The sequence below is a fragment of the Drosophila melanogaster genome, chromosome 3L (assembly GCF_000001215.4).
Source record: "Drosophila melanogaster chromosome 3L".
Lineage (NCBI taxonomy): Eukaryota > Metazoa > Arthropoda > Insecta > Diptera > Drosophilidae > Drosophila > Drosophila melanogaster.
In genome coordinates this window covers 15,210,102-15,282,190 of record NT_037436.4, presented here as the reverse complement: position 1 = coordinate 15,282,190, position 72,089 = coordinate 15,210,102, and the positions used below count along the sequence as shown (strand labels likewise).

The 72,089-nt window shown below is 41.3% G+C and overlaps 1 protein-coding gene across 1 annotated transcript; it reads right to left on the bottom strand.

Moving 5' to 3' along the window:
* Positions 1 to 39,358: 39,358 nt before the first annotated feature.
* Tollo lies at positions 39,359 to 46,572 on the bottom strand. The gene has a single exon (NM_080018.2). The coding sequence runs from the start codon at positions 46,068 to 46,070 to the stop codon at positions 42,030 to 42,032; it is 4,041 nt and encodes a 1,346-aa protein (NP_524757.1). The 5' UTR covers positions 46,071 to 46,572; the 3' UTR covers positions 39,359 to 42,029.
* Positions 46,573 to 72,089: the final 25,517 nt, after the last annotated feature.

Genomic DNA, 72,089 nt, shown 5'->3' with positions numbered 1-72,089 from the left:
AAATCCTTGTTATGTTTATGGTTAAATTTAAATTTGGACTATTTGGGTTACATTTTTTTTCCGTGTACATATTCATCCGTCACTCACATACACACGTATCCTGTCCACTGAGCCTCAAGCGGCAATCGCCGCTTCCGCATCAATGCTTCAGTTTGGTACATGGCGAAAAATCAAAGGGAAAAGAGAAAGTTGTGGGGCAGGAAGAATGTGAGTGGAAGTTTGGAAAATTACGGAGTGGGTAAGCATACCCTTCAAAATATTAACGTAGTAGTAGGAAAAACATGTAAAGACGTACGGTAAACCATAAAAATACTAATTGACGTGTAATTTTTTATAATTAATTTATATATAAAATTTTAATGTATAACACGTTTTTTGCGCTATAAACTTCAGTTTATTGTAGGTAAGTAAGTGTAGGTATAAGTAAGTACGTAAGTATTTTAAAGAACTTCATTTAAACGAGGGTATTTATTACTTCTGCTCTTTAGCCTTAAGTTCACTTCTCTCCAGTTTGTTATTGAATTTTTTGTCAAGTCATTTTGTAAATGTTTTTTTTTTTTGGCAATTAACCAAGAAAGTCCTTGGAATGGGAAAAGCCAGCGGAAGCAAAGGACACGTAATGAAGAGATTTATCATTTCATTGACTGCTGGTGACTCGAAGGTTTCGCATTTGGCCTTCTCTTCTTGGGCTTTTGGCCTTATGTTACATCTATATGCTCATTAGTAGCGTAACTCTATCCTCCCCTGGAAAATGGGAAAATTGCTACAAAGCTTGATTTAATTTGTGCTTCGCTAAGCTTCACACTTAAATTGCTGCCCCCTTTTGTTCGCCCACTACATATGTAAACTGCCACGCCCCCCCCCCTTCCTTCGAGCGAATCAAGGGGAGTTGGTTTCAACTGATGACGTCAGCTATAAGGACTCTTGAGGGTTAAGGCAAATGAAATATCTTGGAGTAGGTAAGTCGGCGAGTCGAGAGGGTTGAAGGAGTCTCGCTCTCGAGGAACTTCCCTTAAGGAACTGCGCCACTTTCCCCCACTCTTCCAGCCATAAGAAGTGCATCTAATTGACACTCGAGGACTGTTGCCTGACAAGTGGTTTAGCTGGAAAGAAAGGTTCCTTTACTTCCGCCCCTCATTGGGGGAAACCCTTTTGTGTTACGGCCCCCTCACATTGTAATTGCCATTTTGGGCGGCATTAAACGTTTGCCACACTCAAAACTCCGGCTGTTTATGGCAAACAATTTTCGAAAACCAAATGAGCGTAAAACAGCTGCCTTGACGACCCCAAAAAACATGGATGGCAGTGATCCTTGGATCTAAGACATAACTCATAAAATGACCAAGGGACAGGAATGAGAAACAGTGATGCCAACCAGGAAATTTGGGAACATTATATAAACAGAGCTTTAAAAAATTTAAAAGAAGAAAATTAAAGTCACGAAATAATTATTATCATATAAAATTTATTATTAACAAGAAATATATAAACTAGTTTAATATCTTTATATCTTAACGTTTTTAATCAAATAACACAGTTTCCCTTTGGCATCCCCTAAACTGAAAAACTAAAAGCTGTCATCACTGTTAAGAAAATTATGAAGGTGGTCAGAAGAAAAGCGTTTCGGGCAGCTTCAAGGAAGCTGAAAAAGGGGCAACAAATGAGGTGGATAATTTCATAAGCAAATGAGCAGATTACAGACCAACAAAATGGCACATTCCTTGGACCAAAGGACCCATCACATTCGACCCCCCCACCCCGCTTTGGGCAATCCCCTCTTAAGTATTCTCCCTGGTGGTGACCCCAAAAAACAAGGTCGTTGGGGGGCATTTTGTTGTCAAACCAATAAATGTAAAATTTCCTTTCAGTACATATCAAAAAGGATCATAAAATAAACCAATAAATATTGTAGTAGACCTTCCCCCACTCTGTCTCATCGGCTCTTTAAACGCATTTCGGTATTTTATTGTGCAGTTTTTGCTCCTTGAGGCTTCGCCTCCGTTGTTATTATTGTTTGGCCGCCATAAACTGAAGACAAACATCGTCATTTCTACATATGGACAAACATATAATAGAGGAGACATAAAATAAATAAATTCATGCAAATGTGCGTCTGTGAGAGGGTGAGATATGAGTATTGTTTGCACTGGAAATGTTTACCTTTCTGCTGATGCGTCTTCAGCTTCAATTGAGTTGAAGAATGGCAATTGCATATTAAACAGGTCCCGAACTTCGAACCCCAATCAATAAGCGATGAATGCAGAGAATGATTTAAATACCTTGCTAACCGTTATTAACTTTGCTAATAAATGTATTGATTTCTCTAGAGGTTGTGGTTTTTATATTGCATGATTGACTCTTGATGTTCAGAAATGAATGTAAGGCGCTGTATTAGAATGAAAAAGTAAGTTGTAATGATTCATTGTATCTCAAACTTAATATTTTTTTGTTCTCGTTTAACGGAGATATTGTATCAAGTAGTTAATAATCATTTTTCTGAGTGCAATGATTCGCATTTAAAGCCTCGTATCAAAGAAGTGCGTGATAATGATATGTTAAGCAGCTTCCTTGGAGCCTGCAACTTTATCGATGGAAAAGGATTCAGTTCCCTTATTTCGCTGCCATTTGGGCTCCACTCCTTCGCCTGCATTAAATTTCAATTTCATTTTATATGCAATTGCTTACCCATTTTAATGACTGCCAAATTGTTTTCCACTTGTGCTGCTACTTTTAAATTTAACATGTCCTGTCCGTGGCTTTTTATGCGTGTGCGTGTGTTCTCGCCTGTCAAATGGCAGTTTAACAGCTTTGAGTGCCTCCTTGGTTTTTCGGCATGCACGTGCCCCGTTTGTTGTCTTTGTTCGTGGTCCTTCCTTATCCCAGTTGGATAATATGACCCGGCCAAATGAGAAAAACATCCGATATGTAGGCTCGGGGCTGCTTAACATTCATTTGGTCAACTGGTCAACCCTTGGAAACACCCTTCTTCCCAATTCTTTTCGGATGCCTCCCTTGTTTTTGCCCCAGCTTTCTTATCGCTTGGCCATGCGACGCTTTTTAAGTAGCCGCCAATGCGTTAAATTGTGTTTTGTTATTATCAGAGACTTTGTGGGTCTCACTCCATTTCTGCTCGTCCATATGACACTTTTTTCGGCATCGGCAGAGGATTGAAGGGAGTGGAGTTCGGGAACTGGACAGGAAGAAGCACTGAAAAAAATGACATTCAATTTGGATTTGAGATTAATAAAAACTTCAGACCATCATGGTAAAACCAAAAACAACAAGCTTAAGAATAAGTTAATTTTGATCTTACCTAAAAGTATAAACAACAGGAAAATAAATATCCTAACTAATGTTATCAGTATAAGCAGGGAAAATTTTGAAGAAGATAGTTCAATATGAAAATTTGTCTGTAAACAACTTTTAATACATAAATCAATACTTTTACTTGCATACTTGTATAACTTTAATTTGATCACAAATATTGATCGCAAAACGATAGGAATATACTTATATTCGTATACGTAATTTGAAATAATAATTATTAATGCCTTTTAAATGAATGTAGTTATATTTTAGTTCTTGTGTATTGGCGTCCTATCATCAAGAGCGATAAAAGCGTTTACACCTGCGCCTACAGGGGGTACGATACTCCCCTCCTCCTCGTTACCACCCACCGGCCAAGCTCTGTGTGTCAGTGTGAGTGTGCGTGTATTGTGCAATTTATTTTAACGGCTCACGCTTTTGGACCCTGAAAACCGCTTTTAATGCCCCAAACGCGTCGAGCTAATTTTGTGGCATTTTTATGCTACACCCCAGGTATCGAGCCCCCTTCCTGCCACACACACACACATATGTATGTATAACCTTAGAGCCAAGTCCCAGCTGTGCGATCGTTCCTCATTTGTATATAAATAAACGTGTGTGCTGGCGTTCTGCAGCCATTTCATTGTTTGTGGACGATATTACGCGGTAATTAGATTATAAAATATCACATAAAATATGCATGTGTCATGCATTGTATCTTTTTATGGCACTAAAGCACATGTAACCGCATAAATTTTGCACTTGCCGCGAAAAAACGAAGACCCTAAGTGCGGTTCCTTTTATTTGAATCGCTTTTTGTTTTTCGCCTTGGTCAATTTGATGGCAGCGAAAGCGTTTAAAAGCCATGAAAAAGCATCTAAAACGCAGCTGGGGAAGGAGTAGCCGCCCAACAAATTTACAAATTAAGCAAATCAAAGGCGGTGAAAAGGTGGATGGGGCAGCGGCAGAGGGAAAGGGGAGCAGGTGGCAGGGTCAGAGGGCAAGACATAACACAGTCAGCGCTAAAAGCGTGGCAAATGAATAAGTAATCAGGAAGTAGCGAGTCACTTTTTTAGTACCCCATTAGAGGGTATCCTTCATGGGAGAGCTGCAGGGCATGCAGACGATTACTTTCAATTTTACTAAAAAGTTCTTTCGGAGGCAATAGAAAAAAGTTGTAGGTTTCTAAACTTTATTTCTGGTACTCTATAAAAATTATTTTACTAAAGATATGATTAAAAAATGCTGAACATATTTGCATTATACATATATCATTACAAATAAATAGTCACTATATTCATTTTATTTTGAAGCATATTTCTAACATGTATTTTTTATTCAATAAAAATGAGATTAAATGCAACAATAATTGTGAAAAAGACGGTTAAAATCATATGACCAATTATGAGTTGTTTCTCTTTTCGAGGTGAATTAAAAAAATTCGAATATTTTTCAAGACATAGGTTGAGTCGAGTTCTCTTCTACAGGGTATCCTAGTGTCCTTCGTATCGTTGGATTCCCACTGCTTGCAATTCCTCCATGACCGAAAAACCTTTGATGTATCTCTGTGTCTGGGCAGAAGGTCCATCTGGTGCCCGTTTGGCCTTTCGTCTGCTCGTCTCTCCATTTGGCGAACGGCGAATGGCGGCGGCAGCATTAGGACTCATATAATATGGTTATATTCATGAAATATGAACTCACTGCTTTACTCCGGGTGACAACTACCGAGCTCTCCGCCGGCTGCTAACTAGCTTTGTATTTCAGTGGCGTTTTGAACATCTTGCGGGCCAACAAAATGCTGGTCGGGGTTTTTGGGGAATGGAGGAATGGGGCTTGGGGCTTGGGGCCTTCGGAGGGTCCGAGGGGTGCCGGCCACATAAGTGTTTGTGTGTGCGGCAAATTATATTTGTACATTAAGTTTTCCCATCCGCGGCAGTTGACTTTGTTCAGCATCCTTGTGGCTGCCTTCTGGCCCCGATTGCCCCGCACCACTCTGTTGTCCTTGTTTGCCGCAAAAATTCCTAAGAGCTCATTAATTATTGAGATACTATAAACAAGCTGGAGCCCCTTCTCGCAGTGCTCTGAAAACGAAGTCAAGCTCGTTTGCGGCTGCCTACAGCGCAGACACATTTGCAACATGCCCCACTGCCCCACCACCACCACCCACCGCAACCCACGGAAAAGCACGCCCTATGGGCCCCCAAAAACCACCGCTCACAGCTTCGTCACAATTCGAATGAAAGTGGACGGCTTTTCTTTTGAATGCCCTTTCTTTGGAAGCGACTTTAAATCAAGAAAAACATTTGCAAATTATAGGAAATAGCAATTTAGGTTTCGTAATAGAATAAAAAATAGTTTATTAAATTAAGAAGACCAGCAAATTGTGCATATATAAGGAAAGTTGTTTATGATCCATATTTCTTATTTTCACCTTAGATCTTATTGGATCTTATGAATACCTGTAATTTAATAGCATACTTTTTGGATCATGCAAAAATTGCAATATTGCGAAAGGAGAATAGAACATTCATTCTTTTATAATCGAATTTTATATATTTCTTAGAAGCATCCTAATGCATTTTTTTGAAACATTTTATGTCCCGAAGGAAATGCTTAAAATTCCTATTAGAGAACTTTTGACTTCGCTTTTCCTTTGATAGTTTTTCAGAGCCTCCTTAAGGCACTTGCTTTCATTTCATTCCCGTCGCCGCTTTTACTTCGTTTTCCTCACCACAAACTTACCCACACAAATACAGACACACGCAGGCATACAAAACATTCTTCCACACACGCAAGCCCACACTCTCTCACACACACACACATACACACACGTGTGCCGCTCGCTTTATTCATAATTTATGCCAAAAGCACATTGGGCTTCACTCTCTTCCCAAGCGTTTCCCTTTCCTTCTAACGAACACCGGAAATGCCACCACACACATGTGTGTGTGTGTGTGTGTGTGTTTGTGAGTGTTGGGGATTCCTTGGGGCATCCGTTGTGGAAGGGGCGTGGCAGGATGAGGAGGGGCAGTGGGGCAGACGACAATGCGTGACAATAAGAGGCCACGGCTGACACTTGAACTGCGCTCTTATTGTCATTTATTGTTGTTGTTTGTGCACTGCAAAAAATACCAATAACTTTTATTGCGTTTCATACTAAAAAATTCATCTTAGCTTATAAAATATATTAAATAGGTTTCTCCGATTCCGGTTTCACTAATCATATGTTCAGTTTATTATAAAACTGTACCAAATATTTAATATTTTTTAACCATGCTTAAGGCTATACTATGCAAATTACTTTGAAAGCTTAGTTTTTAAAAATATTTATTTATTTATAACAGTGTGACATCGCAACCCCAATTTGCACGCTCTTTCCCATAACGGCGAATGCAGTTAGCCACCCCATCGCCGAACTCCTGCCCCTCGCTGTTTTTTTCACTTTTGGGTGTGCTAGGTGGCACATAATTTTTTCTCATCTTCCCTTTTCTTGAATGCCGCATAGTGCTAAATTGCACACACACACACCGACCCAACCCCCCAAACACATATGTTCCCCCTGGGAGGTCGGTAAACGGGGTGGGTTTTTTGGGGCGGAGAGCTGTGTCGCATTAGTAATAATATTTGACCCATGCACTGCAATTAACGTGGCACACAAAATAGACAACAAACCAAATTGGGACACACGGACTTATACTTATAGTCCTGCACCCCAACCCGCAGGCTTCCAGCTGTATAATTGTTATTGTATGGGTGTGGAAGGGGTTGGGTTGGAGGGGGGAAATGTTGGGGGAATGGCACATAACTTACACGAAATGTTCCTTAAACTATTTGATAACATTTTATTCATACGTATATGGAGGGGCTAGCATTTGGTAAAACAAAACTTTTTGTGTTTATGTATGGCAGGCATTTCCAAAACACAAAAGTTTATCTTACAACAGCAATTTGACAGAAACTGGGATATAGTATATATGGCAGTTCAAATAACACAAATTTGGGAAGCGAAAATTGCTAGTCCAATTAGAAACACATTTGAGAAATCAATATTTGACCAAGTTTATGCTGTATGTCGTTTGCCAAATATTCCCTGATTGTATTTACATATATATTTTATGATATCGGGTTCATTTGGATATCGATCTTATTTCCTCAATTCAACTTTTAAATCAGTTTATTTTCCTTAAAACGATAAAGGATTTGTTTACAAATCATATTTTAGCATAGCCTCGACGAAAAAAGAATGGAACTAAATAAACTTCTATCGATGCATGTAGTGAAATGTAGTAAAACTATCTAATGTTCTGTAACATTAAAAGGTTGTTTCCTCTACTTTAATATGTAATTCAACTGCCGTACGATTTTCTATTGCTTTTTCCCAAATTTTCACTTTTCAATCGCATTTCCTTCATTTTTCAAGCAATACCTTTATGGAAATCGAAAAATCACAAGATGTTTTTCCTTAAACTTTCCCTCTCGATTTGTCTTTCCGAACATCACTTTTCCATCTGCCGCTGTTGTTGTTGTCGTCATTTTGGCAGCATTTTCCGCAGACTCCCTTTCCGAGGTGCCATTCAAATCGATACCGTTTGCTTTGGGCCTGCATTTCCCGACCCCACTGACCGATTCCGTACTAATTCCGATTCTAACTCTCCATGGCCGTCTCTTTCTGGCCCTCGAAGGCCATCTCTTTCGCCCATTAGACTGACTGTGTAATTTGAGTGCAAACACTTTTTTCGAACTGGGAAAATGTATGTGATTTGCTCTGTGCCGAAACTCACTCGCAAAAATTTTCTTTTGATTTGTATGCCTTTCTGAACAACCCACTTTCTCCACCCATTTAGCACTGGGAAAAACTATAGGGGTATTTAGGGCAATTTACTGCAAAACAGTCGAATGAAAACCTGCAGAAAATCGCATTTATTTTGTATAGAGATTATTGAAAGGGGAGTCTAAATTTATATGATCTACTCAGACTGCAATTTCAATTCCCTGTGTAGGCACAATTCCCTCCATATCTCTAGAATCTCCCTCCGATTTTGTAGGTCAATCGTGCTGGTTCTTTTCTAAATTTTTTTTTTTTTTGCGTATATGCACACACGTCACTACAATTGGGTTGATGGAGAATCGAGGGGAGAGGGCTGCAAAAACTGGGGCGGTGGAAATGTGATTGTGACAGTGGGCATGCCAGTCAGCCACGCCTACCCACAGTTGTCATGCCAAATGCAGTGCAATCTCCTCCTGCTCTATGGTCCGTTTAACATTTCCCTCCACAGTGGTCACATAAAAAGCAAAATAAGATCATATGTTGAGCGACATAAAAATTATATTCTCTTTACAGTTTAAAATATAGTTTCTAAACGGTCAGAATTGTATACGTGCACCCTGCAAATATTAAGGATTTTAAATACATTTTCATTTATTCTACCCTTGAACTTTGGCTTATATTTTCAGACACCAAATATATATTTGTAAACATTTTGAATATAACTGAAAAAGGAAAATTATTCAATTTGTATCTAAATTTTAATTTTACATGCAAGCAATCCTTCGACCTATCGAAGCCTTACTGTACTCATCCCTTTGTTTGTTTTGCATGCAAACGTCTCAAACTATAAATTCGCTGCATTTTTCGAACCAAAAATTGTTGGTGCTGGTCACCCCGGTACTGGTACCCCGCCACTCCCCCTTTCCGCTGCCTTTCTCAACCTTCGCCCCTGCCACGCCCCCCTCGAACCCACTCCCAAAAACGCGCCTGTCGCCTGCTGCCACCGCAGGACATAGTGCATATTTGATTTTATCTGTTAACTCTTTTAGCCACAAATCTACACAACTGCCCCAATGCAACCAGAAATGCGTTCTGTTGGTTTTGGCTTCGGGTTTAGCCCATTGCCCACTGCTTCTACCACCCACCCACTCTTCTAGGATCCAAGGACTGTCACATCCAGTAGGCCTGGTCCCTGGGCTCCGTTCCTGTTTTCTCATCCGATGATGCCAATGTCCAGCGAACGCTTTTGGCATAAATGCATGCATCCAATCCGTACCGCCAACCCCATGCCACATCCCCTTATATATGTATATAGATATATATATATCTATATATATGTGGTGCACATGCCATCCTGCCCGATCTCCCCAGCGGTTGGAAATGGCAGTTGCGGCCACCCAATTTGTTTTATGACACACAGAATGCAGCCTCTCATTGTTATACCCCAGAGAAGTGCCGAAGCACGATATGGGGTCCACTCTTCAGGGGAGTATAATGGGTACGTGATGGGTTTGCCAGCATTCCTCGCAAGGGGTAAGTTCCCTGATAAGAACTTAATGGTGCTCCATAGGTGGAATACGTCGACGAGAATGGGGATGGTTATGCATGGGATCGCCGTAAAAGATTAATCAAGAAGTAATCGGGTGTGTGGGATGAACCTCTGGAGATTTGAAGACAATCCTAAAGGTTTCCCAAAGGTGTGCAATGAATTTATTTATATACGAAATGAATTGAAAAGTTTAGAATATGTGTTATGTATATGTGTTGATTTAATATTGCATTTAAGCCTCTAGAGATTAAAATTTGTACCCTTTCTTCTTTCAAAGAAATAAAATTGAATTGTAGATATTTTTGCTTTCATAATCTTAGAGTGTTTCCTATTCGATCACCATCACTTTCCTTTCATTGTTGTTTTTACGCTGGGCTTTTGCGTGTGCGGGTCACTCGGAAATTTATTGTTTATTGTGCAATGTGCAATTCATATTTTGTCATATTTTGCGGCCCTGCGTCGGCGGACTCTGAGTTTGATTTTGATTTGTTGTTCTTGCCGCGTTGTTGTGTTTGATCCGTCCCGCATAAAATGCGGTTCGTGTTCATCAGCATTTGGCCGGCTCGAATGTGGCAGGGATTGTTTTTGGGAATTTTCAATTTGCATGGCCTGATTTGGCAAAGGATATTAGAAATTTCCGCTTTGTCAAAATGCAATATGGAAATGTTTGAAACGGCGTTTGATGTCTCGAAATGGGGGCATTGCTGTGGAAAAAGGGCCTGAAAACATATTGTAACGAATTATTAAAAATATTATCAACATTTTCTTCATCGGTGTTAATCCGCCTATAAAAGTTACCATTTTATTTATAATGGCAAATAGTACCATCAAGTTCGATCATTTGAGTATGCAAAGTTGTTATTTGTGGTGATAGAATTTTATAAATGCTTTGCTGTTTTTTTTTTTCAGATCCTGTTTCCTATTTATTTATTTTGTATGCACATTTAAAACGATTTCAGTGGTAAACTTGTTTTGAATGAAATAAACTTTAAACGCTGTGATCCAAATATATTTAAAAACTCTGTTTTTTTTTGGTTTGGTTATTTATGTTGTTTTATATTTTGCGTATATTTATTCTGTTTCTCTTTTGAGTGCCCCATAAAATAAAGTTCAACTGCATCAACTTTCAGTGGACGTCATTGTTTGATTTCCAATATGAACGCTTAAAACAAAGGCCAACTACAAAAATAGAACAAAATAGTGAAATTGTTTTCTCCTCCCACAAAATGCCACACCCCTTTTTTTCCTTAACGCCCCCTACCCCTAACCCGCCTGGACATTGCCCGCTTGTTGTCCTTTGCTTGCAATTTTCTTGCAAATATTTTAGACAAACAGCAGTAGAATTTGTTTTTGCTCCAAACCCGAGAAATAAAGTCAATGCAAAGCAAAGAAAAATATAAACAAAACTGGGAGCCCACACACTCGCACTCCCCCCAATGATTTGTTTGCCTTTTCTTCCAGTCTATCATGTTACAAATTGTTCAAGTGCACCAGATATTGGCGTAAGAGCCGAAAGGAGGGGCCATCGAGGGGCTTTGACTTGGCCACATTTGTTCCACTCGCCTTTGTCCACATGCCACATCCACAGTGGTGACCGAAATAATAGTTTCTTATGTTAGTTAGTTTTGTTCTTAGACGTGACTATCATGTTTAATAGTCGAGTCATAATATCCCTTTTGATGTATCCACCAATGATATGATTTAATTTGGCATTTCACTTGATTTGGCTTAGAATAGACTTTTATTTAGGGTTTCTCAAAACCAGATTAGGAAATGTTCACAAATTTGACTACTATTATTTTGTCCACAGCTGTCACAACTAACACTACCCCTACCCTTTGAAATCATTCAAGTGCCCGAGTGTGTGTTTGTGTGTGTGTGCGAGACTTGAGGTAGCTGGAATGATATGGAGGAGGGAACAAAAGTTTTCCAAAGACAAATAAAACTGTTAAGTGAACTCTTGAATATTTGTTGCTGGCATCGTCAAACGAAGAGCCTTGCTTAGAAGAGAGTTACGGGGGCTGGAAGGCTTAAAGGGTACTCCGAAAAGAGAGGGGAGCTGCTGTTGAAGGGCTTGTAAATATCAAATTTGTAAATACATATACGAAATACGGGCATGTTTAGCATTTGCAAACATTTGTGCGCTTCAATCGGCTGACCTCCCAGCATTTTCACGATTTTCCACCCTTCCTATCATGTCATTCTATCGGAAAATGCCGGCAGTTACATTCTATTGAAGGCTCTTTATGTCTTTTACAAGGGGATAAACTCTTAACAGGTGGAGTTTTTCAAAGGTAGGGGTTGACACGTTTTCCTACATTCATAAGTAAGCTTTAATAATAGATAAAAAAATATTTTTTTTTTATTGTAAATAATGGCGCATACATAAATTAAAAAATACTTCCTCACATTCTTAAACGGAATATCTGTCCATAAAAGCAAGACTATATAAAGGGATACTGAAGTTATAAATATTTCATCTCATAAAAATGTTAGTCTGAAGTCCTTTTTTAAATCTGTACATAAGATTTAAGTGTAAAATATGTATGAATATATAATTACAATATAACTGCCAGAACAGTGAATTCCTAATTAATTTACTATATAAGTAAATAAAGTATTCCAGAAGCACTTCGTTTAAACCCTGACAAATTTGCATACGGATCTAGTTTCCAGTTTTCCGGGATTAATTCGATTATTTATACGGCCATAAGGAGCCACTCGAACCGTTGATACCGGAACATTTCCGCAGCAGTCTATAAATCCCCAGTTCCCGTTGGCCCCCATTCCAATTCTTGCCAGGACCCTTACCTGTAGCCTGCATCCTGGCTGGTTCCCGCCTTCTCTCCATCACCCCTGTGTTTCCTTTTCCACTTCGGCTCACTTCGGTTGCGGAAATAAACTCTCCCTTGACCCGACTTCTTCCGCCTTGGGGTCCTTTGTCCTTGTGACTCGCATCCTCCCGGTTGCTTATTCTCCTACCTCTTCCGGTCGCTATGACAATGTCCGTATTTTCCGTTGAGTCAATATATTATACATTGTCGTCTCTGTTTCTTGCTCGAATTGAAAGTGGTCGGTGGGTGGGGATTGTCGGGGAAGGGGGAACAGGGGGCAGGGGAAAGTGGACCGCTTTGAGCTTTGTTAGCAGTTTTTCAAGTGAACATTTTGGCAGTGAGCGGGTTGCGGGTAGAAAAGTGCACAAGTAGCACAAAATGTCAATGTAAATAAATAAATTTCGAAATGTATATCTCTGGGTCTTCCACTTGCAGTGAGAAAAATGTTACGATCTCTACGAACCACTTTTGGGTTGGACTATAATTTTAGATTAAAGTTGCATAAACATCAATTGCGAGTTATATATTTACTATATTTACTTTTTTAAAGTATAAAGAAAAACTGTGTCTGAAATGGAATTAAAAATGTTTAAATATAAAGCTGTGACATTTTTTCAATGTAGACTCCAACTGCCTTGTATCTTTGTTCGATATCTCTGACATCAACTACATGCGTTTGCCGTTGTTGTTGTTTTTTCTATTGCTGTGTTTTGCATGTGTCGCCCCTACACCGCCCTCAAAGCGGGCCCGCTGCCCCCTCACTCCCCGCTTCCAGCAGTTACAGATAGCTACACATGTTCAGGTTGGCAAACAAACGGGAGCACACACATTGCGCATACGTACCGTTGGACTGTGGGGAAATTGCTGCTGTTATTGTTGCGGGTGGGTTTTTATATGTTATGGCTTGGGCTATTGGGAAAAGTCGTATGTTTCGTCCGCGTGTGTTATTGTGTGTGTCCTTGTGTGGCAGCTTTGTGATATCATTTGTTGTTCTTTTTCTCTCTCCTTTGTTTTATTGGTTAATTTTTGGTCATGAAATATGGAGCAATTGAGGGGCTGGCTGCTCTGCGAAAAGGAAGTCAATTAGACTGATGGCCACGTGAGACCCTGGCCAGCGCAATGTGTGCTTTAAAATATTCATATTTAAATGATGCGGCTTTGTTCCAGAATTTATTGGATGTTGAAGTGGAATTCACATATTCTGATAAGAGAAATTCCGAATAAAGTAAAGTGCTACATGCTAAATTGTTTACTTTTCATTACAGTTTAAGAAGAATATGTTAAGACTGAGAACGCAGACAAATCTGTTATGTGAATCTTTGAAATACACGATGGTCAAACATAAACACTTTTTTAGAATTATTATCCTTTCTTTTGATTTTATTTATTTTTATTAAAAATCAGCAATCACCTAGCACACAGATCTTAATTTACCGTGTAGCGAAGTATAAATTCTTTAAGGGATTTTTTATTTTGTGGTACAGTTTGAGAGCTACTGCGCCCAACTGTAGGGATCTTGCAAAGAGTCTTTGAGTTTGCTGTACCGAAAAAGGCACTGCCGAATTCTAAGTGAAGACACGATCCATTTTTAGGTACACATTAAAGTTATGTAATGTATTTCTTAAAGAAATCTTAATTTTGTATGTTCTTTCTAAAAAACTTTCAGGAATATTAAACACTATCATTAGGAAAAAACATTTAAGTTGTTTTGGTATGCCTTTGAAAAAGTTATAAACTTTTTAATATTGTACCGAAGAAGAAAGGAAAAGAAACACAGCTAAAAATATTTGAAGATGGCATTCTTGATGTATGTAAAGCGCCACCTACTGCTTGGTAGCAGAACATTAAACAATTTGTTACTCTAAGCAAATAAAGGTATGCAACATTTTGGTTTTATAAAGATAGTTTTACAGGACATTATGATATTTCCGAATTTAGTTTCTTTTAAGAATATTATTATTAAATACGATCAATGAAGACAAGATCTATTGTTAAAGTCAAATTCATTCGGTCATTTCACACATTTTGCGTAAAAATCTATGCAGAGTTGTTTTTATCAGTTAAAAGAAAATACATTAAATTTTTAAATTTAAAACTTTTTAAAATACTATTAGACTTAAAAATTACTTCCTTCCAAAGGAGATTTAATCATTGAAAATAATAGTAGCTTATTATGAAACGAAAATATTAAAAATTCTAATGGTTCATTTTCAACATTTGGCTTGGGCTTTCAATTAAATACTTCTCCCTACACCGATTGGGTGGTAACTAATTATCTTACATTCACAATATGAGCGATTTTCTTCGCCCCGAAGTTTGTCTAATTTATCATTTACTTACCATTTAATTCGAAATCGCTGTCTGCATCGATTAGCATCCGCTGGCAGCCTCCTGAAAAGTCCCCCACACTTTGGGCCAAGCCATCTGCAATCGATGATGATCGGGCATATTTTCCATCTTGTGCAACTCTCCTACGGCCTTGTCGGCAAACCACTTGTTAAGGCTACCGTTTTGCAGGCAAGTATTTACTTATCGGCATTGCAGCATTGCAGCTGCCCCGGAGTCATCCGATCGAAGATCTTTGGGCCTCGTTAACGACCGACACACGCAGCAGAAATCATCAAATGTTTTCCTCAAAATTGATGCTATCATAGTGAAATGATAATTATCAAAAGACAAATGGTTGGCCGTTTGCCGCTCGTTCTCCTTTCCATCGCAGCGGCAGGCCCAGGATAGTATGGATATGGATGCTAAAGACTCAAGACGAGAGCAGGGCACACACTGAGAGAAAAGAGTCAGCTCTCTAAAATGTAGTAAGCAGTAGCATGAGAAATACAAAAATAAGCCTTTTGGTTCAATGTAGCTTATCTTTAATTTTAAATTTTTAATTTTATGCCTTTGCCCTTCATTCTTAATGGAACCCTCAAACTTAAAATCCTTTTTACGAAATACTTTTGCTTAAATATCAAAAGATTCGTTAATATATTTTTACATATTTTTGATTTTTTTCTTTCTTCTGTATGACTATTTCTCGCGGTGCAGAATCGAGCCAGGTACCCACAGCACGAGCTCGGTGGAGAGGAATCCATCAACATGTGTACATATTTCAAATCCAATTTATGTACTTGCATAGCCGAAACGCAATTACTTCGCAGTTAACGCCCAGTCTCGGTACCAGTACCAGTATTCCTCTTCAATCTGCAGGCCACAGTCCGTTGCGTTGAAAGTCCTCACTCGCCGCAAGTCGGAGCATAAAAATCAGCGCCCATGCAACCAACAGTCAGGCAACAAACAACAACCAACAACCATGGGGCAACAACGAAGGAGAGTAACAACAACGCTGGCCGGCAACAACAAGCATAACTGGCCAAGACTGCCGCCGGTTTGTGTTACCAACTCGTTGGCTTGTAAGCGATCCTGCGCCTATAAATTGCAACCAATACAGCAGAAGCTGCAGCGGCAGACCCGCGGCTGCTTGTTATACACCTGATATGTTGATGGGGTATATTGATTATACCAGAACATTTGATCGTAAAGTTCAGCCAGTTAGCTGGGATAATGCTGATGATCGGGGGCATCGGTGGGGCACGAACATATTTGAGGGATTCCGCCTGGGCAGCGTAAATTAAAGTGAAAGAGAACAGATGCTGCTGGTGGCACTAGTTAACTCGATAATTGGCTGGTCCCGCATTTGATGGTTCATTTGGGGGATCCTTTCTCAGGTGTGTGCTTAAATGGGAGCTCACTCCGGTGGGATAAGCGTACACCATTAAAAGAGATGGGATACTCTCGAGATCTAACGCAATAAAAATGAAAGCAAACGTACCGGGTGTCCAGCAAAATTGGCATTTGTAAAAGACCATGACGGATCTTTTGATCACAAATAGCGAGACTATTATTCTCATGTTCAATAAAACCATAAAATAGTTATTCGAATTCAAGCTGTTTTCTAGCTTATAGCGAACGGTCGAAGATATATTTAATTTGAATATAGTAATCAAGTTAATTGATATTTCATTGAATTTACATACCCGCTTGTAATAAAATTAAATGTTTTATCTTAAAGATGCAGAACCAAGTAAATGTAAATTTATATGTTTTTTTTTAATGTGTTGTTTTTACAATCTTTATCTATGTCTGCATTTCATTATCCTCCACATAAAAAAACGAATTTATAATATAATATATAGGACGATAATAATGCTTCCAACAATTGTAATAATATAATATTAATGCTAATAATACGTTAATTAATTCCTGCTGTACCGTTTTTTCCGAATAATCCTTTTCTAATAATATTAGAAAGTAGCTGCTTAATATTTCTTCAAAATCTTCAAATCTTTCCATTTCCAAGGGCATTTCGAATTCGCTTTCCCCCATTTTATTGCCTGCGTCGCATGCATATGTTGTGCGCGCACACACTCTTCTCGCGCTATCTCTTTCGCCCAATCTCGTGCCGTCTCTTTCAGCGACTCCTGCTGGCCAGGCTTGCATGATGACCATCCATGCCAAGAAGTTAACAAGTTTGCGCCAAATGGGAGAAAGGCCAGCGATGAGTACCGACAACGATGATGACGACGACGACGACGGCGAAGACGATGGCAAGAATGCTGCAGTTGCTGATTTTGCTTTTGCTGTTGCTGCTGCATTGAAGTTGCTGCTGCTGCTGCGTTGCCTGTGTAAATTTTAATGGCTATGGCAGTTGCTGCATCCGCGCTGCGCTTTCCCGCTTCCCAACTCCCCTTGGCCTTCCAGCAAACTAATTTTCTAGCCAAGATCGTTGCGTAGGGCTCTAATGCACAGAGGAAAATATCACTTAAGTTGGCCCATAAATAGTTTCCCAACTATTTAAAACACTTCTCTCAGTCTAAATATAGCTATTATATTTTTGATATATTACTCAAAATATGGAAAATGAATAATAAAAATTTTAAATAAATTTTAAATCCATAATACAATACAATAAATTATAGTTTCTCTACATCCATTAAAATATCACGCATCAGACATATTATCCCAAGAGAAGGTAACTATTTCTCACAGTGTACATCTCAGCTACTTATTCGGCCGCCTCAGCTGCGTAATTGTAGGTCGTTGTTTTAGCTTGTTGTCGATAATTAGCGCTTGTTACCGCTGCCGCGCCCCTCGTTCCCCTTCTCCATCGAGCAATCCCGCAACTAACGCAGCTGAGCTCAGCCTGGTTATTATTTATTATGATCTTGTTGTTTTTCATCCTAGCTCATTGGCCATGACCATGACCATGCCCATGCGCGTAGGTAAAAAGGAAGCGGCTCCCCCGATCACTCACTCACTCGCTTACCGTCACCTTTCCCCGCCACACCCCTGTCAGTTTTCCTCATTTAACTTGGCATTTTCCATAATTATTTTAAGTAAAACGCTGCGCTTTAGCCAAGACACACACCCCTTGGCACACTCCAAAAAAGTTGAACATCTCAAGAAATTGTGCTACGATTTTCAGACCAAAAAAATTGATTACTTATTACTTAATTTACTTATTAAAAGTACTATAATTTTTTTATAACTCCTACAAAATTCATATATATTCCATATCTTTCGTATATATATTATTTTTAAACAAATGATGGTTCGACTAAAATAATAGAAAACGTATAATTACTAGTATATTATATTGAAAGGTTATTAAATTCTGGTATGTAAGTGGTTGCTTGTATAGTATTTAATGGCATTCAAATTATATTAATATTAATAATATATATAATAACTTCCTATCGATAATATCGTCTATTTGAAAACATTTTTTCTTAGTGCAGAACCCTGATTATCACCGAGAAAAGTAATATTATACCGAGCAGCAGCAGTTAGTTTTCAATCATGTTCTCTCTCCTTGAATGTCTCAACCCCTTCCTACGGATATTTTCCCCATGCGAAAGGCTTCTTTTGAGATTTAGTACTTTGTGTTTTTTTTTTTTTTGCACTTTATGCCCCGCAGTTGTTTGAGCATTGAAAGCCGTTAAGGATGCCAGTCGTTTACACCCAGCTATGACTGCAAATCGAAAGGAACCCCTTCCACAAAACAACAAAAAAAAAACAAGTAAAGCTTGTGGGGTTGTGTATTATAGTAATTACAAAATTAAAGCCACCGAGCAGAGAGGATCCATAAAATCTTGCCAACACGATCTGTTCACTATGTGGCGCAATATCTTATCGAAATCGGATCAGATCTGATGAGATGAGATCCGAATCGCTTTTGGCCTGCATGGCCATGGTGGATAGCGAAAATGCGCTGCAGACTGTAAAATTCTCAAGAAGGTGCTATTTTGAGCACATAAAGAATTTTGGTTGGAAATAATAAAAATTGTTCTATTGGGAAGCTGTATCACTATGATCCAACAAAAAAGTGTTTTTAACTATGGTAATGGTATAATAAAAGTGTTTAAATTACCGCGAAACTATTTTCAGAGTACTTTTTTCCAAATATTTTTAAATGATTTTTTGTGAATTCTTACAAAATTCCTAGAAAAACATTAAAAGGTATTTAGATTACTGATCATAATGGTAAGAAATATAATCCCTTGTAGAAAGTATAGGTCATATCATGCGCCATTTGTAACCTCGTTCCCACACATTGTGTATTATGAGAGATAGAAAATTCTAATTATTTTCCTCGACCTATGGGAATTTTCATTTCCTGCACTCATGTGGGTGTTCCACTCGGACCTTTTCCTTCTTTTCCCGGATTGCGTGTCAGGGAACAATCAAAACAGATGCAGCCACATCCTTCCACTTTACTGAATTCAGTTCTGGCCAAGTGGGCCACAGTAGTGGACCATTTAGCATGTCAGCAGTAGCCCGGCCCACCTGGTTTGTCATGAGAACTTCACAATTCCAGAACTCGGAAGAGTACTCAAAAGGAGTCCTTAGGCCATGTTGCCTTGTGTCTCCGCGTGTGTGGACATGTGCAATTTTGTGGAACTATTTGTGAGGTATTTATGCCCATAGAAAGTAAACGACCAATATTAAGACTGTCTTCGGATAAACAAGAGAAAGGTAGAATAAAGAGTTCTTAAGCCGTAGAAACGATCGATCAAAATAAATCTTAAATGCGTACGAAAGACAAACACAGCCAGGAAAATGAAAGACGAAAGCCTTACAATTGCACAGACAATTTTCCAATTTTCCACACACTTTGTGTGTGTTTTGGATAAACAAACGTTTCTCCTTTGCTATTTTTCTTTTTTGCGTAACAAAAGAGAGAAATGCAGGCCAAAGAAAATTGCCTCCGCTCAAAGGTTTTTGTACCTTTTCGAGGCAGCTGTCAAGGCGAGAAGGTCACATTAACCCAGTCCAGTCTGTATCGACAGTAAGAATACGTATAAAAAAAGGACAACATCTGCCGCCTTGCTGTGACTTTGACTCTATATATCTGAGAGACCCATTTCGAAATGCCTGGCAGGATTCCGGCAATAGTCTTTACCTTTTTTTCCTTAGGGCGATGGACCCCATGGGACGAGAAGGCCATTGGGCCATTGTTAGGCACCGCCAATTGCTTGGAAATTTGTGGTGTCCTTTAGGGCCAGGTAGAAAGGACTTTGCGGCCAAGATCGATGGCGGAACAAAAAAAATTACAAACATCGGGGATAAACACGAAATTGTGCGGTCGCGGTCAAACTGGCCATATATCAATGGCCAGAACCTGCGGTTGACCCGGCCCAAAACTCGGCTTGACACTAATCATAGATCAGGCGTAAAGGCGTTGATTTGTTGCCTTCAGGTAACTTTTCCACTCTTCAACTTAACTCATTAGAGTTAGCCAGCTAGCTAAGCGCAAGCGCTTTTCGCCACCACAGAAAATCTTAATAAATTCATCAAAAATCAGCGAGCAGCATCTCACGATCCTCTCGAACGAAGGGGCCGCCGAAAAAAAGCTGCAAAAATCAATGCCAGTTGATCGTCAAACAGAGAACTTACAAATATATTTAGCATTTTGTCGCTGCAGCTGGACACGTTTCTCTTTTTTTTTTTCTTTCTTTGTTAGCCTTCTCGAATTCTGGGCATTCTCAGTTCTGTGCTGCGATTCTCCGATTTTAAAAGTCCGTCTGAAGCGCGGGCCAACTTGGGTTAGCCGGTTTGCTCCTCTGGTTTTTTGGTGGCGGAGGCGTCTTTACACATTTGCATGCTCAAACAGCAATCGATCACAACAGCAACAGCACCGAGGAGCACACACTCGCACAGGAAAAAGAAGAACGCCAGCAGTTGGGCAGCAAACGCGATCAACCGTTCACCAAGTTAACTACAGTGGAGACTGCTTAGAAAGAATTTACTTTAGTAATAAGCTTTCCCTCTGGAGAAGATTTGTTTCTAAGTCGTCTGCATATGCCTCAGATAATTTGCAATAATATGATTTGCTTCGAATATTTTCTATATTTAAGGTATAACAATAATATAATATAATGGTAAGAGTCTTCCCAAACTCAAAAATATTCATCATCTATAATTCCGGTATTAGTATTTCAAAAGCTGTGTGCAGATTTAAAGTAAATATGTATACTTTTAGTGCAGTACCCACTGTACCGGGTGAATGAGGAGCTGGTTAGCTGCAAACTGGTTTAGTCTGCGTACACATGCAATGGATGATGGTGGCGACCCAGGCTGAGATTTTGTTGTTTTTTTTTTTTTAGCTGCTCTTTGCAGCGATCGTTGTACGTACGTTTTTGGTAGTGTTGCATGCCACAGTCCCCTCCCGCTACACCGCACCCTCCCCCGCAGGAGCTGGCCAAGTGGAGGTTAAAAAAATTTGCAAAAATATTAACGAAACGTAGGCAGAGAGCCAACGGCGGCTGCTGTTCCTGTTGCTACTCTACAGAGACAAAAATAGTTGGTATCATTTCAAAGAATTTAATTATGTTATTATAAGAATTTAAAACTTTAGTCAAACAATCCGATAAGTTAGAGTAATTCGACTTATTTTATGCAATTTATGTAAGCCCCGCTGCTTTATCATTCCTTCAGTTGGTAATTCATGTTTCTTTTCAGTGTAGCTCCTGCTGCAGATCTGCAGTTGAGACCGAATCTGAATCTTGGCCCGATCCATGGGCTGCTGCTCGCCTTTTTCCACTCGCACACATGCAGGCTGCAATTATAGTGAGCTGGGTCTTAGCTTTTTTTTTTTTTTTGTCGGCTTGCCGGGGCGGTTTGTTGAACTTTGACAGGAAGTCGAGAGGCCCAGCGAGACAGGCGCAACTCAAGTTGAGGAGATGCTTTTTGGGATGCGATTGGGATTCGGATGGGGATTGGGATGCCTTTGTTGGTCGGGCGAAGGTTGTGAGACATGCAGAGTGGCCAGAAGACAATTGACAATGTGAAAACGATGTCGATTAAGTTGCTGCCGTTGCTGCCAGTCGAAATCAGAAAACTGAAATCCGAAAGGCAAGGGAGATCCAAGATCCAGCCAAAAGGGACGAGGATCGTTAAGCGGATCGAAGAGTTATGCGGAAATGCGGGGAGGGTTTTGCGCAGGGAGGTGTAAATTGTTTTAACAGCCTTGAAGGACGACCAGACGGTAGTTGTCGGTCTCCGGGCTCCTTTTTTCCTGTCGGTTAAGTGTGAACAATGCCAGCGGAGGTCACCGAAAGTTGATTGAGGAAATACCTCAAATTAGCAGGGGGTCGAGGTATCAAGCTGAATTAAATTAAATTATGTGTGGTTGGGCACTGCTTGGTTATAAAGAAATTAAATCATACCAATGGGCGATTGAGTGTTTAAATATGTTCTAGTTGCGCCGTGACCGTAAGGCATTCTATGTACATCAATGCATTCATGAATTAACTTACTTTGCTTATTTCATCTAACTAAACTCAAACTTTAACTTCAACAATACTCTTTAATTCCTTAAAACTCATTTAATTTAATTTGAATGTTTATGAAATTTTATGATTAACATGACAATGCAAAATTGACAAAAATACCCATGCGTTCGATTTATTTTTAAGCAAAGTTCCTGCCCAAAATTTAAACACCAACTTTCATATTCAGCCAAGCAATTACTAAGCCTTGGAATGCGTATATAATCATAAAGTTGCAATCCAATTATATTATGTAAAGCCTTTAAATTTATATGTCGTCGATCACGTATGGTGCCACTTGTCTTATGATTAAAAAAAGGCTGTATAAGTTGAATAAAAGTTCGATAATCAATAGCAAATATTCCCACATTATCCACTTATCTTGGAGACCAAACCGATCAATTTAAATGGTCGAGCGATCTTCAGATTCTTAATGATCTCATCGTTTGGCACCTCCGCATTAATCCTTTGGCCCCTTCTCATATCCAGCTTGATCCTTACTCCAAATCGATATTATATGCCTCCTCTTCCTGACCATTATCCACTTGAATTCGAAATCGCAAACAAATATAAGTTTTTAGCTAAGCACTTGAGCCCACTCGAAGTAGAGGACTTTGTCTCATCAACTCCACTTATATCCATCGACTTGAGTTCTTCGCCCGGACAAAAACCCGACGTTATTTCTATATCTCCTCGTTCCCTCAATCATTCAATCAATCAGCAGCTGGCCAAACCAATTGTAATCAGCCAAAAGGAAACTTAGATGCAACTTATTGAACGGCAAAATGCATTAGGCGGATACCTGTTGGCCCCTTGCATTTTCCCCTTCATGGCTGACAAATCATTTTCCCAGCATTCTGCCCAGTTAGTTAAATAGCTCTCCGGAATCGGAATCCAATAAAGCTGTCACATGTGACCAACTCCAAGCGGAGACCACGAAACACGCTGGATTGGATGAAAAAAGGCAGCGCCCGGCTTTTGTGGCGCATTTTGTTGTTTTGGTGTGAAAATCGAAAAGAAACTTCACATGTACACGCTGGCTATATCCCCCATCCCCTGCCCCTATATAGCACCCCCCTTATCGTCGGCATTCCCAAAAAGTTTCGTGCAAATCTTGTTTGTCTGTATGCAGAACTTAACAAATTTCCATAACATTCACACCATATACACAATGAAAACCGAAGAGCTGAAAGAAATCCCCAGCTTGGGTGCGGATCTCAATGTCCAGTGAGCTTTTACACTCGAAGAAATAAGTACGTGTGTAAGGATATCAGCTAAATAATTATATATTCCATACTGATTGTTTAGAATTCATTTAAAGTAAGAAGACATTCAACTTGATCCTAATTCTTTAATAGAACTACCAAACTTATGTGTTTCTTCTTGCATATATACTAAATCACGAAATTACCTAATTCTTTATAGTTTTTATTTTCAGTGATTCACTTCCCCCCACCCCATCCCCTTTCAACCTTTCAGGCTTCGCTCTGTTTTATTTGCCACGTCATTTTTTTCGGTTAACTTGCGGTTTATAGTCAGATGCCAAGTATGCCAGGCTGTCTTGGAGTTGTATAACTTTTTGATGATTTTTACCAAGCATTTTTTATCGTTGTTGTTGCTCGCTCGTGTTGTATTTTACCATATTGCTCGCTGTCGTTGTTGTTGTTGTTGTTGTTGTGGATGTTGTTGTTGCGCCGTTGATTTCTTGCTTAAGTAGACACCTAAATGTGAATAGCGCGGCGAATCGTAGCAAGTATGCGCATCGCATCTGTCAGATATATATTTTTCTGCCTGCTTAGCGGTACGAGTGTGTAGTTAGGATCGATGGACGATTCGGGATCGTGAATGTGAAGGGGAAAATCGGGAATGGGCGGGTAGGGATGGGACGAGTCTGCCTCGTTTTCACCTTAACCTAGCGACGGATCATAAAAGTGAGGGGGGGTGGCGGTGGCCGACTGCCAATAATGCAATGGAGAGGCGTGATAATGCAGTTTAGTCACTGCTGCCACTAATGGGTGAGCGGGGGCGGGGGGTCGAGTTGGGGGCGGGGGCCTTGAGGCGGGGGTGCTGGGATGCAGAGTGGGGCGCTCTTCGACTGTCGTTAGTCAGCGCAGAGGCAAAAATGCACAAAAAATGAATGTTCGTCGGGCTAAGCAGGTACACTTAACAGAAAACTCCGAGTAAATTAGAGCTTAATTGAAATTAATTTTTGATTTCTTCTTCCGTAGCTATTTTCCATTTTATTAATAATGAAAAATAGAAATGAAACCAAAACTGAACTCCACATCCATCCATTCTGGCGACTACAATAAGCCATAATTATCAAATGCCAAACTGATCAGATTCAGTGGGGTTCTCTTCTGGGAACTTTAATTCGTTGAGGGCAGCGCGGGCCAATTGCCAATGTCCGAGGTATCATAATTCATTAAAATTAGAGAAGCTTCAATTCATACATAGCTTACTTTTTGAGTGACCCAAAGTTATTAATTAATTAAAATTATTGCCCAGGGCCTTTCAATGACTATTGTCAACTTTTCCGCCAACTATCCACTTTTGTCAATGACAGATCGCAGCGGTGCCTCAAATCAATCAAAATCAATCGAGCCTACGTCGAGTTATGGCCATGGAGAGTAACTAAATAGGGTTCTGCTGGCCATTTCTGGCTAATGGGTCGCCAGCAGATGCCCGTCTGTCTTGCTGTCTTACTGGGAATGTGTCTCTCCCCTTTTTCTCCCAGTGCAATCGATAGCCGGCAATCAGCGCAGTCACAGCTACGTGGCCTCCGCCGTCTAACGGATTGAGTGACTGACTGCCGCCGCCTCAGCTGCAGTTTTTTTTTTGGGGGGGCCAAAGGAGGAAAAAGGAGTAAAGAGGTGTACATGGTGGTAAAAAAAAGGGGGGATGGGGGTGTGGAGAAGAAAGGCTTAGATCTACGTGCAATATGCAGCACTTGGCACGATATTTTTCGCTGTTGGTTTTAAATCATTTAACTTGCCTAGGAGACGACGATGATGACGAGACTGCAAACTCCCAACTCCAAACTACGGATCCGAGGAAGGCGCAAGACACTTAAAACGTGATCGAAAAATGATGTTGCCCCAACCGCAAGGCAGCTCACCAAACACCCCAGCATCCCATCATCATGCAGAGAGAGGAAATCATACGCATTGCATTATAAGTTTCGATAGAAATAAATAAATAGTAAATATTAATGAGCACAATTAAGTTTGAATCAAAGTAATATATTCTTGATTTAGGGGGTTCTTAAGATCAGTTAAGAAATGCATTGACTTGGCCCCAAAAAGAAGAAACTTCAAAGTCATAAATATATCTTATTAAAATATATATATAAGGATTTGGCAACTCTATTTCTATTAATCAATTGATGCATATGTTTGATCCTCTGTATTTTGATAATTTGATACTATTTATATAGTAATTATTAAATTTTAGCTCGAACTACCTAAAGTTTTAAGAATTTAGCTACTTTGGCTCAGTTAACTTCTTGAGATGCACATTCCCAGTGCAGCATCAAAATCGCAAAGCTTCTCTAACTTTGAGCCAGGGTTTCGCGTCTAGAGTCTTGAGTCTTGGGTCTTGAGTCCTGAGTCCGCATCTGCATCTGAGCAATTCTGACAGTGCGGGGGAAATAAGGTCACGTGCAAAATATGTTCGTGGTGGTTTTTCGGTACGGTTCGGTTTGCTTTGGCTTTGGCTTTGGCTTGGCTTCTCTGCTCCCCAGAGATGTTAATGATTTGCAGCTCTCCACTGCAGACGCTGGCTGGACGGTCAGCAATTTTGCATATTTTTGCCGCGCGGCGAGATAGTAGGTAATATGCTCGTTAATGTGCCCAGTGCTCCCTCGACCGGGTTCAAAAACCAGGAAGTGACTCAACAACAGAAACGGCCACAGCAGTGGAGGTGAAAAATATGACTTGGTTATTTATTGTTGAAGTGTTGCAGTGCAAAAAAAAAAAAAAGAGAACCGAAAAACAACAACAGAAAAGAAAAGCACAACAAACACGAGCGGAAAGGGGCCTAAACTTCAGCTTTGGGTATTTAGACTGTGATTTATTTTGCCCAACGCGGCGGGCGGTGCGAACAACCAATCCAACACCACCGCCGCAAATTGTATGGGGCTGCAGCGAAAACGGGGAAACCACATACCACATGCATTCCCCATCCCCAATCAAACCAAAACTGAACTCCACATCCATCCATTCTGGCGACTACAATAAGCCATAATTATCAAATGCCAAACTGATCAGATTCAGTGGGGTTCTCTTCTGGGAACTTTAATTCGTTGAGGGCAGCGCGGGCCAATTGCCAATGTCCGAGGTATCATAATTCATTAAAATTAGAGAAGATTCATTAAAATTAGAGAAGATTTGGGTACACACCGAATATTAATTGGGGAATACAAAAAGGTTGATTCATGATTATATGTATCCATATGGAGCTTTACGAAGGTGGAGCGGATTAAGATACACGGACTTAAATACTTCAATCAGCATAAGAACGATAATTAAGTGAACATTACTTAAGCTGGTCGTAATTCATTTGATAAAGATTTGGCAAAAGAAGAGATTATTAAAAGCATTTTGCTTTGCCTTAAAAGCGGAAATATGAAGAAGATATAAATGTCAAGTTGATATCCTTATGCATGTACATGTAAATATATAGGAATATTCATATATTTATCATCTGGAAAGTTTCCATAATGTGGAACAAAACCTAATTGTAAATAAAATTGGGACAATAGGGTAATAATTGTTTTAATAATTGTTTTGGTTAAAACTACATGAAAGCTTTCACTTTCATCAGCATTTTACCAATCGTGTTCACTAAACCGGATATTACAATTTAGGTGGTCTTTATGCGATTCGAATAAGCAATTAAAGCTGTCCCCAATCATAATTAAATATCGTGATGAATATTTTGAATGTCGTGTAACCAGGCTGGAATCGGTATTGCGCTTTAATTTGAACAAAAACTTAGACAAGTTCTCTTTACAATAAAAACGTATAAAGCTCAATAAAGTGGTCATCATTTTGAAAACAATGAAAATTGTTATTAATAATTATAATTTCTATGATAATTTGAAAAGGAAACCCAAAATTATTGAGATAGAATTTTCAGAGAATTTTCCTAAAGCCTATCAACTCCTTCATTAGCCATCATCTCCTGAGACGGATATCCCGATTACAGCGTACATTACTAATGCGATTTGAAAGACCAATCAAATCTGACCTCAAATCGCATTAAATATTTGAATAAATGTCCCGTTCGCCAGTCGTGTAACGTGGAAGTCCTAAGCAGCCAGAAATCGGATCCCAATAGATAATCTCTCATGCTAATGCCTTCTCACGCCTCCCGTCTTCCCCGTGCGATCCGTTGAGATCCTCGTATATATATTCACTGTCACATACGGCATAGACCCTTCTCAATCAAATTCGATTGGTAACATAACTGCAGGCAAACACAAATCGAATGAGCGAGCAAACATCTAAGGTGCTCCGGAGCACCGACATTTCCACGGGGGCAGGGATCGGAGATCGGGGTTCCTGCTCCAAATGCTGATCGCTGTCCGAATCGATAAAATGCACCGCGATCCGTGCGGCACACATCAAATTAGTTATTAATTGAAGTGGAAAGTTCTCAGAATGTGTACGCTCAGCGGGCGGTCAACGCGCATGCGTCTTGCTCTTGGACTTGGACTTGGAATCGGACTGGGACTGCGGCTGGAACTGGGATTCGATGCCGGGTTATCGGGGAGGAGGATGCCCAACTACCAGGCTAACTCTTCGCTATGCCATAGCCATAGCCATAGCCATACCCACACTATACCTGCCTGTTAACCTGGGTCTTCGGTCTCGTTTGTTCGCTGCCTTGTTAACCATTTAACCTGTTTTACCCCTACACTCAGATAAATTATATGTTTCGTTTGCAGGATAATTAGACTGTCTATATAACTGCGATGATTAATTATTTTTGTTACGTTCACAATTATATTATATTTCATATGAATGTAAAAGATTTTGTTGCTATACAAAACTTCTAAGTTTGCAAAGCTTAACTTGGTCAATTACTCTTTCATTTTCCCGTTCTTTTCGAATTTTTTCTGAAGCTCATAATATTATTAACTACTCACCATGAATAATTTACCTAGTTAGCGAATAGCAGTTCCCACTTTAAATAATTTGTATGTGGATATGAGCATAATCGGGTTAATCACCACTGCACCTGCAACGCTAACCGCTTAAACCGGGACATTTGGCCACATTTTCTCTGAGTGCATCCTGCCTCCTTCACGCTCTTTCGCCGGCCTCTCATTTCCCTCGCTGTGTGCGCGCATTTAAATTTTCATTTATTATGGAAAATGCCAGGCGCATTTCTAATTTGAGTCATGTGACCAAAAACAGTTTTGTCCTAGTTGTCGCCCGTGTGCCAATAGCTCCTGCAAGCCACAAAACGTTTTTGAACAATTGGTGAATGGCTGGCCATAAATCTTTTATTTCTGTTGGTGCCTCTCCCCCTCCCCCCCCCTTCCACCATCACAACGAAATCCATGAGAAAGTATGTGGGGAGCAGTAGCCGCTGTCTGCGGATCTGCAGGTCTGTTTGTTTGCCTGTCATTAGAAAGAGCCGAGTCGCGTTGAGAAAAGAAAAGAAATGAAAAGATCCCAATCCGAACCTGAGATGGTGGGGATGGGGAGACACTAGACCGAAAGTCTACGCTCACTTGTGCTTCTTTAGATTGGACTCGAAACTCGGCTCAAGTGCACTTGTATGCCAAAACAAGCCACGTCACTTTGGCCACTCCACTGCCACACCGCGCCACCAACTCCAACTGCTCCACCAGTGGCCACCAGCTTCAGCTTTAGCTCCAGCTCCAAGCTCCATCTCCACCGCACCACTCGAATCCACTCCATGCAACTCACATGCGGCGTCATCATCGGCGAATATCCATCACATCAAATCGCTAGGAGATCCCAAATCACACGGAGAAAAAAAGATTACAAATCAAAGCAACAAGTTGCGATGTTCAAGATCACATAGGTAAAGGGTGATATCGTATTTTCAATACAATTAATTTGCCATGATAGATCTACAATTAAAGTGTTAATTTCTTTAGGCCAATTTGAATACTTCTTAAAACCTCTAGCCTAAGATGTATACATAAATTTTTAGTTATGTTCCCATGTTAGAAGTGTGAGAACCGAATACGAAATGTCAATCTGCGTTAGCCCATTATTTTAATACCCTATTAAATTGCATACTTGCATCTTGGCAAAGGTTAACCGAACTCGATTGATAACCCCCATTGTTACCATATTTTCTCAGTGCAGCTTCCATATCTTGGCCAGCTGAAAACAGTAACAACGAACGGACGGCTTTTGGCTTTCACTCGACATCTCGTTAAGTGTCTTGTAAATGGCATTGTTTTCGTTTTTCATTCAAAAATGTGTGTGCGTCTTCTGCCAAGTCGGACAATGGCAATGTTTTTCAGTTTCGAAGACGTTTAACAAAGTGCTGACCAGCATTGCCCTAGACCGTCATCATATTTGTCATAAACTTCATAAATTTCCCCATCGCAGCGCAAAAGAGCAGCGCAAGAGTGGGGACCTCGAAACTGGAACCTGGTGCCACGAACCTGGTCCCTGGTATCAGGTGTTCCATCTGAACCGCATCATCGGCGTGTGGGGACGCCATTGCATTAGCATCTGGATTTACATAATTATGTTTATCTATATGGCCGGCCTACATATATCAGCGAGCGGTTTGCCCAATAGTTCAAATCAACATTTTATGCTAAGTTATCATAAAACGGCTGTATTAAGATACCAGGCCAGATCACTTGGCCATTATCATACAAATGGCGCACAATATCGATCAGCCAGGGATTTCACCAGAAATATGTAATGGCCGCATCTTATCTCTGATTACACGGCAATCTGTGAGCAGAAAGCGTGGCGTGAAATCGAATGCAAAAGATTATTGAAATTTAATTAATATAAAGAAACCCTATACCCCCCATTTCAATTAAGAGAAGGGCAGACTTTGATATCAATACAATTTCTTTATTTGTGCAAGCATCGCACGATGAATAATTTCAAAAGTAGATGCACGTTGTCCGGAAATTTTTTTAATTATATGGCAGATATATTTCCCAATTTTGATTAATAGATTACGATCGTGAATCCAAATCGCTCTAAGTACTATACAACTGCACCTTATCTGAGATGAAGGCAGAGCCGCTGGGAAAGGAAACTGTGAAATCAAGTGCAAAACCTTCGACGGATTGTGATTGATCTTGATTGATCGATCGACTCTAGGCGAAGATCATTTATTGCCGGTCTGTCAGCTCCTGAAAGTTCATGACTCAAGGATCATCTATAATTTGCTTTCTAAAATGATTCTCAGCCGGCCGAATTTTCCCCATGATCGATGACAAGTCGATCGTGTGTTGTGTGCTGTGTGGTTTTGTGCCGTGCGCTTTGCCATTCATTGAGGCATTTAATTGTCATGCGACAAAATGCAAAAATCTTACAAGTAACTGCAGCCGGTGATCTGCGGTTCAAAAGACCACGGACATGACTCCCCGCTCCTCTGATCTTGAACATGACCGTGATCGAGGATCGGCATAGCCATCGAAATCGGCATCGGCATCGACATCGCGATTTTGGTGATCGGTGATCGGTGCCTTGGCCTCCTTCATGACTTCCACTTTAAATGAGCTCGCATGTTGCAGACCCCTTTTTCACGATACACTTGCGGAGGGCTTTATAATGTAGATCACAAGCTTGCGACCATATACACTATTATAACACATTGGCTTCCAATACAATTCACTTTGATAAAGTTTATTTAATGGTAGAGTAAGTTACAAGCTTACTGAAAATGAAATGCCAACATAAACATATATTTATTTTCATAATACAGAAATGATAAGCTATCCTAAGTGTTACTTTATGAGAACTGCAAGCAACTTTTTGATCTGCAATGTATCGATAGACATCTAAATGTACATATTTTACAACCCCACCAAAGTAAGGGTAGTCCCACTTTCGACCTCCAAAGCTGGCCTTTCTTTCGTGTCTTATTTTTTATACTTTAGTTAACCCAGACTCTAATTCGAATTGGCGAACTGCATTGACTTGTCCGCTGACTTTTCATACATTCAATTCAATTAAACAAATTTCTGGTCGGTGGCCCGCTCTCTCGCGCTCCAAACTTTTCTATTTTGGCCCCAAAAAAAAAAAAAAAAAAAAAAACAAACAAAAACAAACAAGGCCCAGGCAACAAAGTGTTAAGACAAACGTGCAACGGTTTGGGGTCAGTACCATTCACTTTTGGCTCGTTTTAAACTGGAGTTAAGTGCTATTTGAGGTAAGAATTTCATTACGTACTCCGTACGTGTGCGCTTTGCGCTTGGATTTTTGTGACTGTGTTCCGCTGCATCCCCATCCCCACTTTTTGGGGCGGTGGGGCCTATACTCTCGGGGACTTCGCATAAGTAACCCAACTGAGCAATGCACACACTGCGGCAAAATATGCCATATTTTCTAAAGAGAAAGAATCCTAATTATTCTGGTAATGCCCAGTAAAGGATAGTAAACTTCCGTGGAGATAACATCAACATAAAATACAATATGATTATTCAATAAATGTATCTACTTACTTTCTTTAATAAGACACTTTATTTTCTTTATAATAGATCAATAGATAAATATAAGATCAAGAAATCTCATCATTTTTTGTTTTCAAGGTGGTAAAATATGAAATAAACAGAAAGAAAAATAAGAAATAGGTTCTAAAAACTGTTACATATTTAAATCTCTCTTACGTTTATAAAATAAAATATTTATTAAATGCACTATTGTTAATATGATATTTGCCTGGTAATATATGTTCAAAGCCATACAATTTATTATACTTAGGATGATATGATAGAAGGACTGCTGAACTGCGAGTTTTATTGATCTAAAGCTTTATTTAAGAAGGCATTAAATTTGAATATGTATATTTCTTTCAGTGCACGATTGCGGAGATGCAACTCGGACTGCGACTGTGACTTCGACGACGACACGTTTGCATTTTGAAAAGTCACGACCCACTTAGCCAGCCATGAGTAACGTAACGGACGGCAAATGGCCAGCGTCTAGTACCAGGCCAAGTGTTTGTTTTTCTATAAACAAATCGAACCGAACCGAATCGGATCGAATGGGCTGGAATCGGAACGCGACGATCTGCTAACGAGCCCAACGCACCCCATTCCAAACCAAAAATAAAAAATATAAAAAAAAATAGCTCAAGACAATCCAATCCGATCCAATCCGATCTGATCTGTGAGTCACCTGGCGGAGATGCGTTGATTAATTGCCCGGCTGACATCACTCTGGAACCGCAAAAAGCTCTAAAAGCACGGAGAAGAAGACTGCGACTCCCAGGTACGGCTAAAGTGAAATCTCTTATGCTTTATGTTTGTTCGTATTCAACAAACATTTTTCTTATTCAGCACTCGTGGGGAGCGTGTGAAGAAGAAAGTGAAGTTCACAAGCATCGACATAAAAACCGAAGAAATCTAAAAGAAAAAAAAAGCCCAGAAAATAAACCTTTTGGTAACAACAATAGCTGATAAAACAAATACATTTGTCGCCTCGTCTTCGCGTGGAGAAATGTAAAGATGGTTATTCAAAACCGAAAGAGCGAGTCTTGTGATTTATTTGCTTGTCCCCAGAAAACATTGGCTGGGTTTAAACGATGCGGGAAATTCTAACAACAAAGCACAGCAATTTGACGTTTAACCACAGACAAAGCCAATGTTAAATTTCTAGCCAAAGCCGAAGCCGAAGCCTAAGCAAAAGCCAAAGTTAAAGCGAAGACTCAAAGCCAAAGCCAAATGCTCGTGACCGTTAGACAAATAATATTAAAAATCAGCCATGATGGCGGGGCCGAAAATTAGAGAAATAGAGACATTGTCGCCGCGGCACAACATCATCAACAGCTATTGAAAGACCCCGAAAGCGAGTTCATTTACATAAACCTGGCCAAAGACGACGATGATGGCCCAAAAGCGAAAAGAAGCCCATCAGCCAAGAAGACTGGGAAGAGTCGGTCGGTTCCTAAAACGCATTTTTTCTCTGTCGCTGCTGCACGCACGCGCTCATAAATCAAAAGCCAACTTGTTTATAACTGAAAGCGATCAATTAAAACGTTAACGCAAAAAAGCCACAGAAGAGAATCGGTGGAAAATAAAAAAAAAAACACACACACACACACAGAAAAATATAAATTCAGCTGGGAAGATGAGAGCGTTGATCGCCGATCGCGATGCTTGATCGTGCCGAATTTGAAAACTGGCCAACGGATCTCTGAGCCAGGTTTCCGTGCATTCCGCCGGCCCAATTCTCTGTAAAGGCCAACAAAAACGCTCACAATCGAAACAAAAACGAAACAAAACAAACTTGGTGGCTAAATGGGACGGCGGGGACACATTTAAGTAAATTCCAGTTAAGAGTTAAAGCTGTTAACTGCATTTCGGTGTCAACATTATGGCTAAATGAATTGGGTTTTATGGTCAGCATCGAAAGCTAATCAATTGTTCGGTCCGAATGAGTCAACACTGCCGGCGAAAAGGTGATGGAAACGGACAATTAAATTGGGGAAAAGTTTGACATTTTGATTTTATGATAATTCAATGGAACGATGATTAAGTTGCTTTAAGAACTGCATGAAAGTAACTTACTACTAAGTTAGATTTTATATCAAATGGAATGGAATGGAAACCATTTAAAATGCGATTTATCCAAAAACCTATCTTACCATTAATCAACTTTATTTTAAGTATTCAAAACTTACATCTGCGATAAACGAGCTCAGAAGTGATCCATAATTATCACGGCGATCTAACGGAATAAAATGTGGTGAACATTCAAAATGGGCTTCACCCAAAACAAAATCACTCCTTATCGGTCATGCCGGTCTTGGCCATCTGAAGATGTGGCTAACAAGAACAAGAGGAAGCCGGAGAACCTTGAAGGAAGATCTCTGCGCACGATCACAAATTCCAGTTGCCCAATCGAGCGCTAAAACGTCGGGACACAAAAGCGCCTCCTGTCTCAGCTTTCTCTTTGCCATTTACCACCATTCGATGCTTATCGCTCCCTTACTTGCAACACCCCAAAAACAATGTTGTCTTATCATCGCAGGGGGATTTTTCCTGGGGGAGGGGCTGCAGCCTTGCCTTGACAACACCCCTGCTAAGGCCGACTCATATCGGCCATTATCAATAATGTGCAATGCTACAGCTCATAAAATGCGGCCAGCAAAAATATTAAATATTTTACGCTGACTGAAGACCGAAGTCAAAGTCGAATGGGCACGGTTCGGAGCAGATCGTATTGGATCGGATCGGATCGGATCGGATGGGATGGGATGGCTTGGGATGGGATCTCTTTGCCTTGATCAGGTGCCGCCAAGGAAGATCCCCAGCGAACACTTAGCAAAGCAAAGCTCAGACAAGAGATGAGGCTCCTGCTGCTGCACTGGGCGAAAAAAGTGCTTCATAAATATTCAAAGACGAGCTTGTTTCGGTTTCTAAAACATTGTCAACACGTTGAATAAATCTTGCAAAAAATTTTAAATTTATTGCTGCGTCAACAAGCATTCGTGCTTGTTAAAGATTGATGCTGTTTTGCATAAATATGGTTTGTCTTCGTTGTTTCAAAATCAGTTTAATAAATTTAATCTTGTATTGATTTGCATAAGGAGATGGTGATGAAAACAATGGAAGATTTCAAATTAAGAATAAATCAATCAATACGTCGATTTAAAATACAAATAAATTAAGATATGAGATGAATTTATTATAAATCAACTTCAGAACATGCCGAAGAATATTTAAAAATGACAAATTAAAATGTATTCCAATCTAATTATAATAAGGTTATTATATCTGAATTTAAACTTTTATTAGATCGAATAATAAATACTATAGATTCCACTTTATCCACATTTATCTTTATATATGTGCTATATAAATGACCTATAATTTCCTAATTTTTTCCAGTGCATTGGTGACCAGGACAAAGACGATCCCGATGCGTGCGGTGCGATAAGCAGCCGATGCAAAACCATTAATTAGGAGCTGCAGATACCTGGTACCTCTCTTTCGCCATATATACGTGTATATCCGAGTGTATATCCCGCTCCTCTGTTCGCTCGAAATTAAGGCTTTAATCGTGCATGAAAATACGTGAAACTTACGCGTCTTCGGCGACTTCCCCGCACTTTTCCGCAGCATCCACAACTTCAGATGCAACGTGATCGCGATAAGATAAACTGCATACAAATTTGCTTTTATGCGGAGTCAGCGTTCGAAGACCTGCAGCATTGGTGAGCAGTGAAAATGATTATTATTTATGCAGGGTATCAAATATTCCCTCAACGCGTGTGTCAACGGCCCGGTGTCTGTCATTTATTTCAATGAAAACAATCAGCACTGCTCAGGTCCAGGGCCGCTCTTGTGGGCTCATTAATCGGTTGGCAATATGTCAATGTCTCCACTTTGTCGTATATATCCGTACCCACCATGCCCACCGCCCGATCCGCATCACTCGATTCCCATTCCTGGCTTCGATGTGGTCGGTCGATGGCGATGTGGTGATTGTGATGGCGATGGTGATGATGATGATGACGGGGTTGGTCGACGGCAATAAACCTAAACCCATTTTCCATTTGCCATTTCACAGTTGCATATGACCGTTTGCAGCGCAAATTATCGTGGGTAACTGTAAAAAATTGCTGGGCTAGAGAGGGTTAAGCCGATCGGGGTATATCCTAAAGAGGTGTTAATGAAACGCATATATGTAGATACCTTTTTCAGTTTTTGTATACCAATTTGAACATCCCTCTAAACTAAAGTGTATTTACTTTAAGATTGTATTGAAATTAAAAAATATAAATTTGATTTCCCCTATAAGTCTGTGAAAAATATATAGGATGTAGTCTAATATAAACATCCACAATTTATCCAGCATTAGGTCCAAGTAAATGTACCCCTAGCTTGCAGTGCATTTCCAGTGAAAATGTGCCACATACCGAACTCCCCTACCTGATTGTTTTATGCCCCTCACACACCACTTCCCCCACCGAAAGAGTCTAACCCTCTATGAGTCGGAATTACCTCCGCCATGCCCCTCGAAGTTGCCCGTCCGAAAATCGCCAGCGACTATCTCTTTGCATCTGCGTTGAAGCGCGAAAATTGCAAACCAATGTTGTTTTGACAATGTGCAATAATTTGTAGTCAATTTTATGTGTCTACCGTCGAATCGGTTGGTTCAGCTCCGCTTGTTTCGGCCATCCCTCCGCCGGATTCCCCGTCCCCGGTTACTTCATTGCCCCACAGGGCAGACGGGCGGGCAATTTATGGCTGGTAAATTAGCAAGAAATGGAAATTAAGAAAAATGTTGCTTTTATTGCAAACAGTTGTAGTCGTCTTCCAATAAAAGCATATTTATTTATACATAGCCCTGTTGCAACCAGAAAGCAACCAGGAGAAGAAAAAAAAAAAGACCAGAGACCCGAGTTTTACGACCCTCGATTCGTTTTCGTTGGGAGTCTAATGAGCCAAGTGGTGGGTGCAATGATTGGGTGGCTACCTAATTGACGGGTCTCCGCCGGATGCACATGGGAAAATATTTCAGCCTTCGCATATGCGGAATGTGTTGATGCGGCTGGCTTCTTAATGAGATTGCCTCTTCGATTTTCCTTCTTTTTTTCCTTTCCCTTTCAAAACCTTTGATAGATGGCCCAAAAGTTCAGACTGATGGCTCTGGCATTAGCACTAAGCTTTAGCGCAGGCCAAGCACTTTGATTTGACTTTGGGCCCCGGGAAAAAGGCAAGGAAAAAATAAAGTCGGAAAATGCGAGAGCGAATAAAAACTTCTAAACTGCAGTCAGGGAAATTTTTGACGGAGGTTTCGGCCAGAAAGCAAACCTGTGCCGAAAATGGGGCTACAGGAGCGGTTCGATGGCTTAAAAGAGTTAAAGGTTTCTTGGTAGATTTAAAGTTAGAAAATACATTCAAAAATACAAAGTAATTTAGGTTAAATACAATGTTTAGAATGAATGTTTATATGGGCAAGATTCTATTAAAATAAACTAATCGCTGGAAATATCACAGAGTAATAAATTATTCTAGTGCAGTTAGCCCAAAAACAAATCTTCAGAATATGGAGAAAATCCCACTGCAAGCTGTCATATTGCAATAAATCCATTATTACCTTGCCCAAAATAGAAATACATCCCTGTCTATAGCCAAGTTCAAGCCCAAGTTCTGCGAGGGCAATCTATAAATAAAAGGCATCTCTTTTGACACTAAACTGACTTGTAAACCGAAATATTTACGTCGACTTCTTTTCGCTGCGTATGCCAAATGACAGACGGAACCTTCCCCAAAGACCCCGCATCCGAGGTCCCCTGGATAAAAAAAAGAGGAAACCCCGACCCGAGAAACGGGCCTCTAAACTTTCCTTACCCGAAAGGAAACAACGTGAACAAAAAAATTCAATTGAAAGTTTGGCTCTTGGATTGGCGGTGTCTGCCCTCTTTCCCTTTTCCCACTTTAACTCATCCGTTACTTTGTAACAAATCCCACAGGCAAAATTGATAAAATAAAGGAAAATGGGGAGAGATATGTGGATGTGGATGGGTGGTGTGTGCATGGTACAGATATACATACATACATATATATGCCTGCGGGTTCGGAGAAAGTAAAAGCAAAGAAAAGTTTTTAATATTTGGCTTGTTTTTTTGCAAAGTTTTCTAGGTTTTCGTTTTCGGTTGCGCCTCGAACCGCAGCGAATTGAGCGATGTGGGAAATGAAAATATTGAAAAGGGTTTAGCCCGGTCTTAAACTTCTCCCCCGATTGGTTAGGCCGCAGACACATGTGTATCCAGCAGATACAAGATACTAGACACTACTACAACCAGATACAATTTCGCCCCATTCCCTAGTTGCACATCAAAGGCCGTTTGGCGAGCCATTGGCCCGCTAATGATTGATTGTAAAATTCGCTAATTTAAGCAATGTGAATTTATGTTTCAGCGGTGGGGGCCCATCAATTTTATTGCGCATTTAATTGATCATAAAAATTATTCATTCATCGGGAGCTGGTAGATGGAAACTGCGCGGGAACTCGTTTCCAGGCAGTCAGCCAGCCAGCCAGCGGAATCGGCAAAATATTTCGCTGTGGGCTCATTGACTCAAATAAAGGCAGTATAAACACATGATAGCCAATAATTCCGACGATGAGATACGGCCGCCATATAGATATTCTTAAAATATGCATGGGAAGATGCGACGATATCTTTGGCGAGCATGAATACTAAGGCGGAGGGGCATTTCTGCTTCAAATTAATTCAAATGGAGCAATCGTGGGATGTGCGGTTCGATGGGTGTGTGGATGTGTGTCCCGAGGTTGGTTTGATCAGTTCATAGTATTCTAGAAAGTGAGAACTATCCGTTTATTTTAATGTTTCATACTTACACATCTGTCTCTAGTAAATTCTCTGAAAAAGTACTTTAAATTTAAAAATTGAAAATATCTTGTTATGCGAGATTAAGCTTTAAAAACATCAAAGCTTAATAAAGAAATATTCCAAATATTGCGCTCTAAACAAATTAATAGAAGTTAGTATCTGTTATTGAGAAGTTTAAAGTCCAATCTCAATCTTACCATTAATCTGTCCCCCTTTTCACCGACGCTTTTCTTTCATCTGTCATGGAATGGACAAGCGGTCTTAGTGTTTATCTTGCACATTTTTTTCGGATGTAATAGAACACCGCTCTGACATAAACAAAACCAGAGCCACAGCAAAACTTCATTGGGTTGTGGAAAAAGCGACTGGTGGCATTGGAATTCGCATTCAGCATGGAATCTGTATCAAGAATCCATATCAAATGTCAAGGCGAGATAGTTTATGGCTTATCAGCGGCAGACAAAAAAAAAAAATAAAAACAATACAATCGCAGCTGCGGTTTGGGTTGAAATAAAAATCGAGACAGTTTTTTGATTATCAATTTTTTGCCATTTATATATTTTTGTGATTCGTTTTTACTCTTCGCTTTTTCGCTATAAACTAGAAAACATAAAGTTACAAAATACAATACATATTCATAGGTGTGCGGGTAGTTACAATATTTACAACAAACGGCGAGTAAATCATAATTAAATTTTATGAATATTTATATATAGTACACATGTAATCAGTCGATTTATGTTCTCAATTTGTTTGATTCGTGTTGCATAATTCGTGTTTCTATCGTTTTAGTGCATACAGTCCTTTTTTCGATTGTTTCTTTTTTATGTACAATAATTTTATCATTTTCATAGAGTTAATATGGCTGTATCTGGTAGGCGGGGATTGTAGGTTTGGATTCAATTGATTAACTTAACAGCTAGACTAACTAATGAGGATAAGATTACGACTAAACATAGGATGGTAGGAAAATGGTACGCATCTTAATAAATTAGGACTTATTGATAAAACAAAATATCACAATGATTAAACAAATAAACGTACAATTAACATTTAACTTATATACATTTAACTCTTTACAGTCTAAACCAAGTGAATCCTTCTAAAGAGAGTGTGCTGGATTTGTTAACTAGTTTTCTGGTTTCTCGCTTTTGGAATGCATTTTTAAATTGGCAAGTCAGTGGAGCTGGAGATTTTCTGAGATATGGGTGGAAGTCGAGGGGGCGAAGCACACAAGCTGGTAGATGTTAATCGCCAAGACCAAACTAATCTGTACGGCTCTGTTCTCATGTTCCTCCTTTTCTGGCCTTGTCGGGTTTTGGCCAAAACACAACTTTGGGGCCAAAAGCTCGGCACACACACGTGCCGATCTCTCTCCTACGCTTTTCCTTGGGTTTTCCACATCTGCCCAGGGAAACCAGTATCTTTTTTTCGTTGCAGCAAGGTCACAATTGGAAGTTTCACTCTGGGAAATTCTTTCTGTTTCTACTTAATCGCTGACTAGCTGGGTAGGCAAAAAAAAAAAGAAAGCTTTGTTTCCTAATCAAATCTGGGCATAGCGTGATCTGCAGAAGTGACTCCCTATTATAGGGGAATTCTCTTTCCATGTCTTTATCTTCCAATGCTGGGATACAATTAACTGGCATTAATTGTTGGATGTAAGTCCATTTTATCGGGGCTAAATCCCCTACAATTGTTTCCCTTCTCTCACAATTGTTCCTGTGCCAACATCTTGCTATCTATTTTTCTGCCATTGATTAGCACATGTAATTGTGGCTCAGAAAGGGGGCAAAACAAAAAAGTGGCAACAAAAACCAAAACCAATTTTAACCCGCACAGCAACTGTCTGCAGACGGTCTGGGTTTTCGGTACTCTAACGTATACCGTCTAACGTCTAAGGTTTGCTTTTTGTTACCATTTTCCTTTTGGCCAGACATGAGCTCTGTGATGTTTTGCGTTGCCTTTGCCTATTTTTCCCAACCCGCGCAGTCACATTTACAGCCACAGATGCACAGATACAGATACGAATTCGTATGCGGATTCAACTACAGCTGCTGCAGATACAGATACACGGGTGTATCTTCTACACACGTCGAGCTTGTTATAGCAAAATGCAGCAGTTAAGATGAACTAACGAGTGAGCGTTGCAAACGGGGAAAACGAGGAAAACATAAGAAAACAACAAAAAATGCAGGAAAACGACAAAATAAAGGAGAATAAGGAGGAACGAAAAAATAAAGCCAAGAGAAATACTTTTGGGCCTGCTGCTGCCTTTTGTTGCTGACTGACTGGTTGGTGTTTGATCTACACAGAAAATAAATAGGATCTTCACTGATAAAAATCTCAAAATTAAACATTAAAGAAAAAAATATATCAATTCTGAATGACAGTACTGTCAAATTCTCTAGATACGCTTTTGTATATTCTAAAAGTATTATTGTTAGCCATAAATATATTGGGCTGTATCTTTCGGCTTTTTTATCTTTCTAAACTTCACGTTTAATTTTAATAAAAATATATCAATTAGGCCTTTAATAAATTCCTCAAATTTTCCCCGTGTAGTTCTCATTCGTTCGTTGCTGTTGCTGTGTTGCATGCAACATCAATTTTCAGAATCTAGCTGCGAGCCAGGAAACTGAAAATAGCTGGCCGTAAGAAAACAGAACAGGGCCAACAAACAACAATTGCCTGGCTCGCCAGCTATTTTACTGTTTTTCTTTTGCTGTTGTTATTGTTCCTGGTGCTGCCTGTTCTTTCCCCATTCGATTTTTCTTTTACTTTTGCTATTTCAACATGTAACTAGGCTTTTATCGCTAAACGCTCGCATTTGCATATTGAATGCAATTCCCCCTTGTTCTTTATTTTGAAACCCGAGGAAGTTAAACTTGTTTTCAGCGAGGGTACTTCTTTTTTCGGCCAGCAGCTATTCCAGATCACTTTTCATAACTGAACAAGATCGTGGTCTGGACTTTAAACGGTTCTTATGATGCGTTTTGACTTTATCATATAAACAAATATTCTTTACCATCTTGAAGCGTAAGGAACTTGAAAAATAAAAGCTTTTCATTAAGAATAAAATGGAAACGCGTGAACTAAAATCATTCTTTCAGAAAACAGCTAATCATATAAATACTGATTCTCCTAATCCTCTCCAGCTTCCAACTTAACCTTGCCTTTAACCCTCTGCTTAAAGCTAACCCCACTCACATGTGCAGATTTCTAGACGCCGGCGTCGGTTGCTGGTTCGGTGGCAATGGTAGGCTCTGCTGCTGGATGCCACCCGCCAGGGGAATCATCTGTGGAGCAGGCCCACCCACCGACCCGCCGCCCATCAGCAAGGCCGCCTGCTGTTGCTGCTGCTGCTGCGTCGTGTTGTTGTTGCCGCGAATTTGCTGCTGTTGCTGCTGCTGTTGGTGCAACGATGGTTGCCGGCGGAAGCTGCCAGGTTGCTGCGGTGGCGGTGGCAGCATGAACTGCTGCTGATGATGATGCACCGAGTGGGGCAGTGGCATCGCCTGCTGGTGGACGTGGTGATGGTGGTGGTAAGAGGCGTGGTTGATCGGCACATGGCAACTCTGACCAGCAACATTGGATCGCTGCGATGAGGAGACATCCGGTAGAGCGAACCGCAGCTTTTGCCAGAACAGCTTATCACCCCACTGCAGATACGTGTTCGTCTTCAGATACAAGCGAAGATCGGGATCGAGTTCCTTCTGGGGCACCTCGCCCAGCACAATAACTATCAATCGCCGGCGACGATCTCTTAGCACCGACTGATGGGCGGACTTGAACTCGAACCGGCACCACTCCGATTTGATGAAGTTCTCGCTGACCACCATTATGGTTCTCCGGCTGCTGTCGATCGCCTGCACGATGGTTTCCGGTAGATAGCCACCCACAGGAAAGTCCCTCTGGTGCAGGCACAGCTTGTAGCGATGTTCACCCATTTCCAGCATGGGAGCCAGCTCCTCGTTGACAAACAACTCATCCTTGGAGGAGTACGAAACGAAGGCGTCGAACAGCTTCTCCCTCTCGTTCTTGTCCACATCCTTTTGGGCGTTGTAAAAGAGTCGGACTCCGAATCTCGAGTGGCACCACACACGCATCTCCTGACGGAAGATGAACACCAGCGAAATGCAGATCATTACGAATATGAAGGCGGTCAGAATGGCCACCAGGATGGGTATGTAATCCAGTTTCGGCGGCTGATTTAGGATCATTTTCGTGGAGGTGGCATTCGAGGCATTCTCGCCACCAGCCTGCTCTGCATAGTTAAAGTTGTTATCCAGACCCAAGGGCAAGGTCTGAGAGCACTGAACAACGGGCAGGGAAGCAGGTTCTCCGGATCCCGGGTAGATGACCATCTGCTGGGTGCTATTTCCACTGATCACATCGCACTTCATCTTCAGCTTGTCCACCACATACTCATGACGATTTATGTAGTCCCTAAGCTTATCAATGAATTCACAGCTGCAGGTCCAGGGATTGGAGGCCAGACGCAGTTCGTTCAGATAACTGGGCAGGAAGTTCCAGACGGCGAATGATGTGATGGCATTGTGATCCAATCGCAGAATTTTCAGGTGATACAGGTGCGTAAAGGTGAGGGTATCGATCGTAGCTATAGCGTTGTGCTGTAGATATAGTTCTTGGAGGTTATCCAATCCCTGGAATTCGTTGCCATTTAAGGCCTTCAACTGATTACTTTGCAATTGGAGAACCTCCAGCTCCAGAAGTCCATAAAAGGTGCGATTGTGAAGCACCTCGATCCTGGAGTGGTTCAAGTGCAGCACCTTTAGCCTCTTGCGACCGATGAACGCATGACTCTGCAGCTCCCGGAAATTGTTTCCATCCAGATACAGCTGAGTGGAATCCATGGGAATGTGTGATGGCAGAGTCTGCTCATAGGAAGCCCGGCTGCAGTCCACCACATTCGATGTCCAGGACTGATCGTGGTAGCAGGAACACCTATCCGGGCACTCCATTTTGCAGTCACACGCCTGGAAATCGCAGCAATGGCACAGGGCAAAGCAATGTGAGGCGTATTTGCAAAGGAAATCATCGGACTTGGCCTCTATCAGGGAGACATGTGAAGATCCTCGAGCGTAAGCCAACCGGCAGTGAATCTGGTCCAAGTCCATGAGTTGCGGCTGAGTACGCGACTCACGATTCACCTTTTGCAGCCAGTCCAAGTTACAGTCACACTCGTAAGCATTGTGACCAATATAGAACTCCGGAATCTCACGATCCTCGGCGATGGGTGACAAGCGGAGAGCATTGGGTTCCAAGGTGGTCAAGCGATTCCTCACCAAATCCACCCGCGTCAAATTGGGCTTCTTGAAGAACGTGTACGGCTGAATCTTGGAGATCTGGTTATCGTTCAAGTACAAAACTTCCACACTATTTGGTATAGAGCTAGCCGTTATCTCCGTCAGCAGATTATAGCTGGCATCAAAGGTACTCAGACTCAGTTCGCTTTCGATCTCGAAATAGTTGCCCAACTGAGTGATCCTATTGGCCCGAACATCCAGCCACTGCAATCCGATGGGAATGTGCGAGTAATCGAATTTCTCGAGACGATTACCCGAGATATTCAGCCACACCAAGTTGGGCAGTTCCGTGAAGAGGCCAGCAATGGATTTTAGCTGATTTCCATCCAGTCTGATGGCCTGAAGCTGACTATTCCTCTGCAGTGAACCAGCCTCGATGGACTTTAGCTTGTTCTGGGACAGGTTAAGGATCTGCAGGGAGCTCATGCGATCGAAAACTCCTCGCCGGATGTGGGTGAGAGAGTTCTCCGTCATCCGGAGGCCATACAGACTCTCCAGCTGGGTGATGCTAGTGTTCTCGATCTGACTGATCATGTTCTCGCCCACATCGAGGGTTTTGAGTAGTTGAACATGGGCCAGAGCTTCGGGCACCGCCTGCAGCTTGTTGTCGTTCAAGTGCAGATCCTGCAACTGGCTGCAGTTCACCAGGGATCTCTGATCCATTCGGGATATCCTGTTGAAGTCCAAGGAGAGCACAAGTAGATTCTTCAAGCCCTGCAGAGTGCGCTGTTCGATGACTGAGATGCGATTGCGCGAGAGGATCAGTGTGTGCAGGTTGGTGAGATCCGCGAAGATTCCCCCCGGCAGCTGATCGATGTAGTTATCCTCCAGTTTCAGGATCTGTAAACTGGCCAGGGGCCTAAAGATGTGAGCCTCCAGGCGGCTGATCTTATTAGCCGATAAATCCAGCATCATGAGACGCTTGAGACCCACAAATGTGGCAGCATTGATCCACTGGGAATTCAGTTCGTTGCTTGCCAAGTCGAGAACTAAAAGTTCAGCCAACTCTCCGAAGATTCCTGGGGCCAGTACATTGATGGAATTGTTCCTCAAGTAAATTTCCTGCAGTTGTTTGGTCTCCGCGAAGAGCTCTGGCGGCAAAGAGGTCAATCGGTTCGCCGAAAGATCCACAACCCTCAGCGAAAGAAGACCCTCGAAGGCGCGATCGGCCAGAAAACTCATACTGTTCTTGGCCATATTCAGATGGGTCAGTCGGCCCAGAGCCGATAACATTGCCGTGGGCAAGCTGACCATCTTGTTGGCACTCAGATCCAAACTTTGCAGTGTGGAGCCGCAAACTCGTGCCTTCCGCGAACTGAGCGAGGCACTGAAGTAAAAGTTGCTGATGTCCTGAATTTTGTTGTACGAAGCATTCAGGTGCTGCAGGGATTTCAGGGGGCACACCATGCCATCCGGTATCAGCCAGATGTTGTTGAGACTCAGATCCAAACGCTCCAGCTGGCGGAACTCCACGAAGCTATTGGATGCCATCTCCAGCGACATTGTGGACCAATCGCCATTGTGCGTGCGAATCGTGAGGTTTCGCAGCTCCTGCAGACCACGGAAAGATCCATCCGTGAGATTGCCCAGCTTGCAGTACTCGATGGTGAGATCCCTGAGTTCCACCAGCGATCTGAAGCTATCCGGACTCAGACTGCTCTGGAAGAACAGGGCATCGTTGCACTCCAGACGCAGGCGCACCGTGTTCTGCGGCTGGATCACGCTAAAGTTGGTGTTCTCCAGCTCCGAGTTGATGGTCCTCAGGTGACAGACCAGAGTGATGTCATGCTCCCCGCCGCCGGACCAGCGGCACTCATCGGGAGCCTGGTACAACACCGTCTTGCTGAGGGCTGCCCCGAAAATGGGTATTACACAGGTGGCAATCAGCACGTACAGCATGTGGGTGGTGGCCAGCATTTTTGGTGGTTCCTAAACTTCGAATGGGGTTTCGATTTTGGTTAATCGGGGAGGTTATGAGGGGCTTCTTTTGGTCTTTCACTGCTCGTTCTATTTTTCGCCCATTTTGTGTGTGTGCTTATTTGGGATTTTTTAAATTATTTTGTTTTTTGTTTGGTTTTATAGCGCAGCTTTGCACAATCGCCACTTTTCACAACAACACCACATCAACCGATTTAATGCTTGATCTAAAACGATTTTCTTGTTTCTTCCCGCTGGCTATGTAATTTTCTTTATCTTCTTATATCTTTTGATTTCGGTTGCATTCGTTTTTCGATTTCTATATCTTAATTTTATTGCTTTGCAGTTGTTTCGCGTTGACCGTAATCCAAGTGGGGGGTGCGATAGCGCGATTGATAAATTGTGTTCCAATTTTTCTCGAAGCGATACTTCTTCTTTTTTCTATTTCATCCGCTGAACGACAAACGCGCGTCCGCTCGGCTCGAAGTCAACTCAAAAACTGATCGCTCTCTCCGGTTTTCAGCCAGCAGCAAGTGCCGCTGAAAATCACTCATCCGCCTGAGTGACTATGTGAGTGAGTAGCTGAGTACCTGAGTAAATGAGTAAGTGAGCACTCATTGAGCACGCACACAGAACCAAGGAACTAGAGCGAGATGCGATCGAGTAAACAAAACTATGCAATCCGAACGCAAACGCATTGCACGTAATGGCCCACAGTGCACAGTGGGCCGAATAGCAACGAATTGCACTCGGTGGGCAGGTAGAATTAGCATGGGGTTTTGCAACAAAGCAAAGCAAAGATGGAAGATGTGAGGAAGTGAGATCGCGGGAGATGGGCAGGTGATATTAGTCTACAGAAACATGTGTAATTTTAAGACCAAGGATATTCCAAATCTGCAATACTTTAGGGTCAAGGATGCCGACGGAAGGAATAGGTAAATCGATATGCTAGATCTGTATAGCGATCTCCCGATCTGATAAAAAAAGTTCCCTAGAGAAGTAGATGGATGGGACAACTATTAAATAATATGAAATATGTAACAAGTGCGGCACTGTAATCCACAAAGAAAATTTCAAAGCAGTTATTCAAAAGTATAGGAATAAAAGAATCCACAACTTATACTTCTGGAGAATAAAGGTCATTTGACTCATGAATAATGTTTAATTATAAATTAGAATTAAATATTATTATTATTATAATATAATAATGTTTAAAATTGTATATAGTATGAAAATAGGAAATAAATTCAAATACCAATTCGATACGGACAAACAATCTAAGGAAGGACCTCTGCAGTTATCTTATACGATTTCCGGTGTCGTGGCTTTAAATACAAATCAAATTAGTCCACACCTCAAATATTTGTCACGCCAAAACAACCTTGATCTTTGGACAATAACTCCCCGTCCCAGCAGGTTCACACCCACAGCTGGCACCTTGCCGATTTGGGCCCACTGTGCGCACTATGTGCCTCCCCGCCGTTTCCCGCCTGTCGGTTCCGCTGAGCGTCAAAGCCGAGCAAACAATTTCAATTCCAATGAGACATTGACACTCGTCACACCGGTTAGACGAGTTCTACTCCACGAAAACCCAGCTGAGCGTTGAGTACTCAGCGCAATTGAGTGTTTTTCCATATTCAGCAGATGAGATATATCCGTTGAGAGAAACGAAAGAGAACCGATTTGCTGAATCGACGGATTCGAGTGCAAGTGGCGGCTGATCTTCGGCTTTTCTTTGCTTGCCTTGCAGACAGCCACAAAAACCGAAAACGAGACGAAAAAAAAGCAGAGAATAATCATAAAAAATTATTGAAATCAATTGTTAATTCAGCCAATGTCAGTTTGATATAGGCGCACACTCACACACGCGAACCCACAAAAAAATTGACTGATTTTTCTTGATTTATGAGAGCAGCCGCAGCAGTTGGTGGGATTGGATTGGGGCTGGGACTCGAACTCGGACCGTTGGTATTTTTCTTCAATACCGAACCGGACCGGCTGGCCGGGCAATCGAGATTTGTCGGGGAGATCTCAAACTCGGGGGGCTTACTCATTATGAGGTGGCGGTGGCTGAGCCGCAGATGGAGCCGACCTAAAGTTCGAAGGGGTCCGAATACAAGTATGAGTACGAGTCCAAATCTGATATATTTTTTCGCATGATCTGGCTGCCCATATGCTGTAACCGCACTTTCAAACTTTCCCAAAACAATGCGCCAAGCAAAACAGATCGCTACCGGATTAAACAGAACACACAAACAGCTGGGTTCGAAAAAATAAGTGCAACAAGTGTTTTATAATCAATCGGAAGCTTATTCAAAAAAGCTGAGAATTTAATGATCCGAAAAGTCTTCTAATTTAATTTAAGCTTTTCGAAAGTAAAATCCTGACTAAGCGAAATATATAAAATATAATTGTTAATAGACAGTTCTTAAAAAGCTTAGATCAGTAACTTTATAAGCTAAAGTTTAGTTTAATAAGACTTCGTTTAGATATAAAAACATCAGTTTGGTATCAGAGATTTTAAAATATTTAACAAAATATCCATAAAATATTATATAGTTAAGGCTTACTTAAGATATTTGTGTTCATAATTCGCCTTAAATAAAAGTTGATAGCGTAATCGCAAAAATTAGGTTTATTTCAAGCCGAATTAATTTCGAGTCACTCAAGGGTGAGCTGCAAGCTAACGGCTGGGATCGCCGACCATGCTATATTATTATCTTAAAAATAACCACTCAAACTGACAAATAAAACCCCTCCAGATGTGACTAAACCCTTGATTTGCAGCGCTATTATTTCGATCGCAACTGTATATAGTGTAGTTGTACCTGTCGACGCCCGTTGACTCGACAGGTGCTGATTAACCAAACACATCCCAAGCGATGCGTATCAGTCAGCCAGTTAGCCAAGCAGCTTGTTTGGTCTGGATGGGATCGGATGAGTTGGGATGGGATGTTATGGGATGGTATGAGATGGGTTGGTACTGGTCCGTTTGAGATGAATCTCTCCCATTCCAAGTGCTACGGTGCTCCATTCTCAGGAAAACCCACACCCAAGCCTCCGTCTGAGCAAACTGCAGGTAGCCTACAAATTGTGTTGAAAGTTGACCGTGCAAACATCGTCTTTCGGTCTTCCCCTTCCCTCACTCACCTCACTTTCCCTCGAGATCGTCCTCATCCTGATTCCTCAGGTAAACAGATTGGTGCTGCTGCGATATCTTTGGCTAGGATTTTGTTACAATCCTAGCCCAATTGTTTGTTCCTGCCGTGTACCTTTCTTTCTCTCTCTCGTCTTATGATTTGCTTTATCGCCAGATCAATCGATCAGGCCAGTTGGTGTAAGCCAGGAAGTGCTTGGGTGTAGAAAGAATTGGCTTAGACTATTGATTGCACAATATGCCGCAGGATCAGTGAGGAACACTGAGAAAAACAAGTTGTCACGATGAGAACATATATGATATATTAAACCTTAATTTTAAACAAACATTTAAATAAATATATTTCAATATAAAATACTGAATTCAGAAAGTATATTCACTTAAATACTTCCACCTCCAAAAAACGTAATAAGATATACAAATTTTCTTTACCGCAACTGTAATATAACATTTCTACAAACATGCCAGATAAATGGATCATTTTTTATCAGTGCAAGGTCCTGTTTAGTGTACTTTGAGTATCCGTAACCGTAAACGAGGGGCGTTTCTGCCAGCATTGATTTGATTTGATTAGATTAGTTGAGTTTATGTCTATAGCCTGCGGAGTTGGGGGCAATATTTCCCTACGATGACTGATCGTTCTCGATTCTCTTTCATTTCCATTTGCGCAAATTATTTTTCTTTGTAATCGTTTCGCATGTCTTGGGTTGCCAAAGACGTGTATCTGTATCTTGTGGGTGCTGGGCGCTTATATTGCTCATTGGGTCACAGTCACATGAGTCATGGGCACCGATTCTTTTGTAGATACCCGTACATTATTTTTTTATTTTCCGCCAGCTGCCAGTTGCGAAAAATTTCGTTTGTTGTTTTTGCCTGGCTTGTAATTGGAATTGCTTTTTTTATTCGTCCGGAGACAATGACCGAATTGAGGGACGCCCCCGGCGAATGGAGAAAGGAAACCCTCGAGAGTGGCTTCCAAATGGAATAGATAAGGATTAGGAATTGAATTCATCTCTTGAAATCGCTTGAGAAGATCTGCCCGGCGGAACTTCCTGTTTTGTTTACATTAGCAGGGTTGTTTGCGGATCTCTGTGAAGGGATTGTCTGTTTAGGGAAACAGGTGGCTGACCTTGCTTAACATTGCCAATATTAAGGCAAGCCATGATTAGTTAAAAAATAAATGATGTGGGAACTCTGTCTTAGTACAATAAGAAGATACTTTTATTTTGAAATATGCGACAGTTCTTTAATAATAAGCTTCTATTAAGATCCCCTGATCAATTCACTATATAAATTCCATTACTCAGCCCAAGAAACCCCAAGACTTACCGCTTCCCAAGGCGTTGCAATTAAATTCCCGGGCGATGACATGTCACGCCAATTGACGATGGAATCCGTCAAGTGTCAGTGGTGGTGAAAAGAACCGACGGTCCGGGCTCGAGACTCGCTTACAAATCAGTTGAGATATGGCCGAGTCCCTCGCGCGGGCGATGGATTTCAGAGGAATATGTTGAATAAGTTGCCATTGTTCTTAATTATAACGCGTTGTTATGTGAGCTTTGCCATTCATTCACATTCATTCGGTACCGCACTCAACTCACTCGACTTCACTCCATACCTCCTCCGTCTCGCCATCGAACCAGTCATCCATCTCAGCTGTTCTTTACGGCTTGACGCCTAATAAAAATTAATTTAATAATCTCCAACCGTGTGCGAAAGAGACGAAGCGTTGGGGGTGGACAGAGAGCGAGATAGTGCGGGTGAGCAGTTAACGCTTATGTAAACAGAGCCACCGAGGATGTGTGGATATCGCCTCGTATCTGCTGTGCAAAACATATTAATTAGCATTTCCAATTTCGTATGCATATCTCTCGCAACTATCTCGTGATGCAACGCTGCACACACAAACGATATTCCCCCGGTCTTGAACACCCCAAAAGTGCCCCTCGAGCTAACCCCTCTGGCCCACGGGCTCGATCGCGACGGTCAGCAGAGTTTTTTCCATTCGGTTTCTTCGCTTTTTGCAGCCACTAAAGAACTTTGGCATTGCGTCTGGGCGACTTAACGAGAGCGTAAAAGCGAAAACATCAAAATAAATAGCTCAAAAAATTAACAAGACAGCGTCAGCAGCGACGGCGACGTCAGCGTTTCGTTTTTGATACCCTGTAGTTTCGGATTATGTGAAGAAGTATTATGGGCAGATAGTTAGGTTCCACAGAACATCCCAATGTTTGTACACACTTTAATTTTAGTATGTCTTTTGAAAACTTAATTGTTAAGATTAATGTTCGTCAAAAGGGGCGCATTCTTCAGAAATTGAATGCTTAATTTCAATATGAATTTATTGTCCTTATTGTCCATCCTTCAAGGATAACGTCGGAGCTTTTCGGTCTTTAAACCCTTCAAGGAATGCATAATAGCCTCCTAATGAGTATGTCTGGGTCTCTAACTGGTCCGGTTTTAGCCTACTGTTGTTTCCGACAGAACCTGAGTCTGGGTCTGGGTCTGGAACCAAAAGCGAGCTGAGGCCATAGAACCACTGAGGGAGACGGGTGGTGAAGGCTGGAGGGGCTAGGTCTTGAGTGAGCCGAACTGACTGACAGACAGCCGCCGCGTTGTGGCAACTAATCGAAACGCGTTGCAGCTGCCTCGTTCGAGTTTTCGCAGTCAAAGTGGTTGCCCAAGTTGTTGCACGGCACACGCACACACACAGGCACACTCGAGTGAATAAATGTATAACCCAGGAAAGCGGGAACCCAAGAGCTTATAGATATTTTTAGGCGCGAGTGTTTACCTACAACGCTCTCCAAAAACTTGGCAGCACGACAGGCTACGGCGAAATGGAATGGGTATGGATATGGGGATCGACTTTAGCGTTCCGACTGGACGCACATCAAAAAGACCATAGACGACGTCAGAAGACATTGGACATGGACAAGCAACAGCAACAACAGCAGCAGCAGCAGCAGCAGAAGCAACAAACACATACACGCAACATCCATCCACAGTGAGGTCCAATTGTATTGTGCCCGGGGGCGCGACGATTTGAAAGGATATACTACTTCTACGCAATGCAAAGAGGATGGCAGTCGGACGGTAGTCGGTAGTCGGCCAGACGAGCTCTATATAATTTGATGAACAAACAAGGGACAGGCAGACAACCTTGGGCCGAGACATGCCCCGAACTCGACTCCCCAACTAATCATCTACATACGGGCACTGCGAGAAATGTAATCAACATGAAATATGTAAGAGAATGGTTCTAAGTATGCGAACTATACATACCTAATGTTAATTAGTAAAAAACAAAAGCAGTTGCATCATTACACCATACTATAAGATCCATTTACCTTGACTTGAATTGAGTTTTATTAGAAAAGAATCAATTATTTCCCAGAGTGTATGAATGCAAGCTAGCCTTAAAGACTCGCCCTACGCTTGGCCAACCCAGTTCATAATAATAATAAAAAGAAACTACTTAAGTCCATCCAAATGGGCCTACAATTGACTCGATCCGAATGGGCTGGGCCCACAGAGCGATTCGAATTAGCATAAGCAGACCAAAGTTGATTCATGCAATCCATTGGAATTAGTCAAATTATAACTCAACTGATTTTAATGGTGACTGGCAAATGACAGCCGTCTTCGAGTTCCGCAGCTATATTTCTGCTGGCCATTCATAAGTTCTCGCCATTCGCGACTCGTGCTTCAGAAAAAGATATGAGAAATGCAAAGGAAGTGGAAACGCTGGGCGGGGAGAACAATGGCCAAGATTTTGCTTCTGTGGGACGTTGGACTGGAATTAGTCTCGCTTGGCTATAAATAAAGCTCGTTTTATTCAATTAGGTGGAATGGAATGGAACCGTAATACAGGCCACAAAAGTTTATCCATAGTTACACGAACTCTATGGATGGGTTGCTGTCAATGGAAGTTATGAGACTAATCTTCAGTGAAGAGCATAAATTAACTTGGCTAGAATAGCACGCGAATATTTAGTTCAATAGCACGCCAGCTCTTGATTTTAAAGTCAGTTATTACATCATTCCTAGATTAGATAATCAGCTTAAATAGAAAAAAACTGTTCTTCATGATAAATGGAAAATTCCCTTGAATATTTTAAAAGCGCCACTTTAACCTTTAGATACAACCTTAAAATCTTTAAAAGTAATTCCTTTACTTTCCTTTAGAAATTCACGTTTAGTCACTATAGAAAATGTATCTGCCAGATACGAGATACATACGAAAGTATCTTTTAATTTATCGATTCAATGGCACCCGGTATCGAAAAGTTCGAGATAAATAAACCTAATCTAACAACATTTAAATACAAATTTGAACAAGAATTTCTCATTATCAATTTGAAAGCGCTCTTTCCCAAAATGAAAATCCCATTCGAATTCCATGCTGTTCAATCGGATCCAATAAACCAGGTTATCTCCCACCTTCTTCGGATAAGACAAGGCGGAATCCCAAATGCTTCTTTCTGTCCAGTTTTATTGATGGTCCGGTCCAGATGCAGCCCTATATCTTCACTAATATGTCATCTATTTGCAACTAAATGCAATTAAAAAGCCCAAAAGACAAAAGAGCGTCAAATCTATTGTGCAAGATACAGATCCCGCCGAATGATACGAAAGCACCGAAACAATCAAGTAGAATCACATTTTAAAGTCGATCTCGAAGACTGCCACTTGATGAGTGGTCAAAGTGAGGCAAGATTGGGATCAGCCTTGTATATCCGAGAGATTAAATTACCATGTTACGTTCGGATCGGAGGTTTCTTTCTACCCCATAGCTCTGGCTGGTGGGCTGCTAATTAAAAGCGAGTAAAACTCAAACGAAATAAAATAAATTCCCCCATGGGCTGGAATGGGAAAAAGGGTAATAATTTCACAGACATTTCACATAAATAACATCAATCGAGAGCGCAGGCGACTCCGACGAACTTCTTCTAGGAATCCGAAGTCTCTGGGTCTGAAAAGCAAACGTTTTTCTTGTTGTTTCTTTTCTTTTTGTGAGGAGTGGAAACATCATTAACATGTCGTAGATACGCGATGAGATTTCGATGTTCTTTTTTTTTTGTTTTTTTTTTTTTTTGTTTGGGAGTTGTAGGAGAAGAGATTCTTCTTCTTTTATTTTGTTTTATATCTAACTGATTAACAATCGACGGGCATTGTTGTTGCTCCTATCAGTCAGTCAAGGCGTTAAGGCCGAAATGTTGAGTGAGGTTGCCCCGTAGACCTGCTCGTATATCTCGATCGCCATTCGATCGCCGTCATCATCATCATCAGCTCGATCTCTCCGCGTTTCGTGTGAAGCTGCATCGGCTGAAATTTTATTTTTCTCCTTCGATTTTTCTGTTTTCTGTTGTATTTGGAGAGGCAACAGGTTAACACGCCAGGTTAAACTGACCCGGGGAGACCGCAAAACTGTTGCCTTGGCCCGAACATTTTTGATTGCTTTTTTAATGTTTCCAATTTATACGAATCATTGTTGTTTTATAGTCCGCCACGAGAGTCCATAATTTAGCCAGAAGTGCTGGCCTGGCCTGGCCTGGCCATTGAGCCCGGTTCAGCACATCAAAACAAAAAAAAAAATAAAATAAATGTTCTTAAGAAAAATTACAAAATAAATAGCAAGTTCTTCTTCTTCAACTCTTCGACTTCGGCCGGCTTCAGATGTCATAAAGTCAAAACGCTTTTGTCGGCATCATCATGCCGCGTTCCCATTGATTTCTGTTACGCACTGTGGCAATGTTTTTAATTAGACAGTTTTGATGTTTGCGTCAATTGTCAATTGGCCAAGGAGGCAGCAAAGCCGCAAAGAAGGAAGGCGCAGGAGCCGAGCCGAGCCGAGGATCCTTTTACAAGTCCCGGCTTAGACGCCTGGGCCAAAAAAGGCGACGACGTTGTCGCCAACTTTGGCCAACAAATCTGTGTCAAGGCATGGGGCAACATGCAACATTCAGCTGCATGTTGTTGCTGTTGCTGCTGCTGCTGCATTTACTCCTGTTGTTGCTGCTGCAGCCGGGCGGATGATCTGAAGCGCGACAAGTGATTGCCATCAGTTGTCAGGCCGCTATCGTTGATCACAATGTCAACAGCAGCAGCAGCAAATGCAGCAGCAGCAGCAACAACAACAGCAGCAGCAGCAACTGCAGCAGCAACAGCAACAACAACAACATGCAGACAGTCAGACTGGCGACGGCATATTCCCGTGGGGAGCTGCATTTAAAAGGCATTTAAGCCACAAAATCTCAAGCAGCAGTAGCAGCAGCTCCACCAGCCACAATTACTGCAAGTAGGGGAGATCATTTGGGCCTGGTGGGAAAAGGGGGAATCTGGTAATACCCTAACCAATTTCCAGACTTCAACATTATCCTATGAATATTAAGAAATAATATAACATAATATAATTGTAATATATTTGTAAATTTATTATTTAGAACTAAATGCAAGTAAATTATTTTAAAGATAAACAAAAGGTTTCTTAATTGAAGCAAAGCAATTAAAAATTCTTTAAAAATTCCAACCCACATGAATAGCCGCCCTTTTTTCGTTTGCACAACCAATAAAAACTCTTCTTCAGCTATTAAATGATATTAGAATATTGTCCAAAATATTTACGACATATTGTAAGCCAATAAACTATATTGCCAGTTTTCCTTTTATGCTAATTGATTTGGGTCGAGGGAAACTCATCCCGAGCCCAACCCAATTAAAAAGTGGCCGTGCCCAGTGGGGCAAGGGCCAAATAAACACTAAAAACAAAAAATGTGAGCCACAATAAAGCTGAGCCGCCAGCGCACTGGACTACTGCAACCACAGCAACCACCGCAGTGGCAACTGCAGCAGCTGGCAGCTAACTTTCGTGACATGACAATTTCGATGACGACGATGATGAGCCCCGCCAGTCGGCAAGCTTGGCCCGATCAGGATCAAGGGGCTATAGCCAAGAGTCCAGCCTTGGGATGGCATTAATGCACTGGGAAAAATTGCCATCATTTTAAGCTTGCATTAAAATAAAAAGTTTCGCTTTCCATATCCAGTTAATTATGAAAGTAAGTTGGAAAACCAATGTTTTAAGGTGGGTTTTCTTCGAGATCATGTGGCTTTTGAATATAAAGATGACGATGTAATAAGCACAGAGATATTTTTCTTAATGTGTGGCTGCTGGTGTTGTTGGGCCTGCTGCATGATGATGTTGTCGGTTGACAGTGACGATGACGATGACGACGAGGAGGATGACTTCAACTGCGACTGAGACTGAAGCGCAGACGACGCACGTTGACGATATGATAGACGCACTCATCACATCAGATCACATCGCATCGCATCGCATCACATCAGCCCGTGGACGTCGCCTTGATTGTCACATCGTTCCGTCGTCATCGTCGGCTACCGAATTGGATGGATCCGATCGGATGGGATGGGATGGGATGAGATGGATGCGATGGATGGTATGGGATGCTGTGCCATGGAATGGGATCGGATCGGCATGCGGGCACTGAAAATTGCAATTTGCCGTCATTTTGTAATGAGGGAGCGCCAACCGCCAACCGCCAACCACCGGTCTCGTCGCCGTCGTCGTTCAACAAAATTATGGCAAATTGTTTATGGGGTGTTTAAACGGCCCTGCAACCGATGTGTTGTTGTTGTTGTTGTTGCTGCTGCTACTTGTGCCACAGTTGTTGCTGTTGCTTTTGTTGCCTTGACTTTCGAGACTATAATTTTATTTGTAAATAAATTCATGTGGAAAACCAACAGAGGTTAGGCCAAGGAACCAGCGCCCAAGAGTGAGATAAACAGAGGAGGTACCCTGGTCATTAATCATTTGCTTACTGTCGCTCCCTCAACTGGCTGACTACGCCGTGTGCGTGTGTGTGTGTGTTTAACTAACTCATTATAAGGCAGGAATCCCTAACATGCAATTAAATAACGTGGGTCTAATCCTAATGAGACGACAGGCACTATGTCATGTAGTCGTTGCTCGTCGGTTTCCATGCAACATTTGCGTTTGCGCATGCGCATTTCCCAACTCGATTCACCTCCCGTTCTCTCCAATTCTGTGATTCTCGAGAGAATAGAATTGAACGGAACATGGGACACAGGGCTCTACGCATGAGTGAAAGCTGCGATTTGAGTTCGAAACCAAGCGAACCGTCCAAAAACAAACACGTGTTCCAGGCCAATTGCAATGGGCATGATTGTTCGAGAGAGAGAGATTTGTGCTGTCAGAGCCCTAAAGGAAAAATTAATCATATTTGGTTCTGAGCCAGAAATATGTGGTTGAATTCTTGTGGGCTGTTCCGGCAGAGAAATAGATGTATTTTGTGTGAGCTGATCATTAGAGCAATCTTTTTTGGGGACTGCGAGCTATTCGACCCGGAGGAAGTGGAGAATCGTGTTTCTGAAGACACCTATTTTTTTTTTTTGGGGGGGGGGAGCTTAGGAACGAATATTGAAAGATCAGTGGATCTTCGCTTGATTAATTAGTCATTTTTATGCTGGGAAAGGTCTTGATCGATTTGATTGAGCACAGCCTAATTGTTGTTGATATTGAAGAAATCAAAACTAACGGAAAGTAAGCAGATTAACTTAGATTGACTAAAATCTAAACCTTTTTCAGCTTTTTATATTTCAAGCAAGATAGTTTTTTGGTTTACCATATCTATATTTTATATAAAAGCACCACAAAGAGGAATGCCAGCCTCCGGAAACCTTGCTTATTTTAGGATTATCCTTTCTGTCATAAAATCTTACACAACCTACTTCCAGTCTGCCTCATATTTTCCATTATTCCGATCATAACAACCTACTAAATACCAAATGTGTTGTCTGTACCTTTATGACGCACATAAAGCAATTCGACCAATATCCATACTGATCCCATACTAATCATCTCGGTCTGGGAATTCATACACCCCAGCAGGTACAGACATGAACCCTTGCCGACCTTGCTTTAACTGTTTGTTGACTTTAACCCACCGCTGACCAAGGGATCTGTTTTGCATAGATCGCTTCCGTGAAAAGGCACCGTGATTATTGCACATTGTCGGGCGACGTAATTGGGCCAGCGTTAAAGTCCAGGGAATAATCCATAACCATGGTCCCAGAAGGTGATCCTGCGATTCACAACCCACGCCGGATTCCTGTGTAACTAATGATCCGCGGGCGGAGCGACAGCGAATTCCCTGGAAGATCTTTTACGATCAGCACCCAGGTGGGAAGGAGGCAACCTTTGCTCATACAACTCTAATTGCTTGGAAAGGAGCAGCAGAACGAGGAGGTGGTGAAGGAGAAGGAGAAGGAGAAGGAGGAGGGCAACCCGAATAGAGAGGAAGGGTCGTAAAAATTACAACCGCAGGATTTTCTCTGTCAGCACAACCATTAATCCCGGCGATCTCTGGGTTCCAGTTTGGTTCTGGTTCGGATTCTTTTGTTAACTGCTTGACTACGCCCTTGCAAAGTGTTTTTCTTCTTTTTTTTTTGGGTCCAGTTTAGTTCTGTTTGGGTCCAGTGATGCAACTTTAGACCTTTTGTGAGGTAGGCACTATAAAGTATCTGAAATCAGAAAAGAGTTTAAAATTTATAAAACAGAATTTCATGTTGACATATTTTGAGTAAAATAAATTAAAATCTTTGTAGAACAAATACTCCAAATATTGCAGTTGTACTTAAAATAAAGTATATATTACAGTATTTTGTTTCAAATATTTTCTTGATCGCTATGTTTTATTTTTTTATTGGGCCTTTTGCCATCACTGTTTGGAGCCCAAGTAAATGATGCAGGTCGGTGCGATTGTACACCGGCCTTCTCTTTCGGCGGTTAGGCTCTAATAATTCTGTTCATTATGAATTAATTTAATTCGAGATCGGCTGGGGGAAGAAGTGAAAAGGTTGCCCTCGAATTCCCAACGGGTGGGCGCCACGGATTGTGTCAAAGATATGCGACGCATGCGGCGCAAAGTTCCGCCAAATGCACAGTTGGTAGTCGATCTGTTGGATCGTTTGGGAATTTGAAATTTTATTTGTATATATATTTATATGTATATCATTTTATAGCCCATTTCCTACAGGTTTCGGTGGCCACGACCGGTCTCCCCTTTGCTCTTTATATTTGTGTGAAATTCATATTTCATTTCGTTGAAAAAGGTCAAACGCACGCAAAATTCGTTCACATTTTTTTCTGCCTGCCCGCAGACAATTTTAATGTTCGAAACGAGTGGGGAATATTTGTTGGGGGCCGCGGGGGGTAGTTAAAACAAGGCAAAAGTTTATCGCATCCCAGAAACTCGGAAACTCTCAGGCAACGTTGCGTGTTTGGCCGGCTTTGACCCAAAATAAAGTTGGCATTTTGAGTGTTTTATTGCATGGACACAAGTTTCAAGCAATCAACAAAGCGACTGATCAAATGCAAGATCATCCAAATGGGACAGCCAACAGCCGAAGTTATTGGGTTCGGGGGTCCTACGAAGGGGGCCAGTTCAGGGGGGCAAGAAATATGTTTATAAACATGCACATTTGGCACGCGATCATCAATTTTTGGTCCGTAACTGCCTTGTGCGTACTGTAAGATACATTTATGCTGTGTGTCTGCGTCCGCATCTCTTGGCCTTCTTCCTCCTTTCGGTTAACTTCATTTCGGGCGCTTTCAAACTGCAGCAGTCTGGCGAGAAAAATTGTTTTGGGTAAACATGTGATAGATAATGGATATTGATATGTGAAATATGGAGAGAAAGTCAAGTAGAATTCTTGGCTGGAAAGCAAGTTTCAATTTGCTGCACTCAGGTGTGTTGATAAAGATTGTCCGATTAATAGAAAGGAAAAGGCATTGCACTGGAAGTTATACAAACTGGCTTTCTTTAAAAGAACAAGACTGAAAAAAAATTAAATATATAATTCATTAAATTCGTAGTAGTAATTTTCCAGGTCAACAAACTCGTATAAATTTAAGTATCCAGCAATTATTAAACAATATCTTGATTTCAAATTAGATTTCACGCCTTAACTCCAGCAATATTTCGTCTAAATGAAAATGCATCACAGCCATAGATCAAATCAATGCGCAGAACAAAAGACTGGTAAAAGTTAAAGAACAATTACGATCTCCCCATGCCGAAGATTGCTGATCAGTGTTGATTCCTTACCTTAATTGTTACACAATGATCGGGCTGAATCTCTCCGCGGATCGGGTCTCTTGCCGGTTACCCACCAATTATAAAGGCCGATTAGATAACCAGAAAGGAACCCCGCCACCACCGTCCATCGTCCATCGCCCATCGAGTTGCCCATCATCATGTTTTATTGTTTGCCCAAGACTCCAGACCTCCAACTCCCAGCTCTCGCGACTCCGATCCCAGATCCCAAATCCCATGGCTTAGCTTTAGCTTCGGTCTCGAATCGAATGTGGCACTGTTTTTGGAGGTCCCCAAACGACAACGAGAAAACACACCAAAATGTTCAACTCATTCGATGCCATTTAGAGCAACAATAGAGAGCACAAGCCCGGTAAAATGTAAACAGAATCACCGGCTTACGTATCGATACGAAAATGAGCAATAACCAGGCTGGAAAAAGGCAAAAAATATACGTCCAGATACCAAAAACTAAAAACCGAACAAAAAAAAAAGGAGGCAGACAGCAGAAATTATACTGTGGCCCAATCGCGAGGGAGCCAAGTAAAGTAAAGTGGGATAGAGGCACCGAGCGACCTTCTCTTCGGATAAAACAACAAGCATACCCAAATATGCGATCATTACTCATGCGCGATTTCACAATAAATCAACGAGACGTGTTCACAATAATTTTATTCAACTTATTTTCTTGTCGGTTAACTGGTCGGCTGCCCAGATCCCCGGCTCGGCTTGGTTCTCCTCTGGTTTCAGTCCCGTCCCGTACCAGACCATCCAGTCCTCCATCCATATCCAATCCGTAGTGCCGACTATATAGTCCCTCTGTTCTTCTGTGTGTCTCGATTGTTATTATATCGGCATCTGTGTGTGTGGCTGCGGGCGTAGATGTAGTTGGACTCCATGTATATCCACATTGGATACCTGTGTTGGTTGGAGCACTGTGCTGGCCAAATCCAAAATCCAAAAGGAGCGCAGGCTTTCATGTTGTTGGCGGCAACAATGAAACCGTTTTCGCTACGAGCCACGGCAATGTGTTTGCTAAATATGCAAAGCACCAGAACTCGAAATCGAAATCGCCGGGGCAGCCAACCTGGTGGCACTTGGGAGTCGATTCCAGTCGCTGTTGCCAGTTGCTATTGCAATTGCTCGTTGTCATTATTACACTCAGAAGTATTTTATGAGGTGCTCTACATAGAAGTATCAATTGAAATGTAAATGGAACATTGCAAGCGAAATTTAATTGCATTCACTAAAGTAAAGCAATTTATTAAGCTATCTAAATTATATTTTTCTATAAACAAAATAGGCATTATTTTGTTTGCTCAATTTTAATTGAAACACTAGCTTATTTTACTACTTATACCATTATACACACTAGCTTGCCGTATGTGTAGACCATAAAATGTTTTTGTCCTCAGTGTACTTCTGGCTGCAGTGGCGTTGGCGTCGACTTCGTGATGTGACGCTTCCCACTCCAAGAAAAGAAGGCTCCTTCGCATCGAATGAGCGCCGCCGTCTTTGGGTGGAGTGCAACTATTTTCGTGTCGCGGATCGTGATGAAGTTAGGTGCATGGGCCACGCAATCCCATCCCATCCTATCCAATCCAATCCAATCCCATCGAGCACCGGCATCCTGTGGGCCAAGTTAGAGCCACCGATCCGAACCCACGGCGACCGATCATTTGCAAATTGTCTGCAGACAGAAGAAGAAGCCACACGATTTAATTGTTACGCACATTGACAGCAGATTCCAGGGGGGTTTGGGGGTTTCATTGTCTGGCCCTGGGTTATGAGACCATTGAAAATGCCACCGAATGCAGATATGGTAGGCTCAATGGGTTAGTTCACTCGCTGCTTACTCAGAATTGCCCTTTAGCCAGGTTTCAATTGGGCCGATCGCCAAGTAAGGAGTGCTCGAAGACGATTGCAACAAGCTGTGAATATCTCAAGGATTTTGTCAGGGAAAGAATCATTCCAAAATGTGATCTCAAATCCTTTGACTTTAGCGCAGGTGGACATTAGAATTACAAACTCCTATCCCTTCTGCTAAGCAGATTAAAAAATTCAGAATATCAGAATATTTAAAATGTAATATTTATTGCTATCTTTAAGAAACATTTAAGAAAGCAAAAACCAGCATTTTAATATTTTGCAGGTGTTGACTACGAAATAAAGAGCACTCCACTCATCTTACACTTCATTCATATCCCATAAAAAAATTAATGATTTGACCATCAGCAACTTCGACATATCGTTGCCTGAAGATCACAAACCAGATGTGATCAGTCGCGTGGCTAAATAGTGGATCAACAGCAATTGTAGATCACTCGAAAACAAATGGATAGATAAGCGATCTCCTAAAAAGAATTGAGATCTTTAAATGAAATGATCTTGATCACAACTGAAGTGTTTACGAATAAAGATCACGGGCAATGATCGAGTGTGACAAAGTGACAATGAGCAAGTGTGAGATTGTAAATGACAGCGAAATGATCAATCAATTAAGTGCAAGGGGAATTAAAAAAAAAATCCTAATAAATTAGAAAAAATAATTTGATAGAAATTGTATTCGTACTAACAATTACGCAGCAGCTATAATTTTCTCAATTCGATACAATACTTTTCATATAGTTGGTATTAAGTTAAAAATAGTCCTGCTTAACTATAAATTATTTGCAAAGAATAATGCAGGTTGTTTAATTGAAATAAGACTAATTATAATTTTATAATTTTTTTTACAACAAGTAAGAGCTAATCTTGTTAAGAGCGCATCCATCGGAATGATCAATCTCGTGGCCCCCAGATATTTCCGTCTCCCCCAATTGCAATATGATTTACCCCCATGGAGCTGAAAAACATCATCGGCGACAACAGGAAAGCTGAGAGGAAAAAAAGAAAACCGAATAATCTGAGAGCGATGCGAAGTATGCGGCACTTGTGTATAGGGCATGAAAGCTTCGTCGTGTCGCATGCTTTGCATTTCGAACATGTTTTATAAATAACGCTTCCCAGACCCCCAAGCTCCTCATAGAGGAGAGAATAAAGTGCGATCTGGTCGTAGTGCGGCTCAAGAACATGGATTTCGTTTTAAAAATCGTGTCTTGTTGCCTGCTTTGCTTTTGCCACAAAACAAAAGGGTAGCAAAAATATGCAGGAGCTCGTGAGGAGCAGAGGTTTCCGGGGCAGCGAAGTCCACAAATGTTGCACAACTGATGCCTCCAGAACGCAGATCAACTTTTTGGCGTCTGCCCCTCATCTTGGCTTTTAGTTCTTGGCTCTAGGTTCTCGCTTCTTGGCTAATATGCATGCAATCAGCCATGGCAGCCAGCCGACGACGACGACCACGAAAATATGTTTAGCTTGTAAACGTTTGCCACGCAAAAACCAATAGATCAGGAGTCTCTAGTTGTACCCCTTCCTCCCTAGAAAATGTGAAAAAATACTCTCAAAATGAGCTTGGGACCTTCGGTTACCCAGTAGTCTAGTCACATTTGCTATTCTTGTGTTGGTATATAAAGTGTTTACCTTCTAAAATCCTTGTAGTTATGTTTGAAACAAATTACTTATTGTAGACACTCTCGCAAAACACAACTTTCAATTCACTTTATTTGGATAGTCATAAAAAACGAATTTAAGTGTCGTAATAAAATATCTTTCGCTTTAACCCTAAATTGTTGGGACTTGAGTCTTTCATTATATGGTAATAGCAAAACAGTCTATAAAGTTTACGACCTTTGCTGCAAATAAACTTTAAGAATATAATTAAAATGCAGATATTTGTGTGAGCAAATAATTTTCTGTTTAAGATTGGTTTAAGTGTAATGTTACGAAACAAATTTAACATTTGTTTGTTAAATATTAAATTATCTGAAACTAATTCCCTATATTATGTGACCATGTCTTAACCGCACAAAGAGGACTTATCCCTATTTTATAAGTTTCTACTTCTACTTCTAATCTGGCGCCCTGTTAACCGATCCTAATGCCATATTTTATTGCTATACCTCTGAGGATTCTAAAATCCACGTACTTGTGATTGCGATCGATTCAGCTGTTGATCCTGGGAAACTCTTGCCATTGTTGTGGAGTCTGGCAGGCAGGATGCAATATACCCCTGATACCCTTGGGAAAATGTGCCGTCGACTAATATCCCATCCATAGCCAATCGGAGTGCCCATTCCCGTTTTTAGGCTTCTAGCTGGCGGATGACACATATTTTGCTTAACGAATGTCACACAGCACCGATGACGATGACTCTTCCTGGTGTTTGGGGCACGTACAGCGTCGATGTTGCTCTGTTGTTGCTGTTGCTGTTGCTGTTGATGTTGCTGCTGCATGTTGGATGTTGCTGTTGGGCATTGCTGCTGCTGCTGGTGGTGCTGCAGTTGCTGCTGCCGTTGTCAGAGGCCTCAACAGCTACTGTCAAAGTCACGTTTTAATGTAACGCTGGCTGGCTGTGGCTCTGAAATATTGAGATTGAGTTACGAGCAGCCAACAACTTTTGTCAACACGCGAAGCTGCATAAATGCCGCTTAAATGGCATAAAATATGCATATGCAGCGGCCAGTTAACCAGTTACCAGTTAGCCAAGTTGGCCAAGTTAGTTACTTGGCCAGTTATCGCACCACGCTCAACATATTTCAAAGTTACACGACCGTCTGAGGGAAAGGGTGATGGTGCTGTTGCTGTTGCTAGCGAGGATTGGGATGAGGACTTTACCTGACACGCCCTTAGTTAGTTAGTCGACTGTGTCTGTCCATCTGAATTTCAAAAACTCGACGGCAGCTATGTGGCCAGTTTCCTGTTGTTGGCTGCTCGGGTAATACTCCCTCTTGGCCGGTGTAACCGGCGTAACCCTAAGGAAATTCTTTGTAATTTGCGTTTTTCACACCCATTTGATGTAGCACCAGGTCTTAATCTTAATCCCTGCCACCAAAACGGCTAACTACCTTAGAATACTGCGCGACAGAGGAGGATGGCGAAGTAGTGGAAGGGTTGACCATCATAAATCGATGGTGTTGGCATGATATGCGATGGGTATTCCAACGGAATACTCCCTCCTGGCCACTGGGAAAAACTGTCATGTTTTTCGCGTTCGTCAAGGCGGAATCCAAAAGGGTTGGGTCGGCAGCCCTGAGTGAAATACGATCAGATAGGTACTTCAGGCGGAGTAATTATAAGTGGGAGCGTACTGCCGGATTGATGTGTATGTCCCGTGGTTCGGAAGAAATGCGGGCACAATAAGAGGGTAATGAGGAAGTTAATTGTTCTTGACTTTACAAATTTGTTGCTCTTCAGATTAGAAATCAGTGTGGGGTTAGAGCAAAAAAGGTAGCTTTTTTCAATTGCTCTATTTAGTAGTAATTCACTTTGAAAAGCAGTTATCTTTGAAATGTATCTAAATGAAGGAAGTACATTATTTATGAGATACATTTCGTCACAATGCACTTAACAAGGGCGTTATTCTAAATATACCCTATTATATTTCTTAAAATTTCGAAGTATTTTTTCGTATGTACATTTCACTCTTATATAGAACGAATTAATTTCTTTTTATCCTGAAAAGTATATTTTTAGCTTATTTCAAATTTATTTATTTTACTGCCCGAAGTTATGAAGACCCATGTTCTTATTGGATACGAATCCAATCACCTTGTACCAATTAAGATCGCCAGGATTAGCCAAGATTACATTTACATTATCTGGTCTTTCTTATTTATGGCGCTGATAAACCTTTAGCCTACTCATATTTTCAGTTACCAACTGGGGCTATATCCCCCCATTCCCCCCGGCTGTCCAATCCCCCCAGATATCGATGGTAATACCGCCGGGTAATTTTCGTACCTACTGCAGTCTCATCAATTGCTTTGTCAAACCTTGAAGCCTTCGAGCCAAAGGCTCAGTGTTTAGTATTCAGTATCAAAAGAGAAAAAGCAAATCAACTTTTCAGCACACACAAAAAGCCAGGGCCCGGTTATCAAAGTAATTGCCAATTGCTGATGTTGCCGTTGTTAACTGCCGACTATCCCCATATGCACTCGCATATGAGGTACAAGTTTATGTATGTCTCAGGATCTCGGGATGTTGAGAGGTTGGGATGTTGGGATGTCGGGATCTGGGGAACTGGGTATGGGATGGGATGCGATGAGCCACCACCATTCCAGCATATAGCCCGCAGCCTGATAAAACTCAATACTTTTGTGTGTTTATGGCCAATCAGAAATCATGCCCATGCCCACCTCAGCCGCATACTATCCTGCTCACTATATGCATAAACCTCTGCAGCCTTTTTACTTTTCCATACCGTACCTCCATCCAAAAACCCCCTCGACCCACTTGTCCATTCAAAGCCGAGTGTCATTTTTAGCCAATTTCGCTGCAGTTGCGTGGCATGAAAACTCAATGGACTGGACACGAGTCGAGGACTCCTCTCCATGGGCTAACTTGCCACACCACCAGCAACTTGCAACAGCCACTGCAACAAATCCAACAAAGAGCTGAGGAGGCAAAAAAAAGTGCGAACGCGTTAACTACATGGCGTCGCCAATCTTAGCTGGAAAACGTACGACAAGACAAGACAAGCCAATTGCTGGCCCCGGCCCTCGGATCTCGGATCTCTCGGGGATCGGGATGAGGGCTGAGGGGAGCTGCACTTAAAATAATATGTGTAGCAAGTCATTACAAGTATTGTAAAGGGTTAAGTTCTTCATTTGGCTAACTCAAGCTAACCGCTAATAATCAAGTATTTAAGTGTCTTTAAGACAAGTTGCACATCATTTTTAGTCACTGGCCAAGATTAAGTAATACCCAGTTTACCATTTCGAGAGCCACATGGTCCTTAGTACATGATTTGCACCATTATATTCAATATTCAGTTAAAAAACTTTTCAGTTAGGCAATTCTAACAAATACATTTTAATATTTAATTTTATTATTATTGAGAAGATGTTAGATAAGTAACTAAAATACCACGATCTCATTGCATTGAAGCAAGATATGATAGATGTGGAATATTTTCACATTTTATTCAATCGATGTTATGATTAACTACATTTTTTTTTCAGTGCCTGAGCTGAGAGCTCGGAGCGCAGTGAAGCGAACCGCGCTGGACTGAGCTGGGAATGCTAACTGAAGAGCTAAAGAAGTGGAGGAGCCGGGAACTGGAGCTAAGCCAGGAGGGGATCAGGAAGACTGCACAGTAGCGCCCGCGGCCCAATAAGTGTGTGAAATAAACAATGTGCACACGTTGCCCCAGCACCCGCCCCTCTGCTCCACCACCGCCCCTGCCACTCAATCCTCCCTCCCCCCCTGCACCGCTTGGTGAACCCACGTTTATGTGTTGGCTTGTATGTACATTTTTGTGCTCGACGAGACAACGGCAGCAACAACAAAAAGCCGAGAAAAAATAAATAAATAAATTGCAACATTGGCAGCATATTTTTACACTTCTCCTCTTGGCTTGGCACCCAAAAAGCCCACGGTCCACGTCCATGGTCAAGTCAAGGATGGCAAAGGAAGAAGTGCAGGATAGGGGATGCTGGGAGGTTGGGAGGTTGGAGCTACGATGACGAGAACGCCGAGGAACGCAAAGCAACGCACTTTTAATAAGCACTGGCAAATGGGTTAAATGGGGTATAATTAGACGGACAGCGAGTTGGTAACATCTGCCAGCGGGTCCAAAGAATATTTGAGAGGAAAAACAGAAAAATAATGCACAATGATCTTTATGGTCCTGTGGTATGGCATCACTCAAACGTGATAAAGACAGCCTCGGGCGAAGCAAAGCATTCAGATGCAATTAAACAAATTATTTAATGCCGAGCGCTTTAAAATGTTAAGCACCTTATATGTTGGTATAGTAATAAGCCACTGTTCTTACTTAGAAGCATAGTTCATTTCAATTAGGAAGATAGGAATAAATCACAACCTTAAAATATTTAATATTATCAAGATAATAGTTCAAACTTTATTGCATTTTCTCAAAAATGTAGAATTTCTACTTTTATTGAAAATCTTCCAAATCTGAATTCCTTTAAGTTTATTCTCAGTGAAAAATTCTATAAAAATAAATGAATATATATTTCACTTGATATATATTTCATTGATATTTATTTGCCTAGGAAATAACGAATTTACATACGTTTCCATGGCGATAAATCATGATCGCGGTCAAAGTATTTTGTTAATTAAAAAAGGTTTAGTTATTAGCAGGAATGGGTATTGCCTAGTTCGATTCGCAGAAGCAGCAATCCCAACCGCCGTGGGTTATTTTTGCACATCGTTTATGTGGCCCCCAGCATAACTAGGCGGCAGCCTCCCTTTTTCCCTTTGGCTCCAACACGATCTCCACATCTCCGATCGCCGACTGTCAGCGCTCCACTTGTGGCGTCTGAGGATCGGAACCCGCAGTTCTCCATTCGGCAACTCGGACCGAAGAGCCCAGATCCAACATCCAAGAGCCAGGACTGGACTCGAGTCATCAGTGGGCCTGCCCTTTGGTTGATATTTATTTTTGCTGTTTGGGCTGATTAAAACTGAGAAATCCAATTTATTTCAAAATTTATTGTGTCTCACACGCGCTGGGACGTTCAGGAATTGAAAAATATCAATAAAGGCATATGAATTGTTACCCAATAATAAATCAAGTCCCCCCAGCAAGACAAACAAATATTCCTTTTATTGTTTATATATGTATACATAAAAAAAAAAAAAACAAAAAAATCCTGAAAAAGAGTTAAGGCAGCAGCCCCACCGATTTCCCTTGCCATCGGTTTTATTCCCGCCGTCTGTGGCATTTTTCGCACCGAGCCCAATGAGAAATATTTCAATGTGAAAATCACCGAAAAAGCTGGTGGGGAAAAAGGAAAAAAAAACGTGAGCAGGCTCCCCAGGTTATGCGGCCCATGATCATCATTTCATTTCAATTCGCTGTCCCAACTGGAAGACGGCAATTTTCTAAGAAAGACGAAGCGCATACCGAGGAGCCAAACGATTCCAGATTGGCTCCAACTTGGTGTTTCAGAAATATGTGCAAACAATTACGTGCTTCAGGAGAACGAGAACGAAAACGAGATCTTCCCTTCTGGATCGCCGACCACCATCCATCCATCCAACCGTCTGTCTGTTTGGTTTTCTTATTTTTTTTCTCTCCGATTTTTTCGTCAATTAGAATGAGCTGCTCCTTAAAGGAAGCTGTGAATGTGCGAAGATTTCTTTTGTACGAGTATATTCCGGGCCCAACCTGGTCTTCTCCTTTTTTTGGAAGCCCTGGAAGCATCAACGGCAGCTAAAATTAATATACCCGCGATAACTCAACATCAACATCAGGCCGGGCCATGGAGATGGGAAGGACACTGAGAAAAATATATATATAGTTCTAGGATGCTTACAAAAAATTAAACAAAAGGTATGTGGCAGTAGAAGAAGTATGCTTTTCCTTTCTTATTTTACGTAAATTAAGGACAAATAAATATAAGGACAAATAAAATAAACATATTTTGCGTAATATATAGTTGCTTATAAAACTTGTTTACTTTTCTATTTTAGCAATAAAAGTCGTGGTTTTTTGATCTACTGAATGATTTTTGAAGTAAAACCTTATTAAAGTTGTACAGTATAACTTTTCCTGAGTGTTGGCTTCCGCTCCAACACCACCTCCCCAACCCCTCACCAAACTTCTTTTGCAAATTTCTGCCCCACGTTCCAACATCCTGTTTCGTGCCGTTCATCTTGTCTCTCCAATTGTTGGGCCCCGTCTCTTTGTTGCTTTTCCCATTGTTGTTGCAATTGTTGTTGCTGCTGTAGCTGTTGTTGCTATCATTGGTGTTGTTGTTGTTGTTATTGTTGTTGTTGTTATTGTTGTTGTTGTTGGCAGCTAGTTAAGCAGTTTCGCGTAAACGTTTTTCCAATATGAGTTTCGGCCGGGGGTGGCGTGGGGAACGGTCTGTGTGTGTTGGCTGGCCTGTGTGTTTAGGCTGTCTACAGGGTTGTTATTTTAAAATTAGCACTTTGATTTAAGTTGTCTACACTCTTGGCGGCCCGTCTCTAGTTGGCCAAAAGCCCCAAGACTCGGCTCCAATCGAAGCTACAGCTGCATTTTAGCCAAGGTGTTGAACAGCTGAGTGAAGGGTAAGATAGGGGGTAGAAGGTGTCGGCGATGGGGGATGGGGATTGCGATTGCGATTGTGAGTCCAACTTGATTGCCGCCACAAAAGGTTGAAGGTTAGGGCAAGATAAACTGTTGTTGATGGTGCCCAGAAAGCCATTATCCACATATCATCGCCGGATGATTTCAGATGTGTTGCAATGTGCGGGGGAGATGGCTCGAATAGGTTCGGATTGGATCGCATTGGAATATCCCACCGCCCATACGATGATTATGCTGATGGATCGGACAGTTCCTGGGAGTCGAAATGCCACAAGATGATGGCCAGTTGAATGATTTCGGCTGTGGCATTCGTTTCCTGGTTCCCGATTTTATTAGTCATGGCTTTCTCCATTATTATTGTGTCAGCCAGCGTAGAGCAGAAACATCTGGGTAATAAATTTACTGAACAGCGGATCTTGGTTATTTATTTTATTTTATATCATGGGGCTTTTTATAAAATTAGCACCTGTTATTGTTGGGACTTGTAATTTCCGATACAACTTTTCTAACATAAACTGGACTTACCGTTATGATGAAATGTTCATGTTCTAAAACTATATAAGATTATTTCTTATACGAATCATTTAAAATGTCCAAAGGAAATACTAAATTTTTATTTACATATTAAATTTTTAATAATAATAGAGTATAATTATGATATTCATAGTAAAATATTTTATATCGTACAAGAAGGTTATTTAAGATTTGTCAACAAAGTTGTTTTCTAGTTCTGCAAGACTTATAGACAGACTAATGAATAGTCTGAGTACTTAACTACCAATTATTTCGACTAGGTGCACTTTAAGATTACCATGCAATCTAGCCAAGTTCTCCGTAGTCTCCATTATCAGTGCAACTTCCTAGTTGATGTACGCACATTGTCGAGACCGCTACTCCATTGAGTTGATTAACCCAGAGGCATGTCTCCCCTTCTGGGTAGGAAATATCGCGTAGCCAATTCTTGGTAGGTATGCTGTGGGGGCTTGGGGCCAGGTGAAGCCAGGTGAGAAAGAGCACGTCGCTCCGTTCTGAGGCGCCAGCCAAAAGCGATGAAAGAACCGCATCTGCCGCAATTACGTCGATGAGGTTCTGAGGAGAGCGTCACGTCTCCGGTTCTTAGGCCTCAAGATCACCGATTCAGATGGAGATCGAGATGGAGATGAAGATGAAGATCTGGTCGTAGTTGCTAATCAACTCGTTTATCGGCCTCCGACTCGCCAGCGTAATCAATCATTGGCCAGATAAACAAGCGTGTGGATCGAGCTTATCTGATCCGTAGTCGGGGACCCTCGAATGGCACGTAAATCGCTTCCGGCGAACTTGGCAACTGGCTCTTATCACGGGCCTAATTAAACTCATCACAATCACCTTACGCACACTGAAAATCCACAAAAGTCGGTAAAGAAGAACCTGTAACTTATAACTTCTAGAAAGTTATATACTGAAGAAGCAATTAACAGTTATGAATTTCTCATAAATCTTTTAAATGGTTCAAATCAAAGTCGTCATGAAAATGTAAGACACAATAACAATTTATAAATTTAAATTTATTTTGGAAATTGTTATATATTCCTATTGCC

Coding starts and splice junctions, on each gene's coding strand:
- Tollo (NM_080018.2), bottom strand. CDS start 46,070: ATGCTGGCCACCACCCACATGCTGTACGTGCTGATTGCCACCTGTGTA.